This window comes from Microcaecilia unicolor, chromosome 3 (assembly GCF_901765095.1).
Source record: "Microcaecilia unicolor chromosome 3, aMicUni1.1, whole genome shotgun sequence".
In the NCBI taxonomy this organism is placed as follows: domain Eukaryota; kingdom Metazoa; phylum Chordata; class Amphibia; order Gymnophiona; family Siphonopidae; genus Microcaecilia; species Microcaecilia unicolor.
Genome location: NC_044033.1, coordinates 132215697 through 132287785, shown reverse-complemented (window position 1 = coordinate 132287785; position 72089 = coordinate 132215697). Strand labels below are relative to the sequence as shown.

General features: G+C 41.9%; 1 long non-coding RNA gene across 1 annotated transcript; it reads left to right on the top strand.

The window, feature by feature from the left end:
• The first annotated feature begins 19334 nt into the window (after positions 1-19334).
• On the top strand, positions 19335-36409 carry LOC115464843. Its single transcript, XR_003941275.1, has 3 exons — positions 19335-19407; positions 23378-23379; positions 36394-36409. It is a non-coding gene; the product is annotated as an uncharacterized LOC115464843 (long non-coding RNA).
• The last annotated feature ends 35680 nt before the right edge of the window (positions 36410-72089 follow it).

Sequence of the window (72089 nt, the reverse complement as noted above, 5' to 3'; positions counted from 1 at the left end):
CTAATGCCATATGCTGGGGCTCCCGTTCTTCCTTCCCTGGGCCTCCTTAACCTCAGTCTGGCCCTGCCTTTTATATTTCCTGGTTCTGACTCCACCCCTACCAGCTCCCTTCCTGCTGGGGTGGAACTAGCGATCTTAAAGTGGCTCAGATAGCATATCTGAGGGATCCTTCTTAAGGGTGAGGGACAGTGTTCCATATACCCCCTCACACCCCGTAAGTGCAAAAAAAGTATTACACTGTTGCAGGCACATAAAACTTCTGTATGTAAATTCAAATATGGTTTGAAGATTTTTTTATTAATAGCCACGTGGTGAGATAACTCTTACCGTGTAGTCATGGGGGGGGGGGGGGGAGCCCTTACTGCCACCCATTGAGGTGGCGATAAGGGCTCCTGTGCTAACCGAGTGCTGCCTGATTACCGCCGGGTTATTGCCATGCAAGCCATTTCTGGGGGTTTTCTTTTTTCCCTGGAAATGGAGCATGCTCAGGGTAGGACTACCATAAGCGGCCACGTTTGGTCGGCAGTAGTCCCGAAAGAGCAAGCAGTAAGCCCGCGTTAGGCTTACCACTGCTCTGTAAAAGAGATCCTTAGTGCACATTATCCCCCTGCTTCTATAAAAGTCACCAAAAATTGTGCACGCAAATTTAGGCACACTCCCAATTTGTGCATGCAATTTAATAGAATAACGAGCCAATTAGTGCCAATAATTGGCTTTTTAACAAGAAATTATTGGCACTAATTAGATTTAATTGGGACTTATGCGTGTAAATTAAAAATTTACGCAAGGCCCGAAAAAGGGGTGCAGAAATAGGAGAGTCATGGGCATTTTGGGGTGGATCGGGGGCATGGTTTTGAGTTATACATGTAATTATAGAATAACAGTGCTCTGCGCATAAATTTAGGCGCAGGCATTTACACCACATTTTCATTGGTGTAAATGGAGGCACCTAAATTTACACATGACCTCTCCACTTAAGTGTTATTCTATAAACCGCACCAAACTGTAGGCATGGCTTATATAATAATGCTTAAGCTTGTTTTTTTTCAGTGTCGATTTCGTAGGCGCCATTTATAGAATTCACCTCTAAGGGAGCAGTTCTGCAATTTGGTGCCTTCATGAACTCATGCTGATGCCACACATTGAGTGTCAGTTTCATAATGGCATCTATATGCCAAGATGTTGTTATAGAATACTAGCATTAACTTGAATTGGCATGCCTAAATTTAGGGCAACCATGTGTGTCACGTCATTGGCAGGCCTAAATGGGTGCGCTTAAGTGCACCATGCAAAGCATGTAACTTATAGTATTCTATAAGTTATGCATGTAAGAGACATGTTCATAGCCCTCCCATACTCTGCCAACTTATATGCCCCTTGCAGTCATGCACTTTAGCATGTAGGTGTGACCTTCTAAAATAGCGCCTAGTGCACTTATGTGACTGCCAGTTGTGGTGCCTCTGATGTGCATTAGTGTAGGCACCAAGTTATAGAATTGTCTTTCATGGACCTGATATTCAAAAAAAGCTGAGTTTATGCTCCTTAGTTAGTCACCTAAATTTATGCCCTATTTTCAACCAAACTTAGGAGCCCAGTTTTTCAGCTGAAAATTCATCTTATGAGAAAGTGAAAAAAAATTGATCTATTTCTTGATACCTTTTGCCAAATATGTAACTACATACAAATGAACACAAGTGAGAAACTCACTCACACACACACACACACACACACACACACACACACACATATATATATATACATAGGTGTGCCAAAAGGAAAATTGCAATGTTACTTTTGAATTTAAAATGGGAAAATTGATAGGCACAAAATAATTAAATTAGCTATTCTGCAGCTTTTTCCCAGACAATGTGGAGGTGAGAAGAAAAGCTGTAAATTTCACATCTAATCTTAAGTGTAGGCACACTAGTCCTCTGTCACCTCCTGATGGGTGATGGAACGAAAGAGGCTGAAGACTGTAGCCACCTGAATTGCCAGGTTTATTCCCCCCCCCCCCTTCCTTCACAATCTGGTTCAAGGGACAGAAAATTGTAGCAACCCGTGCCACCCTGCCAGAATGGCCAGTCGGAGTCAAAGACCAGAGACTAGAAACTTCCTCCAGCCAATTCCCTGGTTAATCCCCTTTCCCTTTGTACTGATCAGGGCTGGCAGGAGGAGAGCAGTAGTGCCTAAGGCCATATCCCTCTCCTCTGTTGCCTGGGAATGGACTGAAACTTTGAACTATGAAATACAGTGCACCACATCATTCAAAGCACAAGTCATGCTGTGGGAGACAGAGATGGAGATGACAAATCTCACTCATTAGGAGTGTGTCACACTCATTTGAAGGCTCTCACACTCTCTGAGCCCCTTCTCTCACTCATAAGAGTCTTGGTACCAATCACTGATCCTGATCACTGTTTTCTTGAGAGGCAAGCTAGAGAGAAGAGAAAACAAGTGGTTCAACCACCAGGGTGAAATCTAAAACCTGCCACCCTTGCCTTTCATTTCTTTCCCCTGTACCTACAAATATAAATCTTCTGAAACCTGTGCCTATACTTTTAGCCAGTAAGTGGAAAGAATTTTCAGCCTAGAGAATATATTGCTTCCACTCATTCTGTATCCTTCCAGAGGCTCCAAAGGAAAGCAAACAATTTTATGCTGTTTGATAAATTTGTTTTGCAAATTTATAAAACAGCATAAAATTGTTTGCATATGCCATCTAGAAAATCGCACTCTTTGGCCTTCAGTCTCACTCTTAGGAATGAAGTTAGTCATGTAGGCTACTGTTAAGTCAGGTTATTTTAGCACAAGTCTCACATTGCGTGAAATGGGACCCTGTGCTAAATAAACCAACTTGTGGTAAAACAACCTGATGGGGCAATTTTGTGAATAGTGCACACTGTTTTGAAATAGTGCAACCTTTTGCTCAGATAGGGCTAAATGCTATAAGTGGCACCTAAAAAATCGGCACCAAAAAATAGTGATCAGTGTTATTCTATAAATGGCATTTAAAATTAGGCACAGTTTATAGTATTACCTTGCTGAGATTTGGAATAGATTTTACAGAATAGGATCACCACATATGCAAGATTCAAGGAGAATAATTTATTCTTTCTTTCCTTATAGATACACAACAGTTTATCAGCTCTGATGCTGAAATTTATGTTGCTCTTCCTTTTATTCCTTTTTTGACTGTGCGAGATGTCTTGATGTTACTGTGTGGTCAGGTGGCTTTGCCAATATTTAAAGACTTCAGATGGCTCCGTGGCAGTGTTTGGCCTACCTTATCTACCCCTTTACGTATCATGTCTTCCACGAGGACGAGAGGAAATCCCTTTTCCAGTTTCATATAATGCCAGTGGTTCTGAGTTAGGAATCCTTATTGTACTGATTACTGGTTCTGCTTCTTTTTGAAAACTTTTTATTTATTAATTTTAAGTAAACATTATGACAATAGAAATCAGTAAAGACAAAAAAGAAAATATGATTACAATAGGCAAAGTAAAGATATATTCAGCCACGAAAATGTAGAAAAGTGGAGCCAAGTATAAGAAACAGTGTAATTAGAAAAAGGGAATTATCTCAGATGCACTCCCAAACTCCCTTACAGTGTAGCCTTGGACAATCATGTCTGTATCTTAACTTTTTCTTTTGCCACAATAAATTCCACAAGTTCTTTAGAGTCAAAGAACATATAAGATTTACCTTCACAAACAATCCAGAGGTGGCCGGTTAAAATCCCGCTGCTGCTCCTTGTGATCTTGGGCAAGTCACTTAACCCTCCATTGCCTCAGGTACAAACTTAGATTGTGAGCCCTCCTGGGACAGAGAAATATCCAGTGTACCTGAATGTAACTCACCTTGAGCTACTACTAAAAAAGGTGTGAGCAAAATCTAAATAAATGAATAAATAAATAAATAAATAAATAACACAAGTGCAAAATGAAGCAAAAAGTTAACACCAAGAACCAAAGCTCTTGGACACAGTGCCAGGAACTCCTAATGCAGTTTCTGTGTAGCCCTTGACAAATTAGGTAAAACCCTCATTTTCTGACCCCCATAAGCAACTCATCCCAAAGTGAAAGATAAAGAACTGTATTGTGATCCAGCTCAAAGTTCCCAACAGAGTAGTTCCTTGAGTTACAATCTCCAAAGAGGATTCTAAAAATTCTGTTTATCTCATCTGGATGTTGACCTTTGCCTCCAGAATGACTTGCTAGAGTCAGAGACTGGACTCTCACAACTAGGCATTTTCAAAGTCTTATGCAAATACTTGTGTAACATCTCAATTGGTGAGACTAAAGGCGATTTCGGGAAGTTCAAAAATCTAAGTGTGTTCCTCTTCACTTGATTTTCCAGGAACGCCATCCTTCTATGCAAATAAGCATTGTTTTTCACTATAGTCCCAGTTAATTCTTCTATCTCAGCCACCTTAGTTTTAACCGTTGGCAACTGAGTGGCATGTTATTCCAAAGCCTGAGTATGGGTTTAAATCTCTCTGAATTCCAGAGAAAAGCTTTAAAAAGGAGTTAAGTACCTTGCATAGCATCCCAGAGGCAGGGCCGCCGAGAGACTGGGCCAGGCCCAGGGCAAGGCTGCCCCTGGGACCCCACCCCCGCTGCCCACGCCACTCCCCCCCTCCGTCCGCCACCGGGCCGGGCCTCCTGCATTGAAATCACAGCGCCTCTCACCTCCGTGTGAAAGCGCTGCAGGCAGCACCAGATCACCTCCCTTTGGTCCTCCTTCCCTCCCTGTGTCCCGCCCTCACGGAAGTTACACAGGGAGGGAAGGAGGCCCGAAGGGAGGCAATATGCTGCCCAGCTGCCTGCAGCGCTTTCACACAGAGGTGAGAGGCGCTGTGATTTCAATGCAGGGGTCCTGGCCCGGTGGCAGACAGTCGACGGCGGAGGGTGGGTGGGACTGCGGTGCCGGGCCCCCCTTGGAGGCCCGGGAAATTTTGCCCCCCCGCCCCCCCCCCCTCAGCGGCCCTGCCCAGAGGGTATCCAAAGTCACCATTGTCAGCTTTTGCAGCACAGTTGTTCCAACTCCAGAGGCATTTACTTCACTCTTTTGTGCTGAAATATCTTCAGTCAGTGCTTACCTGGGGTAGTTGACACCCGGGGCTGGTCATTTTTTAACACCCCCCTCCAAAATCCAGTACTAGGCATACCGAGAATACAAAACACTCAGGACCTATAAAGCAATTCTACCATACCATAAGCAGTCATTTCTATGAGTCACACAAGGAAAAGGAAAGCATCTTAAACACTACAGTGAGCACTAGAACATCAATTCACCTATTGTAAAACAAAACCAGACAGAATAGTAAAGATCGTTGATCCTTTACAGTCAATGCCAACTGAAAGCCATGTCTTTTTCACAAACACAGATACACCCTAATCCACTATAGAATAAGTAATCATAAACTTTCTATTTAGACAAAAATTAAACTGAACCCCCGATGCCAGACTCTACATACAATGCAATACCACAGAAACATAAAATGTCCCCTAGTGCTGTGCAAAATATAAAGACAGCAGATGTAAATTTGAACAAACTAACAAATACCAATCACCACTTTAGAAATTAACAAATAGAAATAAAACAAATATAGAAAATAAAATAATACCATTTTATTGGACTAATACATTTAACTTTCAGAGGCCAAAACCTCCTTCTTCAGATCAATACAGTATAGTGCTATTACAGTATCCTATCCTGACCTGAGGAAGGGGGTTTTGTTCTCTGAAAGTTAGTCAAAATGTACTAAAATTAGTCCAATAAAAAGATTACCTTATTTACATGTTCTATTTATAAATATTTATTAACACATTTACAATACTACTTTATCTTAAAGCAAAAAAATATATATTTTATTTACAGTTTGTTGTCTCTGGTTTCTGCTTTCCTCATCTTCTTTTCACTGTCTTCCTTCCATCCAGCATCTGTCTTCGCTCTCTCTCTGCCATCCAGTGTCTGCCCTCTCTGCTTCCTCTCCATCCACTGTCTGCCCTCTTTCCCTGCCCCTTCCATCCACTGTCTGCTCTCTCTCTCCCTTCCATCCAAATCTGCCCTCTATCTTTCCCCCTTCCATCTACTGTCTGCCCTTTCTATCCCATCCACTGTCTGTCCTTTCTCTCTGCCCCTTCAATCCACCATTTGCCCTCCCTCTCCCATCCATCCAGGGTCTGCCATCCCTCTCGCTCCCTGCCACTGGGGCAGCACACAGTGGTGCACCAAGGGTGGGACGGTGGGGGCGGTCCACCCCGGGTGTCAACAGATGGGGGGGGGGTGCTCCTCTGGCACTGTAGTCCTCACATACCTACCAGCTCCGTCGACAGACGACCCTCTTCTCCTGCCACCCAGCACCCAGCCTTTTAAAAACATCTGTGAAGCGGCGGCCCAGCACAGCGCCTCGCGTCTGCTCTGCATGTAAAAGAAGCAAGTTGCCTTGTCACATCGGCCCTTCCCTCACTGTGTCCCGCCCTTGCAGAAATAGGAAGTTACATCAGAGGGCAGGACACAGTGAGGGAAGGGCCGATGTGACAAGGCGATTTGCTTCTTTTACATGCAGAGCAGACACGAGGTACTATGCTGGGCCACTGCTTCACAGATTTTTTTTAAAGGCTGGGTGCTGGGTGGCAAGAGAAGAGGGTCATCTGTCGACGGAGCTGGTAGGCAGGTGGGGACTACGGTGCCAGCGGAGCCCCCCCCCCACACTTGTTGACACTCGGGGCAGACCGCCCCCATCGCCCTGCCCTTTGTACGCCACTGTGTGCTGCCCAGTTGATTTTTCCCAACATCAGGGTTGATCTGTCAAGATGAAGAAGCAGCTACTAGAATCCCCCCGAAGAGTGGGGTGGAGAGGAAATTCTCCTTTTGCACACCTTCACTTGCTCCAGTTTTGCTCATGCTTCATGGTTGTGGCAGGTCCAACTTCATCCCAGGGCTCACTGAGACCCTGCTATCACTGCCTCTGGAGAGAGCGCCTTCCAACTGGGCTGTAGGAGAGATCAAGTTGGAACCAGAGGAAACTCAGAATCTCTCCAAGGTTGGTTGCCATAGATTTGGGACCCTTGCCAGTTTTGAGGGTACCCGCCGTGTACCCCACTTCCCCATGGCTAAACACGGATGTGCGCTTTTTTAAATGTTAACTTTATTGAGCTGCTTCAGCCCATTTGATGGGGGAGGGGGCTGAAGAACTCACAAGCAAAAGGCTATGACTGATATCATAGCCTTAGTTACAAATGAGCAGGACTATGGTGTAGCAGATACTGGGGGGCAGAAGTTCTGCTGCTTGCAGTGGGCTGTCATGCAAGATTTCTAATGGGAATTCAATAACAAATAAGGTCCTGCTTTGAAGTGGTAGAGTTTGTAAGGTGAGTAAAAATAGGCATATTGGTCCCAAGAACTCTTTTGTGGAAATTTGACTTTAGTTGGCTTCGGGCACCCAAAATTAGGCTATTATTACCCATTCTAGAATGTGTTTATGTGTACTATATTCTAGTGGGATGGGTGGGGCCACAAAGGGCCAGAAGGAGTCATGATTGCCCCTATTATAGGTATTTCTGGGGAGGTCTATGAGACGTGGAATGAAAGACATCATAGTAGCTCTTCCTCCATTGGGCTCTGGTATTTGTGATAAATATCTTTGCTTTGTGCCAAATATCTTTTCGCTCTCTCCATTTATGACAGTTCCTGTTTGGCAAAAGCTGAATTTTCCCTGCTATTCAGCCTCCAGAGGATAAAACGAATTTGAGTAAGCTGAGCCCTTTGAAATCATACAATCAAAAAGAGAAAATAAGATTGCATTTATGTCTTCTTTAATATTTGTTGCATTAAGTTATCATTTACAGTCTGATGAATATTCTCATTCTGTAAATTTATTAAGGATTATCGTTGGCTTAAAGCATTTTGCTATTCTATATATGTGTGATTGGTTTTAAACACAACAGTAGTTTATGCTTAATGGTTTACTGTGCTTGTGTCATTTTTTTAACATAGTAAAAATTCCTTTTGAGTATTATTTTCCCCATTTAGATTGAATATGGGTTTGATAAATTTATTTATACGTTAGTAAGCTTAATCCTTATATCTTAAAGTAAACTGAATGCAGCAAGTTCTGTGCTTGGGTACTCAAGAGGAAAAAAGAATTACTTTAGAAACCCTAGACATTCTCCTTTGAGAAAAGGGATGTCGATAAACGTCCAAACACAAGAGGCAAAAATATTGTTTTTGAGTTATGTATTCAATTTTAGAAATATATCAGTACATTTTTTCCAAGCATATTGTTCCAGCAAATCACTGCGTTTACAAAAATAATAATCCCAAGAATGTATCATTTAAAATAATTATGGCTATAGTAGATATCAGAGCAAAATACCAATGATATCATGTTAGGCTACTCAGTTTATTTATATCTGTCAAACATGGTCTGGAAAAAGTTAATTATGGTCAATCATTCCTGCACCTATTTCAAATGTTATTTATTATTTGGTTGATATTCATGTTTTCCTAACAATTTCTTTAGAGCAGAAGAGCAGAGGATTTTTTTTACATCAACTAATCAAGTCAAATACCTTTATATTGTATGTCCATTTTGTAAAATACATTTTACAAAAATGTGTATTTAAAGTTTACTAAGAGGCCTTTTTTATTAAGGGCCCCTACAAAGCGGAAGTAAAAGGGGTCCTGGGGTGGTGTCGGTGCATGGGTTTTCTATGCGCCGAGGACTCCTTTTACCACTGCCTGGAAAGGAAATTTGGGGCAAGGGATGGAAATGGCCATGTGGTAAGTCAAACACTTGCCATGCGGCCATTCCCTTACCTCCTCCTATTTATTTATTTATTACATTTGTATCCCACATTTTCCCACCTATTTGCAGGCTCAATGTGGCTTACATAGTACCGTAAAGGCGTTCGCCAGGTCCAGTAGAGAAACAAATACATGGTGATGTTGTGGTCGATTAAGGTTCTGGCACAATGGGGATCGAAGAGAGGAGAGGTTAATAGTGTCCATTACGAGCTTTGGTTTTGCTGTGTTGCAGAGTGTAGGCATTTATGTTGGGTTGGTAGGGTACGCCTTTTTGAACAGGTTGGTTTTTAGTGATTTCCTGAAGTTTAGATGGTCGTAGGTTGTTTTCACAGCTTTTGGCAGTAGTGAGGCAGTAGTGAGGCAGTAGGGGCTCTGGTGGAAGCCTGGCAGTAACTAGGCAGTGTGCAACGCTGTCCAATTACCATTTGGCATGCCCCCAGTGCTAGAAAAGTTTCTAGTACCCTAGTTGTCACACACCAGTACCCGGAACTACCACCAGGCTTGCTCAGGAGGCCCAATTGGGGTGCACGGCAACATAGCGGTACAGGTACTGCTGCTTTGTGTTAAGCTGTTAATGCATGACTTAGTGCAAGTTAAATATTAGTACACGAGCGTGGTAACTGTTACTGTACTGGCATGACAATGCATGCCAGTTCATGTGTTAACTGCATGCTATGTTAGGGGATGGGAACTGGGTGGATTATGAGTGCAGAATTGGCATGGACTACATATTTTGCATTGCCATGGTTAATTTTTGCTGTTAAATAATGGTACGTGCACAAACTTAACACACTATGGTGGTTACTTTAGAAGCTCTGTTCTTGTATGTCTGAAAACTAGCATTTAGATGTTCATATTGCACGAATGTCCAAATCTCAATTTTACAGAAGCAGGATATGGACTTCTAACATCACAGAATGTCCATATGGCAAGGGGGCGTAGTCTAGGTGGAACTAGGGAGGGCCTAAAGTATGTACATCGAACTCTGATCATAGAAGGGCAATGAACGTTCAAGTCTGAAAAGATGGATGCCCATATATAAACCTGTTAATTGTGGAGGAGTAGCCTAGTGGTTAGTGCAGTAGACTTTGATCCTGGGGAACTGAGTTCGATTCCCACTGCAGCTCCTTGTGACTGGCAAGCCACTTAACCCTCCATTGCCCCTGGTACAAAATAAGTACCTGAATATATGTAAACCGCTTTGAATGTAGTTAAAAAACCTCAGAAAGGCAGTATATCAAGTCCCCTTTCCCTTTTTGTCCAGGTTACAGGAAGGTGCTCTAATTGAGCAATTCTCCACTGAGCTGAGAAGTCACAATAGGTATTTTTCTGTCTCTGAAGTGCTCACATTAAAAAAAAAAATCAAACATATAAATGGCAAGTGACCGACTCACCTGCAAATGCGCAGTAGAGACTTCCCTCTCTGCCCCGCCCTCGCGTCAAGACGTGATGACGTCAGAGGGCGAAACAGAGAGAAAAACGGAGTCGGACTGTCGACAGGACGCTGCCTGGAAATGAACATCTCACGCACCAACCTCTACCCTCCCCCCCATCCCCGCCGCCAACATTTTTTTGGGATGGGCGTCCATTTTGGCCCATCTCCCCCCCCCCCCCCCCCCCCCCCGCAATAATAAAAACATCTTTTACCTTTTACCTCCTGCAGTAAAAGGGAGCCTTGGTGTGCATCAAAAACATGCACCGATGCCAGCACAGGCTCCCTTTAGCCAAAGCTTGGTAAAAGGGCCCTACATTATTTAGGTAATGGTCTTTTTCATTTATTGTACACTTTGCTTTAGGTGCCAGCTTCAACTTCGGTAATCTTTCCCTCTCCTGGAGACCAGAATATTCATCCATGAGCGCGTAGGCTAGGAGACCAATTACCAATTCATCAATCTCCAGTTTCTCTCCTGATTTACTCTTCTTCTTCACTTGACTTCTTGACCTGTCTGACCTTATTCTCGTACTCCTGTTTTTCCAGATCTCCTCTCTCTATATTTACCTCAGCCCAGTGGCGTTCCTAGGGGGACTGACACCCGGGGCGGATCGCCGATGCGCCCCGCCCCCCAGGTGCAGCGCCCCCCCCCCCCCCCGGAACAGCGCAACGCCCCCCCGGCGAAAGAACCCCCCGATCCTCCAGTGAATGACCCCCCCCCGGGTGCATGCTGCTGGGAGGGGGGTGCCGTGCGCCTGCTGGCTCTTCGTTTTCATGCTCCCTCTGCCCCGGAACAGGAAGTAACCTGTTCCGGGGCAAAGGGAGCATGAAAACGAAGAGCCGACAGGCGCGCAACACCCCCCCAGCGGCGTGCACCCGGGGCGGACCGCCCCCACCGCCCCCCCTTGGTACGCCACTGCCTCAGCCTTCCTTCCAGTTCTCTTTTCTGAACTTCCTCTTTCTATCTTCTCATTACCCTTTTTCTGATGTTCTTTCTGGATCCCTTCTTTCTATCTCTGCATCATCTTTTTCCTTGTGGTCCTTTCTAGATCACCTCCCTATGCACCGGCTTTTTTTGTTGTTGCTCCTTTTCAGACCTGCTCTTTCTTGCTCTTTACCAGCTTTTCTTCTTGTTTTCCTTCCCCAGACTCCTCTGTATTTTTCCGAGTACACCTCACTTCTAGTGCTCCTGCTTGGGTCGCCTCTTTTATTATATTTCACCTCTTTTATTATATTTGTGTTTTTAAAAAGAAGCTTTCAGTTGTTTAAAGATGTTATCCATTACATACTTTTTTGATGTTTAAAATTAGAATTCCTAAGTTTGCATTGGTTGCTTTTCATGTTGTAGTATTCCTTTTTCTACTAGTTTTTGTCAGACTCTCTGTGTGTACCCTCTTGATTTGAATAAGGGCTTGTAGCATTAAGGATAGAGCAGAGGAGTAGTCTAATAGTTACAGCAGGCTGTAACTCCTTGTGGCTTTGGGTAATTCACTAACCCTCCATTGCCTTGGGCCCAATGCTGGGCAGGTTCTACCAGCAATACCAGTCCAAGTCATACCTTCTATGTGGGTAGCAGTGACATAACTGTGCATCACACAGCACAAGAGAAGGCAATGGCAAGCAACTCCTGAGCCAAGAAAACCATGAGGGAAGTCCCTCCCTGTGTGGTCACCAGAAGGGGCAAAGAAGAAGGGTGAAGGAAGAGAGAGAGAAAGAAATACTGGAATGCATCGGACAGGGGAGGGAGAGTAAGGCACTCGGTCCAGCAGCATACGTCCATGCTCCTGCACCAGCTGATCTGTCAGAACCAGCTTGCAAAATTAAAAAAAAAAAACAAAAACAACAACAACCGGCTCTCATGAGCCGGTGCAAGCTGGCTCCAGCACACCACTGGATAGCTTACACTGTTTATCAATAGTGAATAGTGTACCTACTGATAAATAGAGCATATTATCAAGCCATAGTGTATACTGTTGAGTGATAGTGTGTGCTATTCAGTGACATTGTGCACTATTGAATAATAATGTGCACTGTTAGGGCCATATTCTATTTATGGCAACTAGGCGCATCCAGAGATGGAGCTTGACGTACTGATGGTGCAGCAAGATAAAAGGAACGGAGTCTGGAGTTGGCAGTAGAGGAGAAGGCTACAGATAAGAGAGATTTACACAATGAATGGAGTTCCCAGGGGGTACTGAGGAGCTGCAGAGTGAATGCACTTGTAAGTCAATAATAGGAGTTTGAACTATATGCGGAAATAAATAGGGAGCTGATGAAGTGACTTGAGGAGAGGGATAATATGAGCATAGTGACACTGGTGGAATATAAATCGTGCAGCAGAATTTTAAACAGATTGAAGGGGAGTTAGATGGCTAAGTGGAAGATTTGTGAGAAAAAAGTTGCAGTAGTCTAAGACAGAAATGATGAGTGTGGATAAGGGTTTTGGTAGTGTGCTCAGCAAGGAAGGGACACATTTTGGTGATATTATAAAGAAAGAAATGACAGGCTGCAGACACAGAGGGTATTCCACAGAGCATATGATAAATGTAGAGATAAGAGGAACAGAAATTAGATTTGAGACATTGTGGTATGACCTGCAGGAATAGGATGAGAACTTATGTGGAGGACCAGGATTGGGATTGATATCCCCAGCAGAGAGCAAAAGAAGAAGCAAGAGAGTATAGAGAAAAGTAGGAGAGGCATGACGATAGCGATGAAGACGAGATGTACTCAGACAGAATGGAGATCGTTGAATGAAAGGAAGGAAATGTTGAAGGATGAGAGCTGGAAAGAAGTTAGAAGATAAAAGGGATGGTGAGATGATGAAAGCAGAAGGCGGGCAATGTGTTCCTAAGGTATACAGTGGTTTCAGATGGAGAAAGTGATTGGCAAGAAGAGAAATTATACTGGAGCCATTGGAAATAGCAGAGAGAAAATACAAACTGTAGAGAGAAAATGTAACTGCACGTGGCACCTGGAGCAGAGGTCCTGGGTGGATTAGGGTGGACCTGGCAGCCACCCCGGAGAACTTACTTTTGCTGCTGTACTAAATACATTGGAATGGTGCACTGCTATCCTCTTGGCCTGACCATCTTGACCACTCCTGATTTTTTTTATTTTAATTTTTATTGCAGTTTAACAATATATCACAAGACAAACTCTTGTTCCAAGCAACTCAGCAAAGTCATAATACAAAGAAGAAATTTTCAGTATAAGAAATAAAACATTTCACTCCCTTAGACTAAACAAGTGGGAGAGTGGTCAGTAGTAAATAAGGGGAAATAAAGGCATTAGTGATTAAACATTCAAAACAAAAATGCAAAGGCTTAACATGACAGTCCTATTATTATTATTATTTATTGCATTTGTATCCCACATTTTCCCACCTCTTTGCAGGCTCAATGTGGCTTACAATACATCATGGACAGTGGTAATGATAAAAGAATAGACATTTGGTGTTACAGAAGGATTTGGGGTTGAATGGTAATGGAATACATGATAGTAATATAACAGAAGGCATTATTAACATTTCTGGACATATGTGGGAGTTTCACATGTTTTGATCTTTGTGGTATATCTTGTCGAAGAGATGGGTCTTTAGTAGTTTACGGAAGTTGGTCAGATCATAGGTCGCTTTTAGGTTGCGTGGCAATGCGTTCCAGAATTCTATTCATTTCTCACTTACTTATTCCAACTAATTCTTAGACAATCTTTTTAATTCAAGAAAAGCCTTTAATTGTTCTGGGGCATAAAAAATAAATTTAGATCCCCCATATCTAACCAGTCATTTGTACGGATATGCCAACAAAAAAGACACCCCAAGATTTAAAGTCTCCTGTCTATGAGACAGGAGACTTGCCCCCTCCTATTGATAGGCCTTCCTACTTGTCCATTCCCATCTTTGCCCTACTCCCTAGTCTGTCTCTTTCAGATGTAGCTAAAAGAATGTGTGCTATAAAACAGCTCACATCTTTTCAGTCACTAAACAAAGGGCAAGTTTCAGTTCAGGCAGTTTTCCCATATAGCGCCTTTGTTGCCCTGGTAAATTCTGTTGAAAATTATCCTCTAAGACTAAGTTAAACATACTTTAGTAATATGCAACACTGGAATACATCACTTAGGGCCCTGTTTACAAAGGCGCACTAACAATTTTAGCGCATGCTGAAAATTAGTGCGTGCTAACCGTGTAAATGCCAATAATATTCCTATGGACATCTACATGGTTTTTGCATGATAAAAATGCTAGTATGCCTTTGTAAACAGGGTCCTTCTAAACTCAAAAAAGCAAATATATGATGAATTAGGGGAAAAGAAAGAGGTGATTTTCAAAGCCCTGACTAGATCCATCCTAAAAATGAATTGCATAAAATTATACATCTGCACTGGCAATGGTATGAGAAGCTTTTCTTTTTTGTAAATATAGCGTTATCCTTAAATTAAACCAGGGAGAAAGTCACTGTCTGATGTGTCAGCTAGGCTGTTTAAGATTTGGAGAACTTGGAGTACAGAATTTGTATTACTCTTGAAGCAAAAAAAAGGGGTTATACTTCTTCTGACATTGAATCGATAGCTTCATTAAAAGAAAAAAAAAACAGTTCACAATCTGCAAAGTTCATAGGATAACACATTGAATCAAAAGGTGTGTATTGTGGTGTGGAGTGAGGTGTCATGTAACATGAAACCAATTAACAAGGATTCTGGGGTCGGCAAGAACCTTTTAATTTGGCTCTGAAAAACTGTCATCTTTGATTATGTTAGAAACACTGAGCTATGTTTTACAGAGGTACCAAGGTACATACAGTAGAAAATTGTATCTTGCAAATTATATACTGTATTTTAGAGGTTTTCAACCAGGGGATATCCTGAAAACCCCGACTGGCTATGTGTGCCCTGAGGACTGGGTTTAAAACTTCTGCTTGTAATAATAGTAACATAGTAAGTGACGGCAGATAAATACCTGAGTGGTCCATCCAGTCTGCCCAACAGTCACATTCATTATCAATTCAAAATTTAAATCAACAATGCATGTGATATTATTTACTTGATCATGGCCTTTCTTTGGTGTTTCTGAGATATAGATCATAAAGTCCACCCGGTTCTGTCCTTATGTTCCAGCTACTATAGTTGCAGTCAAAGCCCACTCCAGCCTATCAAAATCTGTCTTGTCATTTTTGGGACAAAGACCATAAAAGTCTACCTGGCACAGTCCTCACGTTTCAAACCACTGGAGTTTCTGTCAAAGCTCTCTCTAGCCCACCCTAAACTGGATCGCCATATGCGGGACTCAGACCGTACAAGGCAGCCCAGCACAGGCCTTAGTTGATGCGGCCAGAGTTGCTATCTAAGCACCACTTGACCATATGCAACTCTTTAAATTTTGTTTTTTATATGATTTATTTTCTAATTAGAGATTCCTCCCCCCCAATGATGTCCAGCATTTCCTTCCTTCCTTCCTTCCTTTCTTCCTTCCTTCCTTCCAACTTTCCAACATCTCTCTCCTTCCACCCCCTTCCCGTGGAGTCCAGCATTTGTCACCATTTCCTCCCCTCACATTTTCAACATCTCTCTCCTCCTCCTTCCACAGAGTCCAATATTTCTGTCCTCCCCCACCCCAGCATCTTTCTTCTTCCTTTCCCCATGAGGAGCTGAATTCCATACTTTGCTTTCCAGGGAACACAGGTCCAAATCCAACTTCAGTTGCTTGGGAATTTTACTATTGTGTGCCCTCCAGAAAAATACCTACTGTACCTGAATGTATATCACTTCAATAGCCTTCAGGCTTGCAGGTGTCGTATGTATTTAGGAAGGCCCTTAATTAAAAATGAGTTAAACTGGAATTTGAATTTCAGTCCCTTGGTTTACAGTCCACTGCAACCACTAGGCTGCGCCTCAGACTTGCTTGCTGTTCTGTTAAGAATGGCCATAATACCTCAAGCTGTCATACAGCCTGGTATCCCTTGCTAGTTTCACATTCAGGCCCTCATGATCAAAAGCAAATGCCGGTGTTAGCGCCATACTAGCGCTGGCGTTTGCTACCGCCCCATGATTAGAGCCCTTGAGTGCGTGAAACAATGCACTCGAGGGCTCTTTGCGCAAGTAGCATGCAAATGCATGCTAAACAGGGCTCAGCGCATTCCTCCCCAATTATCAGTGACCAGCCCGCCAAAATTTGGGTCGCTGGCCACGGTAAACCCTACGCCAGCTCCGAGCTGGCGTTAGGGTTTGCAGATCATTGGGGAGGGATGGTGAGCCCTGTCCAGCATGCAGTTGCATGCTGGCAGGCCCCCATTCCCCCCCAAAGCAAACCTGCCAACAGTGGGCTGAAGGTCCGGCGGACCTCCGGTCCCCCCGACGATCCCACCCACCCCCAGGTTCAGGGAGGGCTGGAGATCTGGTGGGTCTCCAGCCCCCCCAAACCCCCAGAAAATGGTCTCTGGTGGTCTAGTGGCCACTGGCCAAACCCCCTCCCACCAAGCTCAACTCCCCCCCCCCCCCACCAGCGTTGTCCGACCAATCCCTGGTGGTCCAGCGTAAAGGATAACCCCCTCCCGGCCCCCCTAGGGAAGAAGGAGGGGAACAGCAACCACTGGGGAATTAAGGTATCATGCCTTAATCCTCCAGTGGACAGCTGCTCAGTCACCTTTCTGCAACCTAGATGTGCCTGTACTAGGTGTAAATAAAGATATCCTTTTTAGAAATGGAAGTCCCTTTTCCTTCCATAATCGCCACTGAACATCCATATTTTGGGCCCCCTAGTTCCGCCCAAAACAAACTCAGACAACGCTCCCTTGCTATATGGATATTCTGCAGTGCTGGATGTCCATATCCTGCCTTTGTAAAATTGAGATTTGGATATCTATGCAATATGGACATTTAAATGCAAGTTTTCAGACATTCAAACTAGAAATAGAGCTTTGAAAATAAGCAGCACAATCTCTTGAGCTTGCTGTACAGATATTCACAATTGTATTAATGTCTATGTAGATGTTGTATCCATCTTGCATAACAGTCTATTGCAAAGAGGCATTCTGGCTTTAAGCCACACTGTAAAATGCTTCCAATAAATGCCTCAAGTTTAGTAATAAGGCAAATAGAGCTTTCAGTTTAAATTCAAGTAGCCTGATCACGCCTAGCATTAATGACTCCAGAAATTCCTTCTTTTGCAAATCCAGCTCTTTAGAATATTTGTCTTTTCTACTTCTTTAAAAAATGTCATGAAAAACCTAATAAATACATTTGATCAAACAACAACATGAATAACATTTAGAGAAAATATTTAAAGGCCTTAATTGAACCTCAGGCTTTTAATGCTTTTAGGCAGGGCCTTAACTCAGAGGAATTTTCTAGTTAAAAATTGAAGGCAAGCAAAAAGATAATATTCAAGAATCTATCAACAAAGAAAAGATCAAATAGCCTCTGAACTGACATGAAAATCTTTTCAGCAGTTTAAGAAAGCAATGACATAGGTCAATATATTACCAGATACTTAAACTCACTTATACGACTCTGGAATTTCATACAGTGGATCCAAGGGGAGGAAATATTCAAAATGACATATTTTGATGTAGAGTTCACAGGTACTTTTATTTGTGAATATTATACTATTTCCAGAAGGGAAAGGCAGAAACAAATTTTGTCTGTGAAGATTGCCTAGAAAAAGTACTGCTTTTTCTGTGGGTCTATTTTTCATGAAAAATAGCATGTATTCTTTAAAAATGTCATTCACGTGCATTTATTGCCAGACCATGTCCTTGACCCATAATGGAAAAAAAGAAGGACGTCCCGGACAAACACTTGGACGTTTTCACCTGGATCTGTTTTTATTACGACTAAGGCACAAAAAGGTGCCCAAATTGACCATATGACCACCGCAGAGAATCGGGGATGACCTCCCGTTACTCCCCCAGTGGTCACTAACCGCATCCCACCCTCAAAAAACATCTTTTAAAATATGTCTTGCCAGCCTCAGATGTCATACTCAGGTCCATGACAGCAGTATGCAGGTCCCAGGAGCAGTTTTAGTGGATGAGTGCACTTCAGACAGGCGGACTCAGGCCCACCCCCCCCTACCTGTTACGTTTGTGGAGGAAACAGCGAGCTCTCCAAAACCCACCACAAACCCACTGTACCCACATATAGGTGCCTCCCTTCCCCCGTTAATGTTTATGGTAGTGGTGTACAGTTGGGGGTAGTGGGTTTTGGGGGGCTCAGCACACAAGGTAAGAAAGCTATGTACCTGGGAGCAATTTATGAAGTCCACTGCTTGCATTTGGTCGTTTCTGAGATGGACGTCCTTGGTTTCGAAAATCGCTGAAAATCAGAGACAACCATGTGTAGGGATGTCCATCTCTAAGGACGACCAAATTTAAGGATATGGACACCCCTGACGGTATTTTCAAAACGAAAGATGGAGGTCCATCTTGTTTTGAAAATATGGGTTTCCCTGCCCCTGGATCAGGACGTTTTGCGAAGACATCCAAATTGAAACGTGGACGTCCCTTTCGAAAATGCCCCTCTATGTAAGTCAAGCATTATGGGCCTTATTCTATAAAGGTTATGCTCCTAAATTACAAGCATACTTTATGCTCCAAAATACATTATGCTTGTAATTTAGAAGCATAAATTTTAGGAGTGTAAATGTATAGAATAAGGTCCTATATCCCTTATGGATAAGTGAGGCCATATGTATTATGTTAGCCTATATGTATCCATACATATAAAGCAGTGGCTGAAATTATTCAAGTTGCATTTGTTTCCATAAATTGCAGTTAGGTTTGCAATTCGATGAGCAATATCAGTATAGAAATGCTTTTAATTTGCAATTGAATAAGAAATTGATTCAGAATTTGGAACATGAATATGACTTTGGATTGGAATTTGTACTATGGTTTTTATTTTGTTTCACTTCTACAGCATAAATCAAAAAATTGGTACCTTTGAAAATGGTATAAAGAACATAATGGAGCCGATATTCAGCCAGCGGGAGGCAGCCCACATAAGTGCCACAGTCAGAGCTGACCCCAGATATTCAATGCCAGGCCGGTTCTGGGGACTGGCTATTGAATATCCAGTTTCGGTTTTGCCCACAGCAACTTAATCAGTTAAGCTGATATTCAGCGTCAACCAGTTAAGTGTTTAGTGGTTAAACATAGCCCTGCTATGTGAGCGACCTATCTTAATTTCTAAACTTAGCTGGTTAGCACTGAATATTTGCCAAACAGCTATATCATGTAACATAGCTGGTTAGCGGCTAGCTGCTAAGCAATAATATTCAGCGGAGATAACTGGCTATCTCGTGCTGAATATTAGCAGTCAGCTAAGCACTATTTAACCAGCCATTAGTGCCTATATATGAAAGTATGGTATATAAGTACATAAGTATTGCCATACTGAGAAAGACCAAAGGTCCATCAAGCCCAGCATCCTGTTTCCAACAGTGGCCAATCCAGGTCACAAATACCTGGCAAGATCCCAAAAAAGTACAAAACATTTTATACTGCTTATCCCAGAAATAGTGGATTTTCCCCAAGTCCATTTAATAATGGTCTATGGACTTTTTCTTTAGGAAACAAAATCAGTTTAGAAATGCTTTTAATTTGCAATTGAATAAGAAATTGATTCAGAATTTGGAACATAAATATGACTTTGGATTGGATTGTCACTTCTACAGCATAAATCAAAAGAGTGGTAACTTTGAAAATGGTATAAAGAACACAATGATCCTCTCTATACCTCTGCTGTACCATGCAGGAGAAAAAAAGGCCAAAAATGGCCAAAAGGTGAGAAGGATGTCACAGGGGCTGCATTATTGGAACCAATTTATTGATATGACCCAATACAGCTGTATTTTAACATGTGACTGCACCAGGGGTCCGAACAACCCCCCCCCCCCCCAAAAAAAAAAAACATTCAGAAGTTCATTTTCAAAACAAAGAGTACAAAAATCGTCATAAGGTGGCAGAAGTGCATTTTTCTCTCAAAAATGACTGAGTTGCAATTTTTGACACCTCAATTTTATACAATTCATCCAGCTTTCAAGGGGGCATAATGGAGGTATGTGTAGGGTAGGACCTGGGTGGAATATGGGCAGCCCCAAAAGATAGACACTCTTCTACAATAATGGAACAAAATAAAAATGTCTGGGGTCAAAATTAAGACGCGTTTGGCTAGACCTATTTCAATCACAACTAAGGAGCCCTTTTGCTAAGATGCAGGAGGGCTAATGTGCTGGTAGCACGCACTAAATCAGCACTACCGCTGGGCTAGCACATGTGCCCATCAGTAATTCTGAGTTTGGCATGCACCAAATCCCTCAGTAGAAAATAAGTTTCTATTTTCAACTGTGGGGGGGGGGGGGGGGCGTTCCTGGTAGTAATCATTGGTTGGCGAGTGCTGCATGGTTACTGCATGGGTAGTGCGCGAGCCCTTACTGCTAGGTCACTGGGTGGCGGTAAAGGCTCAAGCCATAAATAGGCATGCGCTAATTTTAATTTCAGTGTACTCCCATATACCGGCCCATTAAAAAAGCCCTTTTTCCCAGCCGTGGTAAAAAACGGCCTAGCATGCGCCCAAAACATGTGCCCACACTACCGCAGACCACTTTTTACCACGGCTTACTAAAAGGACCCTTAAGTGACCAAAAGGTGCCCTAAATGACCACTGGAGGAATTAAGGCATAACCACCCTTACTCCCTTTAGAGATCACTAACCCCCTTCCATCTCCCTAAGGTGTGACACTGACTGTACATTCCAGGCTCTATAACAGCTTCACATACGATGGCCATTTCTATTAGAGCAGCAAGTGGGACCCAGGAGTAGCCTAGTGGTCAGTGCAGTGGACTGAAGAGAAGGAGACCTAGGCCCATATCCCACTTTAACTGGTACCCTTATGGTAGAACATGTGAGCCCTCCAAATTACACTAAGGGGCCCTTTTACTGTGTTGCGGTAAAAGAGGCCCTGCGGTGTCCTCGGTGGGTGGATTTGCCATGCGCTGAGGACCCTTTTACCGCAGTGGTTTTTTTGTGAAAAAAGGAAATGACTGTGTAGTAAGTCTATACTTACCTCACGGCCATTTCCTGGGGAGCCCTTATGCCTCCTATTTAGGAGGCAGTAGAGGCTCCCATGCTAACCCAGCGGTAACAGGACAGCACTGATTACTGCTGGGTAAGCCCCTGATGTAAAAAATGAAATATAATTTCCGACGGACCGGAAATGCCATACGCTGGGGGTGGCACTACCACTAGCTCCTGCGGTGAGCTGTCGCTAGTGCCAGATTGGTGCATAACAAAGCAGAGATTGTGTTGGGCATTGAATTGTGTTTTAAAGCCCCCACTAGATAAACAATTGATGGAATTTTAAAGGGACTGAATATTGGCAGCTAGCTCGGTGAGGTCCTTCCAACTTATACACTTTTCAATATCGGGCACAATGTGTATGACGACTCTTGAAAATTAGCTGCAATATGCACAGGCTAAAAGGCAATCCTATAACATAGCTGCCTATTATGTGCGCAAACATTTACAAATAAAATTTACATGTGTATGTGTGCACATATAGGCATAAGTGCAAAGTTTCAGCCTAAGCCCTATTCTGTGTATTTGCAAGGGAAGATTCAGACTTATACATATAACTTACAGAATACTGAAAGGGAAGTTATCAATGTGAGCTACCGTTAAAGGGGCTTGTGCTAAAATAATATGAGTCAATGGCAAAATAATGTCATGACAGTAGCCCATGTTGATAACTGTGCCCTTGAATGTTACATGGGTATCTGCACCACTTAGAAGCTATCACTTACCTCAGTTCTACGCCTGGAGTAAGTTCTTGCGCCTAAGCGCATATATGTCCATTTACGCAAGTATTCTATGAAGGAAAGTAGGTGCCACCTTTCCTTCATAGAATAAGCTCCTGTCACATTTCCTTCAAGAGATAGAATTGTCCTTCATGTGTCCCACATGAATACACGTGTCCACCTATGTTGCAATCAATGCAGACTCTTCAAAATTGGGCCTTCATTTGATTAGATGTTAGAAATGTTTTTAAACAGAAATAAACTGTGCAAAAACTGGAAGAATCTTTAAAGTGTGTTCAAGAAATATATATTGGAGCTTGATTTTGTGAGCAGAACTATGACTACATTTCTGTACAACATTTTTTTTTGTAAGGCAACCCTTCACCTTACATTTGCAATTACATTAGAATGAGCAGAATTAAATACTTGGTTAAGTAATTAAACAAACGTCATTCTTTCAGATTTTGGTCATTCATATTCATTAATGTAAAGGAAATATCTAGCTATTAATTTATCAATTTAAACCTCATATGTTTAATCTAATTTCCTGTATCAAATCCTGTTTCATGTAATGGAATACTGTGTTGTAAGCTGTGCTGTTTGAAGAGTTAGAGTCATAGACAGAGTTTGGGAATCCACCTTATCAAGCACTGGGCTCACATTTAGATCCCTTTTCCACTCCCTTTTCTTTGTACTCCCCAGCCACATGCCGTGTACTCATCATTCTTCAGGTGCTGAGTCCATTAGCTGGTCTTTCAAGACCAGTGACTCATTTGGTGTACAAGAATAGGAACTGTACCTGTATGTGCAGGCCATTATTTTTCCAGGGATGTTGTAGCCACAGCCATTGCTGAGCATCCCCAAAATGTGATTGTTCATCCTTATTCCTGTTTTCTTCAGTCCTTTGCTACCTGACAGTACGCCTCAAACTTGCAGCTGTTCCAGCACTGTCATGGTGGCCTTGGACTCAGATCACAGTGCAGCAAGTGAGTTATGTGCTCAGTCTTCACTTGGTTGCCATATAACCCCTAATTCTGTAAAACACCAAAATTTGTGTGTGCAAATTTAGATCTATGCCCAATTTACCAACTCGATCCTTGAGACCTCAACATAAGTGTGAGCTTATTACCTATATGCTTCAACATGTACACTTAGAGCTTACACAGACTGGCATAAGTATGAACTTCCCCTCAAATCACAAGTCAGGAACCCTGGAATATAGCTAGATTCAACATTTACTTTGATTCCCCAAATCCAAGCAACTGTCAAGAGCTGCTGCTACTATCTGCGACACCTACGTTGCCTCTCTCCTTACATCGAGAAGTAAACCTTATCCCAGTTGTGCATGCCATGATAACTTCAAGACTGGATTATTGTAATGCACTCTACAACAGTCTGAAGACAAAGGGCCAGCACCAGCTCCAATTCATTAAGAATGCTGCAGCAAGACTAATAGAAAGTTGCAAGTAATGTGACCACATCACACCATTTTTGCCAAAACTTCATTGGCAACAAGTACAATACAGGGCTAAATTTAAAACTCTATGTCTGATCTTCAAGGCCCTTAAAGGAAATGGCCTCAAGTACCTGAAGAATAGGATAGTAACATATAGTAACATAGTAAATGATGGCAGATAAAGACCTGTACCGCCCATCCAGTCTGCCCAACAAGATAAACTCATTTACATGGTATATGATATTTTATATGTATACCCGAGTTTGATTTGTCCTTGCCTTTCTCAGGGTACAGATCATAGAAGTCTGCCCAGCTCCCATTTTGTTTCCCAATTACCGGCGTTGCCACCCAATCTCTGCTAAGATTCCGCAGAACTATTCCTTCTAAACAGGATTCCTTTGTGTTTATCCCACACATGTTTGAATTCCATTGCCGTTTTCATCACCACCTCCCGCGGGAGGGCATTCCACATATCCACCACCCTCTCTGTAAAAAAATACTTCCTGACATTAGTCCTGAGTCTGACCCCCTTCAACCTCAATTCATATCCTACTGCCTTCCCGTCTTTGGAAAATATTAGTTTGCGGATTAATACCTTTCAAATATTTGAACATCTGTATCATGTCACCCTTGTTTCTCCTTTCCTCCAAGGTATACATGTTCAGGTCAGCAAGTCTCTCCTCGTACGGTTTGTAATGCAAATCCAAAACCATTTTTGTAGCTTTTCTTTGCACTGCTTCCAGTCTTTTTACATCTTTAGCAAGATATGGCCTCAAAAACTAAACACAATACTCCAAGGGGGGCCTCACCAACGACTTGTAGAGGGGCATCAACACCTCCTTTCTTCTGCTGGTTATGTCCCTCTCTATACAGCCTAGCTTCCTTCTGGCCATGACCGTCGCCTTGTTGCATTGTTTCTTCACCTTCAGATCCTCAGACACCAACACCCCAAGGTCTCTCTCCTGAGTCGAGTTTACTAATTTCTCCCCTCCTATTCAGTATCTCTATTTCGGGTTTCTGCACCCCAAGTGCATCACTCTATATGTCTTGGCATTAAATCTAACAGACAACATAATAAGGAAAAATTATTTCCAGTTTGATAACAAATTGTTCCTACAGAAACATGGAATAACGATGGGCGCTACTGTTGCCCCAACCATCGCATGCCTTTACATGGCGGATTTCGAGGAGAAATTTTTGTACTCAAGGTTTGCTTCCATTATCATACTATGGAAACGTTTTATCAATGACGTAATCCTCATATGGACTGGTACTCAGAGTGAGCTTCAACAATTTTTAGACCATTTGAACTCTGTTGATATAAACATTAAGTTTGAGTCATTGATTGGAGGCCAATCCATAAATTAAGTGGAGAAGTGGCCTAGTGGTTAGGGTGGTGGACTTTGGTCCTGGAGAACTGAGGAACTGAGCTCAATTCCCACTTCAGGCACAAGCAGCTCCTTGTGATTCTGGGCAAGTCACTTAACCCTCCATTGCCCCCTGTAAGCCGCATTGAGTCTGCCATGAGTGGGAAAGCGCGGGGTATAAATATAACAAAAAAAAAATACAGGAAGGGAGGTTCATTACTGAGGTATGTCGAAAAACAACAGACTCTAATACATTATTACACTATCATAGTTATCATCCAATGGCCTCTAAGAATGGAATTCCAGTGGGCCAATTTTTACGTATTAAAAAACTATCAGTTTCAAACGAAAGTTTTAGAAATTCGGCCGTAGATCTATGCAATAGATTTAAAAATCGAGCTTATCCCAATAGAGTTATCAAGAAAGCTTATAAAAGAGCTATGAATGTCGACTGCTACTGGCTGTTGTACCCGCCACCTAAACCACCAGATCACAATGAAAGATTAGTCTGTGTGCTGTCCCATTCCCGTCAGACAACTGCCATCAGGAAGATCATTAATAAACATTGGTCTATGTTAGCTGCCCATGGTTTTGACCAAGGACCAATGTTTGCCTATATGCGTGACCGAAATCTGGGGGAAATTTTGTCTTCTGTTAATTCACCCTCCCAGATTTCCGATACATCTGAAATGCATGGTCATAAAAGCTGTGGCAGGTGTGTATACTGACAGCATGCTTGGCAAACTACAATGGTCACCAATCCCAGTACAGGTAAACCTTTTTTTCTTAAAAGCTCCACGGACTGTAATTCTTCTCAGGTTGTGTATGGTATAGCGTGCCCCTGTACCAAATGGTACATAGGGCACACCAATAGAAGAATTAAACAAAGGATTGGGGAGCACTTAAGTAACCTGATGAACAGTAAACGCGAAGCACCGCTCGTAGACCATTGGTTGCAAACTCAACACAATATCAAGGACTTAAGATTTGTTGTTCTTTTACAAATTCATTTGCCTCTAGGGGGAGATGCTCCCCGGATTCTCCTTAGAAAAGCACAGGAATTTATTTATCGATGGCACACAATCCAGCTTATAATAGAAAGACAAAAACGCCTATATTGCGACCTAAATCGGAAGATAGGCGTTTATCTCCCAAAAACGAATAACGCGGTATAATCGAAAGCCGAACTTGGAAGTTTTCAACTGCATTCCATCGCGGAAGCGTACAAAGTTGACGGGGGCATGTCGGAGGCGTGGTGAAGGCGGGACTGGGGCGTGGTTATCACCCGAACAGAGATGGGCGCCTTTCGCCAATAATGGAAAAAAAGTATGCGTTTGTAGCTAGAATTTAGGGAACTTTTCCTGGACCCTGTTTTTTTCACAAATAAAGCCCCAAAAAGTGCCCTAAATGACCAGATTACCACCAGAGGGAATCGGGGATGACCTCCCCTGACTCCCCCAGTGGTCACTAACCCCCTCCCACCACAAAAAATGATGTTTCACAACTTTTTATTTTCACCCTCAAATGTCATACCCACCTCCCTGGCAGCAGTATGCAGGTCCCTGGAGCAGTTGTTAGGGGGTGCAGTGGACTTCAGGCAGGTGGACCCAGGCCCATCCCCCCCCCTACCTGTTACAATTGTGCTGCTTAATGCTTAGTCGTCCAACCCACCCCAAACCCACTGTACCCACATGTAGGTGCCCCCTTCACCCCTTAGGGCTATAGTAATGGTGTAGACTTGTGGGCAGTGGGTTTTGAGGGGGATTTGGGGGGCTCAACACACAAGGGAAGGGTGCTATGCACCTGGGAGCTCTTTTACCTTTTTTTTTGTTTTTGTAAAAGTGCCCCCTAGGGTGCCCGGTTGGTGTCCTGGCATGTGAGGAGGACCAGTGCACTACGACTCCTGGACCCTCCCACGAACAAATGCCTTGGATTTATTCGTTTTTGAGCTGGGCGCTTTCATTTTCCATTATCACTGAAAAACAAAAATGCCCAGCTCACAAATTGTCGAATAAAACATGGACGTCTATTTTTTTCTAAAATACGGTTCGGTCCGCCCCTTCACGGACCCGTTCTCGGAGATAAACGCCCATGGAGATAGACGTTTTCGTTCAATTATGCCCCTCCACGGCCCCTAGTGGTCTGAATAGGGAAATAGAGTGGCAAGCACTAATATAACTTTAGTTTTCCCGCGCTTGATAAACAGCTGACTTCCTATATAAACACTGCGCATGTGTGGGCATTCTTTTGCAGGTTTCTGACCGAGTTGGATGGGATGCCTCCCTGGCTTTGCTGTACAGTGAGTAACAACAGCTTACTAAACTTTGCTTGATTTATAAATAGTGTTATACTTGTGGAGAGTTTCAAACTTATATCTTTTTTGATTCATACACTATGCAGCGTTTGTTTTTTTTTGTTTGGTTTTAAGTGGTTTTACGTTATCTTTGCAGATCAGTTCCCCTGTAGACACCGCTATCTAGGCAAAACATGGCCCATGTTGGGAACTGGGAACTTTGAACATTTATCTTTGCACAGATTCAGATTTAAAAGTATTACAGTGACCGTAGATTTATACCATCTCTTGCATTGGAACATTAATCAATAACATCGCAAAGACCAGTAGATCCGTCCACACCCTACCTAAGCTAAGTAGCCGATATATATTTTCTACCATTATATTGTTTTGCTGCTGAATGTTATAATTAGGTTGGAGGAAGGGTGTGCAATGATGCTAGCAAGGTGTTTATATACATCTCAAATCTTTGGGTCATTGTATTACACCAAGAAAAACTGAGCACACATTAATTTATATAAGAAGAAATTTTTCATTTTCATTTTTATTATACTTTGTTTCAATGCTAATATGTTAAATTATTACGTGGTTTCTGTAACAGTTTATCAATTAAATGTTAACTGCCAGACCCTCGACCATTCTTCTAACATTCGGAGATCCCTTCTCATTGTTTCTACTCCCTCCAGGGTATCCACTCTATTGGCTATTTTCGTGTCATCCGCAAAAAGGCACACCTTTCCTTCCAGTCCTTCAGCAATATCTCCCACAAATATATTAAACAGAATAGGCCCCAGCACCGACCCCTGAGGAACTCCACTGCTCACCTTCCTTTCCTCCTAGTGGATTCCATTTATCACCACCCTCTGCCACCTGTCAGTCAACCAGTTTCTTATGCAGTTCACCACTTTCAGTCCTAAGTGCAACCCTTTCAGCTTATTCACGAGTCTTCTGTGGGGGACCGTATCAAAGGCTGAAGTCCAAGTAGATTACATCTAGCGCATGTCCTTCATCCAGTTCTTTGGTCACCCAGTCAAAGAAGTCAATAAGATTCGTTTGGCAGGATTTTCCTTTGGTAAAGCCATGTTGCCTCGGGTCCTGTAACCCGTCAGCTTTTAGAAAGTTAACTATCCTTTCTTTCAGCAATGACTCCATTATTTTTCCTACCACCGACGTGAGACTTACTGGTTTGTAGTTTCCCACTTCTTACCTGTCTCCACTTTTGTGAATAGGAACCACGTCCGCTTGTCTCCAATCTTCTGGAACCTCTCCCGTTTCTAAAGATCTATTAAATAAATCTTTAAGAGGTCCCACCAGGACCTCCTTGAGCTCCTTCAGTATCCTATGATGTATCCTATCCGGCCCCATAGCTTTGTCCACCTTCAGATTCTCCAGTTGTTTATAAACTCTTTCTTCCGTAAATGGCGCAGTATCCACTCCATTCCCAGATGTTCCCTTGGCAGCTGACCGCGGTCCTTTTCCAGGATTTTCCACCATGAACACCGAAGAGAAATAATTGTTTAGCACATTCGCTTTATCTTCATCACTCCCCACATAGCCATTCTCATTATCTTTCAGTCTCGCAATTCCATTCCTATCTCTTCTCCTTTCTCCAATATATCTGAAAAAGGTCTTGTCACCTCTCTTTACATCTTTAGCCATTTTTTCTTCTGCTCGCGCTTTCGCTAGCCGTATTTCCCTCTTCGCTTCTTTGAGTTTAAGGTGATAATCTTTTCCGTGATCCTCTCATTGCATTCTTTTGTGTTTCTTGAACAACGACTCTTTTGCTCTTAATTTTTCAGTTACTTGTTTGGAGAACCATATAGGCTTCCTGCTTCTCTTGTTTTTCTTTACTTTCCTCACAAAAAGATCAGTTGCCATATTTATAGCAGCCATTAGCTTGGACCACTGTTTTTCCACTTCTCCTATGCCTTCCCACGCCAACAGCTCCTTCTTCAGGTATTCCCCCATTTTATCAAAATCAGTACGTCTGAAATCCAGTACTTTGAGTTTTGTGTGTCCGCAATCCACCTTTGCCCTTATTTCAAACCATACAGTGTGATGATCACTATTACATAGGTAGGCACCCTCCCAGAGATTGGAAACACTACCTCCAATCGTGAGCACTAGATCCAGCATCTACCCTTCCCTCGTGGGTTCTGCCACCATTTGTATGAGCAAGGCACTTTGACAGGCATCCACAATCTTCCTACTTCTTTCCAATTCTGCAGATGGGACGTTCCAATCCACATTACTGCTTACAAGTCTTGAACCTTTTTACTTAGACTATGCACATTTGTGCACATAGGTTTCCATGTGCTTAGTGAGTTTAGGTGGTTTTCTATATTTATATGACCTTTCCCTCTGCCAACATGTTTATTCTGGGGGTGACTTTCCGAAATCCCTTGTTTCCTTTTCTCACCCCCACCCTCTAGTTTAAATGTCTAGAAACATATTGTCTGAATTTCTCCCCAAGGATCCTTTTTCCCATCACAGAAAGATGTAGCCCATCATTACAGTACAGCCTCTTATTTTTTCACGTATTACCCCATTCTCCTATGTATCTAAACCTTCTTCTTTACATCAAGCCACTTATTGAATTCCTCTGTTTTGCGTAGTCTTTCCTCTCCCCTCCCCCTTGTAGGAATTATTTCAGAAAAAGTCACAGTCCGAACCAAAGATTTCAGTCCCTCCCTAAGCTTCTGGAACGCTCTCTGTGCTGTACACTTGCCATTGTTGGCCAGGTCATTTGTCCCCAGGTGAATTACAACATCAGCGTTTGAAGCCTTGCTCTCTTCTTGGCTAACTTTCAGAATTTGGTCTGTACACCTTGTAGCTGAAGATCCTGGAAGACATTTGACTAGGTTGAAACCCCTGAACTGTGTTCCTAAGTTAATGCCTCTGATAATGGAGTCTCTGAGCAGTAAGAATTTTCTGCTTTTCACCATTCTGTCATTATTTGGGAGATGTTTCTTGGGTTGTGCTACTTTCCTTGACTCTGGTTCCACCACAGTACTTCTTCTTACACCATCATAATGATGCAACACTGCAAAAGAATTTGGCAGGGCAAAGCTTGGGAGGACGAGTGTTTCTGTGTCACAGATCTACACACGTCTAAGGACATCCTCTACACACGTCCAAGGACACTAAGGTCCTCCCATCACTAACCAAAAAACTACCTCTCCAAAAGACATTACACGATGTGATACCCACAAGCGAGTCTTCTCTGGAGTAGCCCCCACACTCTGGAATGCATTTCCTGAAAGGCTCCGATTAACACAAGATTATCTCTACTTCAGGAAGCAGGTGAAAGCTTGGCTCTTCAACCAGGCCTTTAATGGAAGAAGTAACTAAGTTGTTAGTCTCACTCACACACACAAGGAGTGACACGGGCTGCACATACTGCAGCAGGAAGGAAATGTTTATCCACTCCTACCCTAGCTGAGATAATATTTAACCATCTCTCTGATCTCATGTGCAACTTTCTTTAAATGTCATCTTATTTTCTACCTCCTCTTACTCTCTTACCCATCTATATGTTCCATCTTTGCTTATACCCTACACTGTCATTTAAAATATTCTATTACTTATTTTGTTGGCATTGTAAGTAGTATACTATCCTGCTTATAATCGAACGAGAAAAACGCCCAAGTTCCGACCTAAATCGGGAGATGGACGTTTATCTCACAAAAACGAATAAAGCGGTATAATCGAAAGCCAATTTTTGGACGTTTTCAACTGCACTCCGTCGCGGATGCGAACAAAGTTGATGGGGGCGTGTCAGAGGTGTGGCGAAGGCGGAACTGGGGCGTGGTTATCTGCCGAACAAAGATGGGCGCATTTCACCAATAATGGGAAAAAAGTATGCGTTTTTAGCTAGAATTTAGGACACTTTTCCTGGACCCTGTTTTTTCATGAATAAGGCCCCAAAAAGTGCCCTAAATGACCAGATGACCACTGGAGGGAATCGGGGATGACCTCCCCTGACTCCCCCAGTGGTCACTAACCCCCTCCCACCACAAAAAATGATGTTTCACAACTTTTTATTTTCACCCTCAAATGTCATACACAGGTCCCTGGAGCAGTTGTTAGGGGGTGCAGTGGACTTCAGGCAGGTGGACCCAGGCCCATCCCCCCTACCTGTTACAATTGTGCTGCTTAATGCTTATTAGTCGTCCAACCCCCCCAAACCCACTGTACCCACATGTAGGTGCCCCCCTTCACCCCTTAGGGCTATAGTAATGGTGTAGACTTGTGGGCAGTGGGTTTTGAGGGGGATTTGGGGGGCTCAACACACAAGGGAAGGGTGCTATGCACCTGGGAGCTCTTTTACCTTTTTTTTTGGTTTTGTAAAAGTGCCCCCTAGGGTGCCCGGTTGATGTCCTGGCATGTGAGGGGGACCAGTGCACTACGAATCCTGGCCCCTCCCACGAACAAATGCCTTGGATTTATTCGTTTTTGAGCTGGGCGCTTTCATTTTCCATTATCGCTGAAAAACAAAAACGCCCAGCTCACACATTGTTGAATAAAACATGGGTGTCTATTTTTTCCCAAAATACGGTTCGGTCCACCCCTTCACGGACCCGTTCTCGGAGATAAACGCCCATGGAGATAGGCGTTTTCGTTCAATTATGCCCCAACATGGTATAACAGAGAGAGGGAGCAAAAAATTATCAAAGCATGCCATTTGTCCATTAAGGATTCCTCGTCATTCTCATCAAAGGCTGGTGGTTCCTGTAACAAATTGTGTAATCGATCCTCAGAATAACTGAGTACATTGTCCCAATTCTTGAAGGCCATCCCTCATAAAGATCTGTGGTATAACAGAGAGAGGGAGCAAAGCACAGACAAAAAGCCAAGACACAAAACAAAAAAGCACCAAGGGCCTTCAAAAAATGGGGATTAAAGTCTTTAATCATATGTTGAAGAAACAATACTTGAATGGACCCGACACGGTCCGTGTTTCGGCGCACAGCACCTGCCTCAGGGGTCTATAATAACCATAAAAACAAAAGGTTAAAATAAATATATATGCATATATACACACACAGTTACATATATGTGTGATAGGAACCGTAAACATTAGAGTACAATCACATTATATATGAGAATAAAGATATACCCATGTATACATTCATATAAAAAACATTAAGTGTACATACAGGTATAAATGACATATATCGCTCATAAACATTCAAAGTGTGTATTATAGGAATCCATAATGTTGATTAAATGAGCCTACAAATTAAAAATATATAAAACCAATAGCAAAATATGTCTATAATAAAATGTTGTCCTACTAACATTATGCCTATATGGGGTTCTCCAATATCTTGTGCAGTATGAGCAAGTACACAAAATTCAAAAAATGTGTTGAAAAAGGTGTGAAAAAACAAACGTATTGAAAAACTGTATCAAAAATAATAGTAAAATAATAATGAAGAAATAATGAACAATAATAAATAATAAATAAAAAACAAAAAGAACAAAATTTGCTGTTGAAATCATCATTAGGTGTATATAGGAAGAGGCCATATTTACTCTCTCATTATGTTCTTCACATTAGTATGGAATATAAGTGAATGATGAGCAAATTAAAAAATAAAAGTAAAAGTAAAAATTAAAATTAAAACAGAAAAAGAATTGAAAATAGCAGGGGTAAAAAAAAATAAATAATAAAAAATATTAGATAATAATGAAGACATTAGTATATATGTGACATCGAAACATGTTTGGGAACATAACATAATTTATTTCTTGATCACATGAATATCAATAATTAAAACCACATTCAAAAATTGCTTTAATATCATAAAGATCTACACATATAAGTAGTATTTATTTGAAAAGATATTAAATATTTTTTATAAAATATTTATTTCAAAGTATGTATGAAAATTAAAAATATATAAAAAAAAAAAAAAATAATAATAAAAATATAGAAGGGTGATGAAATCATACATCCAGACTGAGCAATTAAATCTATAGCAGGTATTGTATACATAGAATGATATAAATAAAAAAAATGGATGAGTTATGAAAAAACGTGAAACACAGCGCCGAAGATAGGCAGACAAGGTGCATAATACAAATGTTTATAATGAAAGTATAAAAGAACGGGCTCACCGTAAGCAACAGCTGACAACATGCGGCGGTATTATGAAGACAATACAGTTGTAAAGATCAATGAACTGCAACGCCGTATCATCTCCTAAAAAAGTGTATCATATTGAGAATATATAATGAATGACACGATTGTGGATAATAGGCATCACAACTGTGTGAAGAGAGTCACGAGAAACAATGATAATGTACAATAGTGAATCATATTAACATCAAGTCGCCTATGTCTGATGAAAAAGACGGGTCTTTTGATAGAAACGCGAAATCCAGCAATCAATCATTTAGAATGAAATCTATTGCAAGAGATATTATCTTTTAAAAATGTATATCAATACATAAAAGATGATATATATCTCATACTAGTGATGCCATTGTTAGGGAGATTTATCCAAAAATAGCTCGAATGCCAGTTTAGGTCAGCGTTATAAGATTATATTCTATCAAAAATATATCTATATTTACCATTTAAGTAAAACATTACTTTATTCTCAGTTGCTAATAGGAGAAAGAAAATCTAACACCACTTAGTAAACATCACTCACATTTAAAATTACCAGCAATAGCATGACAGTATTATTTCGGCAAACATAAACTAGGGCCTTTGTCTATACTGGCTATGGAAGATGTATTGATGCAGTAAAGCAAGCATGATGGTGATTGGTTTATGTGTTTAATGCTAATTTAAGAGGAACTGAAGAAAATCGTGCTGTATTATGCAGTTTCACAGAGTTCTTTACTCCATCCTCTTTACCATAAGTTATCAACATTAAGCTTAACACCCCTACTGGGATACTGCAAATTAGTGACAGTTCATAAACTTAGGAATAAAGGATAAGTTGACTTCAGGTGAAATGAAGTGTCTTAGTCAGGAGAGGAGCGCTTAGACATACTGCTGGGTAAGCAGCTGCTTTTCTCTGCAGGCTACAATTCTCATCGCTTGTCTTGCTCTCTCACACATACACACACAGAGAAGAAATCTAGGACTGTAGTGGGCTGTATTCTGTCCATCACAGTAGGAGGGACTCTGAAGCAAAACAACTAAAGAGGCTTCGACAAGAGCGTCTTTCTGAGTTGCTCTGCCTTTTGGCAGTCCCCTGAGATTTACATGTTTGCTAGAGTAATAAATCATTAGGGATGGGAAAGACAAAAGGAAACTGTCAAGGAAGAGATGAACTGCCTTTATAGGAAATGGACTCAAAATAGCATCTGTCATTCCTCTGGGTCGCAAGTCTGCTCCTATTCTTCCTTGCCCTTCTGTGATGACACAGAAAGGCTGACTTCATGGACATCGCTGTTTGAGGTCTTGAGCTAAACCTTGGAAGCTGCTACCCTTGGTGCATGATAGAATATATTAATTACTATGTCTATTCTTAATTTATTTTTTTAATAGAAACAAATGTCTTTAGGTTTCCATTACAAACAAGAAGAGGTTGATTCACCCACTTTGAGGCTGGAAAAGAGCCCAAAGTGGATTATTTAAACACTATTCAAAGACTAAGACAGAATAGAACATAAGCTTTTAGGACCAGATGTGCCAAAGGATTTCTCCTAGTTTGTGCATCTGGCCCATGAGGCATTTGGGGCCAGGCCAGCTCCAGGGCATGGAATGCATTAGCAGCTTCATTACAATATGCATGGCATTCATTATAACCTTTTGGACATGCAGTGTTGATTATATAAAAACAGCAGGAAACTGCAGCAAATATGTGTGGAATGTGGCATTGGCATGACATATGTAGAAGACACTTAACTGGGCAGCTCCTAACCAAAGTGCCACTCACTGGGGTCAACCACTAATTTTTTGGCAGCATTATCCTGATAATGGTGCTGAAAATGACCACTGATCACACTAACTTTATCCAGATACTTATCTGGTACTGACCTAAATTTTATCTTTACCCAGATAAGTGTTTAGCAGCTGCTTTATACCTAGATATTCAGTCCTAGTATCCAGGTATACTGCAGCACTGAATAACCGGGCATAAAATATCTATGGTGACCAGGGCTGCCGAGAGACATAGCCAGGCCCAGGGAAGAACCAGACCGCCGCAAGCCACCCCCCTCTCACACCAATCACTATACATGCCACCCCCTCACTCTCCCCCTTACCCTTCTGCCTTTGCATCTAAGAGGGGGCCTGGGCCAAACAAGCTGCTTCCTGCGTGCCTACTCCCACAGTCTGTCCTCTCCTGCTCCTGTCTGTGCTGGGAGTCAGGACCTGGATGATTGCATTAATGCGATATCGCACTAATGCAATCATCTGGGTCCTGGGTGACACGCAGGAGCTGGGGACAACAGACCTGGAAGCAGGCAGCAAGAAGAAGTTTACTGAGCCCAGGCCCCCACTTGGAAGCCAGGCCCTGGGAATTTTGGGCCCCCCCCCCCCTCTCAGCAGCCCTGATGGTGACTGGCATTTGAAAGAAGGATTACTGCCATGGGCTGTATATTGGGGAATTTATTCTTAAGACTGTCTCATTGGCATTCTCTGCAACATTTAAAGGGCCAGGTTTTGTGGGAATCAATGGGGGGGGGGGGGGGGGGAACACTCATACAAACATAGAGAATAATTTATAATGGTAAGAAATAAAATATGAATGGCTTGATTGTAAGTTCTTTTGAGCAGGGACTGTCCTTTGTTGTTAAACTGTAAAGCGCTGCTTAACCCTAGTAGCGCTCTAGAAATGTTAAGTAGTAGTAGTAGTAGTATAAGCCATAGGACTGTAAACACATAGCGTCTACACATGAATAAGTGTTAAAAATGCTGTTTCCCTCATCACAAGCTTTATATCCATCCTTCAGTGAGCATTTGCACATCTTTCCTGTACACATGCCACATATTGGTCATGACTCATAACCCTCTCCATACACCAGTACAGAGCAGCAATGCTAAAGGCACTACAAGGACCCTCTCAGTGCATTACCTAAGCTGTATCCTAAACAAGCAGAGGGGGCTCTGCTTTCATATACTCACTATCTTGTACACCATACCTATTAAATATATTGGGACAGCCCTACACATTTACTGCTTCCATTTTTCTTTCTCCTTCTCTGAATCTGATGCATTTGATCACAAAAGAGCATGTGAGTACCCGTCTACTGTGCCAAGGCAGTACAGATAGATGTGGCCTCTTTCATAGCAACTTAGAAGTGGCACTGGACATGTCATTCCCAGTCATTCCCTGCTGCTGGTTTTCAAAGATTAGGAGTGCAGTGAAGGGGGACCATTTCTGGAGGTCCCATTGTCATCTTTGGTATTTTGGCATGTGCTTCTTCCTAGTTATCTAAGTGAGAAGGCTAGTGTTGATGGATCTACCGTATTCAGCCAGACTGAGAACATGTCCGTTAGATTACTACCTTGTTTGGCACTTGTTGGACTAATTGTAACTTATTACTACCCACAAGCAGATCAAATATATTAATTCTAATCAATGTAGTTGAAAAGAACTAGAAATTGAAGCTGAAGCTCACTCACAGAAAGCTGTTGTAATCTTTGGAAAGAAGCAGCTGCATATATAAATAGTTGCATTTACCTGTATAGATTATATACATGTGTACATGGCAATGTCAGAAAGCCCCATTTCTACAGGCAGGTGCCCCAGCACATAGAGGTTTCAAGGAGGAGTGGATTAGGTCAGTCAAAAAATGTGTGTATTCTCATTTTATAATGGGAATCCATGCATACAATATAACTTTTCCGTGTTGGCAATTGCAAATGCCGGTTTCCTAAGCATTGGGTCTTGGGGTAATTGTGTTCACCTCTGTGACATCTAACACCATCTAAAAAAAAAAAAAAACAGATAATAGGGTTGTTTCCCAGGGTTTTCTGAAACTGTCATGTACACATGTATAATAATTCAAAACTATATATGGTACTTGCTACTAAACTAAAGTTTTACTTCACAAAATGAGCAAGCGTATCTATCTAATTCACCAGTTGATTTTAAATTAGGAGGAAAAAAGACTTCAGATGCTCAGTTTTCACTGTTTTAGACATCTGAACAGTGCATAATTGAATGCTTATATCCACTATTGATAGGAAGTGTTTCCGATGTGGATAGTGCATGAGCTCTTCATTAGACTTAAAAACCTCCGGTATTCTCTATATAATCAATGTATTGACTTGACACATTTATATAATGGAAAATGAGTGTGGGAATATTTCCAAATATAAATTGTGCAGAAACAAGCAGAAATTTAATACAGAGGCAGGAATACTTCACTTCTGGCTCTGTGGAAGAATCATGGCTGAAGCAACTTTAATCTGTATCTGTTTTTCACAGTCTTTTTTTTTAAAGGATAAATGCTGTGCATTGGGAAAATAGAGCCAAGCTTTGTAATAATATGAATAACTCTAATAAGTATAAAATCTTTAAGATGTAAAATAGCCTAATATTGAAGATGTGCAGCTGTCCACTAACCCAATGATTTTGGCATGGAATTCCAAATTGAGGCTAATAATGGAGATGTTTGCTCTTAAACTTTTGAGTCTGTACAAAAGAAACAGAATCCCCCTTTAGTTTCATTAAAAAAAAACTAAAAAACAAAAAAACCTATGTCTGCTAAAGGAACAGTCACTGTTGCCATATCAATGAACAAAAAGCAAAGCGTTAAAGAATCTAAACTCTTGTAGATTGGACTTTCATCTGGCTAACAGACAATGCATCTCTGATAAATTAGCATTAGTAATAATCAGCCTAAGATTTTTTTTTAATTCTAGATTGTTAAAAGAATTATCTTCATCCATTTAGGAATTTATATTAATGAGAGAGAGAATTTTAAGAGAGTATTTTTGGAGATTTTATTTTTGTAATCTAAGATTCACAGGGAACAGAGGGAATTTTGGAAGATAAGCTAGTTTTGTTGGTTCTCAAGTCCAACCAACCAATAAACAAACAAACATATACACAATTACTTGCTCATTTTAATTCTACTAGGAATTAACTTCCTTTGCTCTTGATGTGATTCCTTCTAAACTGACAGAGAACCACTGTATGAGTTAGCTCCATGACTGGTCATCCTAATCAACATTCAATTAAAACAAGGTTAACTTTACTTCTTTTAAAGTGGGCATTGCTGAGACAAATTAGAAAGAAAAACAAGCAAAGCTCTAATGCTAAGGCTATTGACAAACACTGACCAGGATCAAAATCTTCCATTTCCATTAAAGTCTGTCGTAAAAGTGGTATTTCAACAGCTAATTTGCCACTTAGGTGATGTTAATACCCTACATGTTTACAGAGATCAACAGCAATGTAGTGGGCCATAGATGGAATGATGAGGTGGAGCCAAGGATTGGAGGAAGCAGATTTTATTTAGGGACCTGACACAGCCTGTGTTTCGGTGTAATGCCTGCATCAGTGGTCAGATGATAGTCACAGTAGTACAAGGCTTCCTGTGTCAATTCCATAATCACAGTATTATAATTTTGAACAAACCAGTAGGTGTAAAAGTTCAAACTTCCCCAAACTGGTAAAATCCGTATCTCTGATCTGGGTTTTCATGAAGTTGGTAAAGTTTGGATTTTTATACTTACTAGGTTGTTTGAAATTATAATACTGTGATTGTGGAATTAACATAGGAAACCTTGTATTTCTGTGACTATCATCTGACCACTGATGCAGGCATTATGTCGAAACAGGAAATGTGTCAGGTCTTTAAATAAAATCTGCTTCCTCCGATCCTTGGCTCCGCCTCATTGCTCCATCTGTGGCCCACTGTATGTTAATCTCTGGCTTCAGGCTGTGGGAGGGGCTCAAATCTGTGTTCATAGGAGCCTTTTAGCTGCAATCAGACAAATACCTTTCTGTTTGGTTGAAGCTCTTTAGTAGTTCCTCTGTTTGTTGGATCCCATGGGAATTGGGGCTAAATTTTGTGGATAGCTGCAGCCCAGCACCTCAGGTCTCTTCCTCTTAGCTCCCAACTGAGGAAGGAATTATCCAGGTGCAGTAAAAGTTGTGCGTTTACCATACCTTAATTTACCGAGAAAGTCAGCAACTAGTGGTAGCTCAGTACTGCAGGTTGTTGACTCTCATGGTATTTGAATAATGTAGTTTGTGAGCAATCTCACATGCAGCATTATTCTACCATCCCAGAAGCATTGGGCCACAAAGCCTCAGCTCAATTGTTTAGGGTCACATATTAAAAGGGCAGGGTGGTCAGTGAAGTTGCCTCTTCTCACTTCCCTGATGACAGTGCCATACACCCAAAGCTGACCCCCCAACATAGAAAGAGCTTCCAAATGATCACAACCCCCCCCACGCAGAAAGACCACTCTAACCCCAAACCCCCATCACATCTCTCCCACTCAGAAAGAACCCTCCAGATCACAATCCCTCACCCAGAAGATACCTCCATCATATCTCCCCCACCTTGAAAGAGCCCCCATCACTAAGCCCCCCCTAATTTCCTATAGACCCCATCCCCTGCCCTGGTCAGCCAGTTGCTCCTGCCCTTACAAATGGCAGGTTCAAAATGCCCATTTTAGATACAGAATTGTTTTTTCATGAATTGTTTAACCTGCTATGTACGTAAAACGTATGTGACTGGAAAGTGTGCACTTATTTGTATCTGATATGTATGTAGGTATTCTTAAGGGGGCATAAGCTGAATGGAGCAGAGGCAGAGTTGTGATATACATGTATATTTTATAAAATGCATATGTACACATGAAGAGTACATGCACACATTTACACTTCGGAGCAGGTGTAACTTTGTGCATCAATATTTGTTGCCTTGTGGGGCCTGGATCTGTGAGTCTTTGTTGCCTAGTTGTCAATTAGCAGAAAGCTGTAAGGACTTGTGCAGCGTAGCAATCTGTTGGTTGTGCTTTCACTGGATATCCATTGCAACTGCAGAGAGAACCCATGGATAATAAATAAAAACCTACGGTTCTTACCTCAACACAGCCTGAAGGTGAAACGTTGCTACAGTTTCTTCCTTTTAATAAATTTCCATCTTGAACCTCTTCATCTACACTGGTATCAGTTTGTTGATCCTTGGACTGTTTGTATCACTCAGCCTCTGTATTTTGCTTCATGTGTAAGATATATTCATGCTATGTTTTTTTTTCCATAATCAACTGTGTGCTGAGGAAGTAAGTGTGGAACCAAAAAAACAATAGAATAAATATAAATTTTCATTAAAATGGTGAACAGATAATTTAACCAAACAATTTTGTCTGGTCAATTTTATCTAAATATCCATGTGGTCTAAAATTAACTGGATAAAGTTATCCAGTTGAAATTTTGACCAGCACTGACTATTCCAAGATAAAACATATGTCAAGAAAACTCCTAGCACTACCGTCTTTTTATCTGGGTAAATTTTGTACATGCTAAAGACCAGAAGCATAGCCAGGTTGAAGGTGCAGGGGGAGTGGAGAGCAGACTACTGATGGCGTCAGTGCATGTTTTAAACACAACAGATTACATAAAAAATAGGCACCGATACTGTCAAAAGTCCGTTTGAAGGAGCAGCTGCTCCCCTGGTGCCCCCCTCGTTACGCCAGTGCTAAAGACATGCCTGCACAAAATTTAGCTAGTCAGCATGATTGAGGGTGGGTGTGCTGTTCTAGGCAAAGTATAGTGTAGCTTCAACAGCCAGCTAAACCATCCCCAAGTAGAAGCTTTATCAGTAGACTATCAATTCTTAATCCAACTCTTCTTTATAGTACCAATTATAGCAAATAAAGAGAATCAATTTAGAGTTCAGTTGCTTGGAAGAAAATTGTTGCCTTCTGCAAATAGAGTCTGTATCTAGCCACTCCAAAGGCAAAGAGCTGGCTAAGTGGAAAAACTGTAACACTCAAATAGGAATAAAGGGGAATAACTAGAGGAAAATAAAAGGGGACTCACTTGGGGAGATGGACTTGGGCAATTGGTGAAGAATTTTGATGGAATCACAGTAGATTAAGAAGGGATCAGCCCCTAGAACAGCTGTTGATCACAAAGGCATGCTAGGAAGACTGACTCTCTCACACAGCCCAAGGGCAGAGAGGGAGGTCTGGCCCTAGCTCAGACTTGAGATCCAATAAGAAAACTTACAAGGAGTCAATCTCAGGATACTGCAAACTATAGGGGAGGGGAGGAGACCCAGTACACAGTGCTATCTATTACACATACAATGCAATTGAATTACAGATAATACACATAGTAAATATACATAACAACTCACCCTGTCCCCATCAATATGGAGGCAGAACAGTGGGGAGTGGGGAAAGGAGGATTTTAAGCATAAAAGTTTGTTCAGCTAACACCAGATAGTATTGGGCAATCTTTGAAATGACCTCTTTGCGATTTTCATCTAGGTGACATGGAGGGGCATAATCGAACGAAAACATCTATCTCCATGGGCGTTTATCTCCGAGTTCGGGTCCGTGAAGGGGCGGACCGAACCGTATTTTCGCAAAAAAATAGACGTCCATGTTTTATTCGACAATGTGTGAGCTGGGCGTTTTTGTTTTTCAGCGATAATGGAAAATGAAAGCGCCCAGCTCAAAAATGAATAAATCCAAGGCATTTGTTCGTGGGAGGGGCCAGGATTCGTAGTGCACTGGTCCCCCTCACATGCCAGGACACCAACCGGGCACCCTAGGGGGCACTTTTACAAAACAAAAAAAAGGTAAAAGAGCTCCCAGGTGCATAGTACCCTTCCCTTGTGTGTTGAGCCCCCCAAATCCCCCTCAAAACCCACTGCCCACAAGTCTACACCATTACTATAGCCCTAAGGGGTGAAGGGGGGCACCTACATGTGGATACAGTGGGTTTGGGGGGGTTGGACGACTAAGCATTAAGCAGCACAATTGTAACAGGTAGGGGGGGATGGGCCTGGGTCCACCTGCCTGACGTCCACTGCACCCCCTAACAACTGCTCCAGGGACCTGCATACTGCTGCCTGGGAGGAGGGTATGACATTTGAGGGTGAAAATAAAAAGTTGTGAAACATAATTTTTTTGTGGTGGGAGGGGGTTAGTGACCACTGGGGGAGTCAGGGGAGGTCATCCCCGACTCCCTCTGGTGGTAATCTGGTCATTTAGGGCACTTTTTGGGGCCTTATTCGTGAAAAAACAGGGTCCAGGAAAAGTGCCCTAAATTCTACCTACAAACGCATACTTATTTTCCATTATCGGCGAAAGGCGCCCATCTCTGTTCGGGTGATAACCACGCCCCAGTTCCGCCTTCACCACGCCTCCGACACGCCCCCGTCAACTTTGTCCGCATCCGCGACGGAGTGCAGTTGAAAACGTCCAAGTTCGGCTTTCGATTATACCGCTTTATTCGTTTTTGTGAGATAAACGTCCATCTCCCGATTTAGGTCGGAACTTGGGCGTTTTTCTCGTTCGATTATAAGCAGGCTATTCTTTCATTGTTCATATTGTTTAAAAGTTTGCTCATTCAATTCTTTTCACATTAATTTTATACTTCTTCTCGGATACGAGATAGCTTTTTATTGAAATTTCCAGCATTTAATGGCGTACTGTACGTTTGAAACACCAGTTTAATGCTTTGTTTCCTTTCCAGGCTGTCACTATCTGGAATAAAGTTCCTTCATATATTTGATTAGAAGTAAATTATATGCAACTGTGAAGGAAGTGGTAAACCTTTTTGTTTGATAAATTTTAGGATTTTTATATTTTATTTTCCTGTTGGTTTTTGATGTAATTCCTCATGTTTTGTGTGGTTCTCTTAAGATGTGAAGTGCCTTGAACCTCTTGCTGGGATTAGTGTGGTGTACAAGTCTCGGATTAGATCAGATTATACAAAACATATTCCCAAGTACTAGAAGGTAAACATGGATATGCTGCTGCTGCTGGTCTTTGGTTTACAATTATAACTCCCAAAACAAATAGGGGAATTTTAACTCAAAAGATTAGATGAGAAAGGTAGATAAATTCCATTACAAGGTAATTCCCATCCAAACATAAAAGTAATACAAAAAACTTCTTCAGTATTGCTAACATGTTTCATTCAGTCCATTTGAACGATACATACCCCCTATATCTAGTTATACAGGGACATGCTCATCAGAATGTATTCAAAAGGGGCTAGTTGAAGGAATCTGAAGGTTTTCCCAAGTGCTAGAATGTCAACAGTCACAATGAAGAGCCTTGTTGTGAAATTATTGTAACTGATAGAATAGATAAAGAATGTATGGCAACAGTATAAACATTCACACAACTGGCAAAATAATGGGCATAGATGAAATAGGCATGACTCACTTCAAATACTAGTTTGGATTAGGCTGGCAAGGCTCAGCTTCTTGTATGACTGGATTAAAGTCAAAATTAAAATGTTCTGATCTATCTCACATTTTCCTGGGTATCATTGGTTCATGTTTATTTAAGTATGGTGTCTTTGATTATAATGCAGAATGGCTTGATTTACCTACATGTCAGCTCTGTGGGAGAGAGTCAAGAAAACTCTGCATGATCTAAAGAGCTTTCCCACTTAACCAATGACTTTTGGCAACAGTCTTAACTTGCCATCAGCCTTACCCCTGTTTCATGACAAGGCTCATTTCCAGTATTTAATATATTTGATGTTGAATTGCATTTTGAAACACTGCATCAGCATGCCTCAGATTTTATCTGAGTCACTCTGGGACATTTCACTTCATTTACCAATGTTTATACTCCACCCATCTACAAACCTTTCTAAGCAGTTTCTAAGTAAAAGCATACATAATAAAACAAATAATGATGATCTGTCATCTGTAATGACATAAGAAATGTCAACAACAAATGCCATGCTGTTCCATGTCATTAGCAAACAAAAACGAGCAGAAATCACATTTTGGGGTCCTTTTACTAAACTGCGGTAAGCACTAATGCATGCTTATCACAGGGTACGCTGAGTTGTCCCATGGTAAGATTCAAACAGGAGTGCACTATCCACATGCTAAAAAATATTTTTTTCCCTGAGGGGACATATCTGAGGGCAGATAAAATGCTAATCAGTTAGTGTGTCGGCATTGATGCATTCTAACTTAGCATGGGATTAGTGTGTGAGTACTTATCACCTACAAAATAGATGGCGTTAAGGACCCACGTGCTAATGACAACATTAGTGTGTGGCCATTAATCCTGAAAATAGAAAATCGGCCATTTTACTGCAGTACTAAAAATGGCCTTAGTGATCGTGAAAGGCCCACATAAGGGTGTGCTAAGGTCACTTTATAGCACTGTTTTGTTAAAGGGCCCCTTTGTGATTTATTGTTTGACAAAAATAGAATTCACTCTTTCTATTTGCAAAGAGGGTGCATTTTTCAAAAGTGTACACACTCTTTTCCTGATAGTGCACCCATTTAAACTGCTGCACATCTGCAAATCATCACGCATGCACGAACCACTACGTATACTCGAATAATGAACGCATTCGTGCACTATCAGAGAAAGAGTGCATCTTTTTTGCAAATAGTGTGTACTCATTCGGAGCGTACACTCAACAACTTTGCTCCCATAATGACAAACAGTCTTATTTTTGAAAGAGAAGGGCGCCTATCTTTCGACACAAATCGGGAGATGGGCCTCCTTCTCCCAGGGTCGTCCAAATTGGCATAACCGAAAGCCGAGTTTGGGTGTCCTCAACTGCTTTCCATCATGGGGACGACCAAAGTTCACGGGGGCGTGTCGGAAGCATAGTGAAGGCGGGACTGGGGCATGCCTAACACATGGGCCTTCTCGACCGATAATGGAAAAAAGGACGTCCCTGACAAGCAATTGGGCGACTTTAAGGTGCCCGAACAGACCAGATGACCTCTGGAGGGAATTGGGGATGACCTCCCCTTACTCCCCCAGTGGTAACCAACCCCCTTCCACCCTAAAAAAATTTTTTTAAATATTTTTGCCAGCCTCTATGCCAGCCTCAAATGTCATACCCAGCTCCATGACAGCAGTATGCAGGTCCCTGGAGCAGTTTTAGTGGGTGCAGTGCACTTCAGGCAGGCAGACCCAGGTCCATCCCCCTCTACCTGTTACACTTGTGGTGGTAAATGGGAGCCCTTCAAAACCCACTAGAAACCCACTGTACCCACATGTAGGTGCCCCCCTTCACCCCTTAGGGCTATGGTAGTGGTGTACAGTTGTGGGGAGTGGGTTTTGGGGGGGTTGGGGGGCTCAGCACGCAAGGTAAGGGAGCTATGCACCTGGGAGCAATTTGTGAAGTTCACTGCAGTGCCCCCTAGGGTGCCCGGTTGGTGTCCTGGCATGTCAGGGGGCCCAGTGCACTATGAATGCTGGCTCCTCCCATGACCAAAGGGCTTGGATTTGTTCGTTTCTGAGATGGGCGTCCTCGGTTTCCATTATCGCCAAAAATCGGGGACGACCATCTCTAAGGATGACCATCTCTAAAGTCGACCTAAATTTCGGGATTTGGGCGTCCCCAACCATATTATCGAAATGAAAGATGGACGCCCATCTTGTTTCAATAATACGGATTTCCCCACCCCTTCGCCGGGACATCCTGCGAGGACATCCTCAGGAAAACTTGGGCGCCCCTTTCAATTATGCCCCTCCACATGACCTATCAAAAACAAATAAAGAGGTCCTTTTACTAAGCTATGATAGAGTTTTTAGCTCATGGTAGAAATCAGCTGGTGGTAAATGCTGAGATGCCCGTAGGAATATAATGGGTGTCTTGGTGTTTATTACCAGCTGATTTCCACCGGAAGCTAAAAACACTACTGTGGCTTAGTAAAAAAACCCTCTATATGAACATTCCCAAAAACAACTTGGGGGAAATGACACAAAATGAAAATTTCTGGCTGCCCATTTATAAAAAAATAATTACATAAAAAATAATAAAGACATTTTGGTCAGAAACATTAAAAGCACATGAAAACAATTCTCCAACTTCTCATGGAACGTGGAGGAGTGGCCTAGTGGTTAGGGTGGTGGACTTTGTTCCTGAGGAACTGAGTTCAATTCCCACTTCAGGCACAGATAGCTCCTTGTGACTCTGGGCAAGTCACTTAACCCTCTGTTGCCCCATGTAAGCTGCATTGAGCCTGCCATGAGTGGGAAAGCACGGGTACAAATGTAAAAACAAAGAGATCAAATTCTGCTCTCTGCATAATTCTGGGCATTTAGCTATGGCTTTGGGTTAAATCTGAGTATCTCACGTTTAAGCAAATGATATTTCTTACACCTACTCTAGTAAACAGTCAATCAATATTAGATTTCTTCCAGAGACTTTTTTCTTTATTGCAAATTACACACTGTAATGGTATAATTACATAAAGCTGTTAATTCAAATTTTTCCTGATTTGGATAACAATTTAATCAGATTTTTTTAAATTATAGATTGGGTAAATGTATTTTAAGGGAGTCAATATTCCAGAATCTGCAATATTGGAGTATAGCCACTAATCGTTCACGATAGTTATGTTTAGTTAGCGATCTTTAGCATATGTTTTCAGCTGCAGTGTGAACATCTAAATTACAGCTTATTAGTAGCTTAAAATAGCTGATTAAAAACTTATCTGGCTAGATTTATACCAACTGTGTCTGTTCTCAGGGGCGCCTTGCTATTATAAAGTCATTTTTATGTGTATATGCCAATATAGAGCTGTATAATTCTTCTTTTAAAATGATCCCATGTGTAGAAGTACGCCTGATGGCATGATTACACATATTTGTACTTGCATTTGGTATAGGCATGACCTGAGACAGAGTTTGTGTGGGGCAATGTTAACATAAGGCTGTTTTTACAAAGTTGTGCTACCATTAGTGGTGCATTGAATGCAAAGAAGCCATGGGAATAGAATGGGCTTCTTCGCATTTAGCGTCCTGCTAACTGGTAGTGCAGGTTTGTACAAGGAGCCCACAGTAACATAGTATATGACATCAGATAATAAATAACCTGCTTGGTCCATCCAGTCTGCCCAACAAAGGGGCCAGAGCCACACCCGACACTGTGCATTTTACACTCCAAGATCAAATACTGTTATCAGAAATAAGGCAGTCGGCAATTTGTCACAATACCAACCAGTTATAGTCTTAAAATTGCATGCACTATTACAGACATAGGCATTTACACCACATTTTAGCTGGTGTAAATGACTGCCTAAATTTTAGTCACAAGACAGCCATTACACATATTCTATAAACTGTGCCTAACTTTAGGTGAGGTTTATAGAATAGTGTTAAGTGTGGTTTTCTTCAGTGGTGCTTTTTTTGGTGCCATATATAGAATCTGGCTGTATACTCACCAAGGGGTCAATATTCAAAGCGATCTAATCAAACAGAAATGGCTCCTGGCCATTTAAATCGCCTGTTCAGGACTAGCTTCTAATTTTCAGCGAGATTTAACTGTTTAGTGCAGCTGAAAATAACCAGTTAGGGCCAAACTAAAAAACGGCTATTTTGTGGGTGTTCCAGGGGTGCAGTCAGCAGTTGGCCATTTAAGTGCTGAGATTCAGCTCTTAACTGTCCAGGTTAACCACAGAAATAGGACCACATAAAAGTCAGTGCTATCTTTATGCGGTAACCCACAGCCAGTTAAATGCTGAATTTTGCACTTAACTGGCTTCAGAAACCCGGAAATTCAATGTCTGTACCTGGCATTGAATTTTCCAGGTTAAACGCCAGTGGTGGGATCGCTGCTGGCTGAATATTAGGTCCCAAATATATAGAATAGCACCTACTATGTGCATGATTACCACCAATTTATGGTGCCAATGATGTGCATAAGTGCAAATTGGAGTTACCACCCAGTTACCGCAAATAATTGTGTGTGCACTCAAAACACGTGAGCACGCAGCTATTCAATAACGGGGTCTTTTACAAAGGTGCTCTAACATTTTTAGCGCATGCTAATGATTAGTATGTGCTAAACACTAGAGACACCCATAGGAATATATGTGTTTAGCTCATTCTTATTTTTAGTGCGTGCTAAAAAAGCTATCCCGTCTTTGTAAAAGGGGTCCTAAATGCAATGCACAAATTCGTACCTTACATTAGGTATGCCTTATGGAATTATTCTTATATACTTAGGGGTCCTTTTACAAAGACACACTGAAAAATGGCCTGCGGTAGTGTAGACACGTGTTTTGAGTGTGCACAGAATTCTTTTTTTAGTGCACCTATTTTTTTGCTGAAAATGGACATGCGGCAAAATCAAAATTGCTGCACATTCATTTTGGGTCTGAGACCTTACCGTTAGCCATAGACCTAGCAGTAAAGAATTTAGGTGGTAATAACCTACGCACAGCAGATGCCACTTGGTGCATGTCCGCTACGTGCCAGAAATTACTACAAAAGCCATGAGGGAACTGGCTGGTAACTCCAATTTGGTGCGCGTAGGTACCAGGGGCGTATCTGTAATGGGGCCACGGGGGCCAGGGCCTCTGTAGATTTGGCCATGGACCCCCTACCAATGGCCCTTGCAACACCCCTCCCGCCGCCAACCTGCCGTCGCCTATCTGTGCTGGCGGGGGACCACAATCCCCGCCAGCCGAAGCCGTCGTCCTTCGTTCGTTTGTTTTGTTCTTTCTGAGTCTGACTCGTCTCTGACGTCCTGCACTTACAGAACGTGCAGGACGTCAGAGTCAGACTCAGAAAGAAGAAAACAAATGAACGAAGGACGACGGCTTCGGCCGGCCGGGGTTGGGGTCCCCCGCCAGCACAGGTAAGCGACAACGGGCGGGGGGTCGAGAGGGTCGGTGGGCAACAGTTGGAAGTGGTTCTGGTGGTGGGGGGGTGTGGCGGCAATGGCGGTGGGGGTCACTGGGGGGGGGGCTAAAATGTGCCCCCTCACCTCGGCTCTGGACCCCCCTACCGGCGAAGTCAAGATATGCCCCTGGTAGGTACCTATGCAGCTTAGTAAAAGGGGCCCTTAGATTTTTTCAAAGTATATGCACAAACCTCAAACTCCACCAAGCTCCATGCTGGGAATGCTTACTTTATATATGTATGCATAGGATGCTGCCCTGTATTTACTTTTATAAATATATATGGGGAATTTTTCATAGCCCACTTTTTACATGCAAAACTGATTTACTCATAGAAAGCCTCTTAAGCAGCAGTGTTAAGTTTTTTGTTTTTGGTGAGGAGAGTAAAGAAACAATATAACTGATAATTCACGGATTCATTTTTCTCTTCCCTCCGCCAGCCGGTCACTGGAGATGGAAGTGTTTAATAAAAGTGTAGTGTTCCATTATTATGCCTCTCTTTTTCTTTTAATGCCTACATAACCTTTTATTTTGCAATACTTCCCAACTACAAAACCCTTGGAGGATTCTGAACAAGAGATTTTGTACATTTAAGAATGCTTACCACATGCTGATTGCTATTACAATAACGTTAAAACAATTACATTACAGAGAAGGCATGGATGGGAGAAGGGGGGGGGGGGGTGGAAATGAAAGACCTAGGGAAAGGCTGGGAGTCATAAGGGAGGAAAATAGGGGCAAAATGGAAGAGGACAGGGAGAAGGGCAGAGGAATAGAAGCACATGGAAAGGACAGGGCCTGAGGAAAGCTTCAAGAGGGAGAGGCTAAAAGCTGAAGGAACCCACAGGAAGGGAGAGCAATAAAATGGGGCGGAGGTGGGTGGGAGACAGAGAGAATGATTCATGAAGGCAAGGCAGGGAAGGGAGAATGACAAATTTGGCAGAAAGAAAGAGGGTCATGGTGAAAGGAAGGAGGGGAGAGGGTCACAGGAGAGACAAAGAAAATGGGAAGGATCAGAGGGTGCAGGAGGTAAGAAAGCATAGTAACTTAGTAGTTGATGGCATATGAAGACCAGTATGGTCCATCTAGTCTGCCAAGTAAGGTAGCTAGAATTGTACTTGCCACTCCATGCAGATTCTACCCTCTACACCTTTTCTGAAGCATGAAAATCATTTGAGTTTTGCTTTGATCCCATCCTCTTGCTGAAGAGGTATCCTCTGTGTTTAACCCCCCACCCTTTTGAATTTTGTCAATATTTTTGTCCCCACCATGTCCACCAGCAGGGCTTTCCAGGCATCCATCATCCTTCCTGTGAAAAAATATTTCCTTGTGTTGTTCTTAAGTTTTACCTCCTTGCAGCTTCCTTTCATGCCCTCTAATTCATAGCTTCCCATTCTTGGAAAAAGATTTTAGTTAATCCATTAAGGGGTCCTTTTACTAAGGCATGCTAAAAGGTGGCCTGCATTACTTAGCATGTGGGTTTCCCATGTGCTCTGGCCACCTTTAGCGTGCCAGTAAAATGGCCCATTACCATAGGAGCCCTTACTGCCACCTATTTAGGAGCCGATAAGGGCTCCCATGCTGAAAAATAAAATAAATATTTTCCAGCACAGGATTATCGTGTTCTGAGTAGGAAACTACCATCAGTCGACTCAGCATGTCCTGTGGTAGTGCTCTTTTAGTGCATGGTAGGCCTGAGTTAGGCCTATCATGTCTTAGGAAAAGGGACCCTAATACTTTTCAAGTATTTATTTATTTTTTGTTTAAATCATTTTTATTCAAACAAGCAAACCCACGTATACTATTACATCAAATGACTACTCAAATATCACTTTACATTATATTGTAAAACTAATCTCCCCATTGTTACCCACTACACCCTTCCCTTCCCATCCCATCCCCCCACCCCCCCCCCCCCCCCCCACACACACACATCTAACCTCAGCTTTAAAGTCTACAAATTTAGCAAATGGCTCCGGGCTGCAGGTGTTAAAGTGTTTCTAGAAGGGGCTCCAACTCTGTTGAAAACGTTCTCCAGCTTTGGAATTAAAATCCGTAATTCCTACCTGCTCAAGACGCATTAAGTATATCATGCACACATGCCACTGTTGTAACGAAGGATACTTATATGTCAGCCACTTTGCCAGAATGACCTGCTTTGAAACTATAATGGCCCTAAGACAAAGGAGCAAATCCACACGGCATTGGGCGTCCGAACCTAGGCTTTCCAAACAAAAGTGCAGGGTCGTAGTGCCAACCTGTTTTCCACATGCGAGATACTTGAAGCAGGATTACTTTCCAAAAACTTGCAATGCCTTTACAGGAACAGAACATATGTCCTAGGGTCATACCACTAGCTCCACACTTTAGACATGATCCCCAAGGAGAAAGTCCCATATGACATGCCCTTTGAGGGGATATGTATAAATGAAGGACAAATTTGTATTGTAATTCCTAATGCAATGCCAATGGTGATAAATGTCGAATCGAAAGTATATGTGATTTAATATGCGCTGCAGTGATGTTAACTTGTAAATCCTTTTGCCACAGAGATAACAATCTCGAGTAATCCAGTTCAGGTACTGAGTCTCGTATATGCCTGTGGTGAAAAGAGAGCAACACTCTCTGCTGCGCTTCTAAAGAAAAGGCAGATGAAAGTTCTTCTTGTACATCTCCTGCCAGTGACTCCCAAGGCAACAATGATACATAATGCCGGAGTTGAGCATAATGGAACTCATCAGATTGTGGCAAGGCAAACTCCACTTGAAGATCTTGGAACCTTGAGTTCTTGTGCTGCAAGCAACATCCAGCCAAAGCTTTAAAAAAGACTGGGTCATAGCAATTGGGACCATTTTGCTAGTAGAAAAACTATGCCTTGCAGCCACACATGTAAAATTATATAATTCCCCTGTGTCCCTTTTGTCACCAAAGTAACTTGGCATGATAACCCCTTTCGAAACAAAACTGCCACTCCCCCTTTTCGTCCCTGTAAGGCAACCGAGTAAATCTCCCCTACCAAGGATCTCTGTAATTTAGCATGCTCTAAATCTGTGAGGCGTGTATATCTGATTTATGATGCTTTAGTGCTGACAAACTTTGGAGCACTTTATCGGGGATCCAATGCCCCTACATTCCAGGATATTATTCATGTAGGCATATGCTATTTAAAGAAATTAACATTGTTAATGAGATAATCCCTATGCCCATTCCTATCCCCTCCAGTGAAACCTTTAAACAAATATTCAGCAACGTGCTCATATATATTCAGTGCAATTTGAACCCCTCTTGCCCAAGTTAACAGTACCATCAACCCTCCTATATCCCAAGAACCCCCCCCCCCAAGATAACCAACCCTTTTAGACCCTGAGCAGAACCCCTCATCCTTCCCACCTTCCTTCCCCAATCCTCCCCAACCCTAACCTTAACCCAATCCATCTACCCAGAGAATAAACCTGGGGGTGGACACTGAGATCACATTGAGTGCTAGGGACCCCAACCTCCAAATGTGACTGCTTATAAACTCTGATATCATAATACTCCCAATACTAAAACAACTATATTGATATATTTGCACCTTTACCGCACCAACAGAGGCAGTGGGGATTAATCCACATCAATCAGTCCATTGTCCAGTAATACTGTTTTTTCCTCTGCTACAGTCTTGAAAGCTTTCCATTGACCTTGAATTGAAACCCTCAAGTGTGATGGATATTTTTAGAGCAGAACGCATTCCTTTATTTATGAGAGTTGAGCAGAGAGGATAGAACTGACGACGCTGCTCCTGCACCGCAGGGGAGAAATCCTGGAAAATCAATATTTTGCGCCCTTCACAAATCAGTGAGTCTCTCCGTAATTTAAACCCTTGAAGTATTTCAACTTTATGTCTGTAATTCAATATTTTTGCCATAATTACTCTCGGTCAGTTCAGATCCTCCGTTCTGTGCCCAACGCGGTGCGCCCTTTCCACCACTACCGGACCCATTGTGTCTGTGAGGGCCAATTCCTTAGCTAGCCAATATTCCAGCCAAGTCATTAGGTTCCGCTCAGGGATTTTTTCTGTTAAGCCCACTATACGCAAGTTGTTCCTCCATGAGCGATTTTCAAGATCTTCCAGTTTGTTCATATGCTCCTTTAGTTGCTGGTTTAGACTTGCTATATCCAGGCCATACACGTGGGAGTCATCCTCCAGAGCCGAAACCCTGGCTTCTAAATCCCCCATGCAGGTCCCTAAACCATCCAGCATCATTTGAAACAAATCCAGCTTTTGATCCATCATTGCCCACTTTGGCCCCAGGCTTTCTACTACCGCCAATGTTAGCTGCAGGAGCTGGGTGTCTGTAAAGGCCGCCGACAGCAAGAGAGGATCTTCCGCCATCTTGGCCTCCATATTGCCAGGTTTACTTTTTTATTTTTAAACAGCCTTATACGCCATCCCAGTGGGCGATTTGTTCAAATATTTGTCCATAAAGAAATAACCCGCTACCATCCAGCGCTAAGCAATGAATATGGTGCAGCAATTAAGACGATATGGAGGTGAGGACCCTGGAGCTGCAGCAAGACTCTGTTGTTCAGCTCATAGCTTCACATGATCTACTTTTCAAGTATTTAAACATATTTACCATATCTCCCCATGTCTCTTCTTTCCTTTAAGGTGCACAAATTCAGTTCTATTCTATTCTGTTCTCTAGGATTTAAAACCGCTAAATCCCAATATGTTCAAAGTGGTGTACAATCATAGCCCATACCTAAGCGGAAACTATACAAATGTTTCTACACATTAACAAATAGTACACTAAGAATTAATCAAAAGCCCACCTCTACTTGCAAGCATACTATTTCTGAAATAAATATGCTTTCATACTTTTATGAAGAGAAAAATAGGAGTGTTGTTGTTTAACAGATATAGAAAGTTTGTTCCATATCAAAGCAATATCTGATACACAAGAAAGCTATTGAAAACCTTCTTAAAATGTATACCTTTGAAGCTTGGGAGACCTAAGAAATGATGATAGAGCTTTTGAGATCTTTGTCTAGGATCTGGCAGTATAATTAACTCTATGAAATACAAAAGGTACCTGACCAAGAATTAATTTGTGTATATAAACACACACCTTAAACATTACTCTCGCTTGAAAAGGAAGACAGTGTAGTTTCATCAGTAATGGAGTAGCTCTCTCAAATTTCCTAGAGCCACAGATCAGTTTAGCAGCTTTATTTTGTTTGAGTTGAATTTTTCCTAATTAATTTGGTCATTAAGGGCCTCTTTTACTTAGCTATGTGCTGCAAATGAGAAGAAGCCCATTCAATTCCTTTGGGTTCCTCTCATTTGCTGCATGGGAATCACTAGCAAAACTTAGTTAATGAAGCCCATATGAGTTGCAGTAATCTAATTGTGACATTATTAATATTCTGCTAAAAGAACAAAATTATCCACAAAGACACAGGGCCAAATGAGTTTAAGATGTTTAAGCTTAAAAAATGCCTTTCAAATAAACTATTAACTTGGATTTCAAAAGATAGGGAAGAATCCAAAAACACACCAAGCACTTTAGAAGAGCGACCCATAGTAAAATATTTGTTGTCATTGTTTTAGCTTATTAACACAATTTCTAATTTTAGTAAAATTTGAGTCCCTATCCCAAAGGCCTGTAACTAACATAAAGATGTCATCTGTATAAGAATAGAGGTGCTCATCACATTCTAATTGAACGGTACCCAAAGAAATAATGAAAGTGTTAAATAAAACCAGTGATATTGGTGATGACTGTGGGACCCCACATGGTGGTTGCCAGCTAAAAGAAATTTCAATGTTCTTAACACTATGGGCCCTGTTTACAAAGGCACACTAGCATTTTTAGCATGCACTAAAAAGTAGCACTGTCAAATAACTGAGATTGAATGGCTACCCAATTTCCCGGGGGATGATATATTAAATATCATGCCCAAAGGACCGACAAGAGAATCATCTTGCAAACAGCAGGCTAGCAATTCTAATATAGACGCCCATACAAATATTATGGGCATCTATACAGTTAGCAGTCACTAATTTGTAGTACACACTACAAACACTAGCACGCCTTTGTAAACAGGCCGCTTAAGACAGAAATGTCCAAAACTGTTCCAAGACAGTTCCTGTTAGTCCCAAGACCCTTAATTTAATCAATAGCAAATTATGATTTACGGTGTTAAAAGCACTGGAGATATCAAACTGTTTCCATAACTCCTTATCTGAAGGATTACCAGATTATACCAAGCTCTTTCTAATCGGTGATATTCCTTTTTACAAGAATGTAATTGTACAGAAAACCAAGGAGCTGATTTATGTCTAAACATTCGCCTTTCAGTCATTGGAGCAACTGCATCCAGAGACATGAATGCTACGTTATTCCAACTTGATAAAAGATAATCCAGATCATCCATATTATCTATCAAATTAGGGAGAACCTGTGACCAAAATGTTGAGATAACAATTTACCTTTCCCTTGAACAAAAAGTCCTGTATTTTGAATGTATTCACTGCTTTAAGAAATTCATTAATACAAAATCCAATAAATGGTGATCAGACCAAGGAATGGGCTTCCAACTGCATGAAGTGGAATACAAGTTCTGAGTATATGCAATATAATCCAAAGAATATCCTTTCTCCTGAGTTGGGACCATGGGTGATAAAGTAAATTCTAAAGATTCTAGAAAAGAAATAAACAGTATTACAATCTGAACTATCTTTCAAATGAAGATATATATACCCAAAATAAGTAACCATGAATACTGAGTAAATAAGTGTAAAATGCTGTCAAATAATTGAGATTGAATGGTTACCCAATTTCCTGTGGGACAATAAAATAAATAGCATGCCGATAGGGCCAACAAGAGAATCATCTTGCAAACAGCAGGCTAGCAATTCTAATCCAGAAATAGAGACTGAACTCACATATCTAAAAGAAAAAATCCTTATAAATAATAGCCTGACCTCTGCCCTTTTTTCCCCAATCTAGGACTAAGATAAGTGATATATCCAGATTGACTTGATTTTGATAGGACTACTACTACTACTACTACTATTTAGCATTTCTATAGCGCTACAAGGCATACGCAGCGCTGCACAAACATAGAAGAAAGACAGTCCCTGCTCAAAGAGCTTACAATCTAATAGACAAAAATAAATAAAGTAAGCGAATCAAATCAATTAATGTGAACGGGAAGGAAGAGAGGAGGGTAGGTGGAGGCGAGTGGTTACAAGTGGTTACGAGTCAAAAGCAATGTTAAAGGTGAATCAGCTTCTGAAAGCCAAGTTTGTACAATAAAGCCAGACCTATCTCAGAATCTCCAATTAAATCTTTAACAAGCATTGTTTTGGATAGATCTTGCATTAAAATATAGACAAGGTACCAGAATTACATTACATGACTATGAGCTAGACCAAAAAGGCTTAACAGCTCTTAGAAAAGAACCTTGTCAGGCTTTTGAGATGAGGTCTATTTCCCACTATCACCTCAATATTGTGTTGTAATACAAGTGAACAGTCGACATGTTCTCAGATATGTGGAGAGGTCTATACTTATATTTACAGTCTGTAGAAACGAATACTGAAATTGAATGATCAGCAAAAATACATACAGGGGCATAATCGAACGTGAACTCCCATCTCCATGGGCGTCTATCTCCGAGAACGGGTACGTGAAGGAGCGGGGCAAACCGTATTTGGAAAAAATGGGCGTCCATCTTTTTCCGATAATACGGTTTGCGCCAGCCAAATGCATCAGATTTGTGCGGATTTGAGCTGGGCGGTATCGTTTTTTCAGCGATAATGGAAACCGAAGGCGCCCAGCTCAAAAACGAACAAATCCAAGGCATTGGGTCATGGGAGGGGCCAGGATTTGTAGTGCATTGGGCCCCTCACATGCCAGGACACCAATCGGGCATCCTAGGGGGCACATAACAATTAAAAAAATAAAGTTAACTACCTCTGAAGTCCATTACTCCCTTCCCTTGGGTTCTGAGCCCCCCAAATCCCCCCCTAAAACCCACTCTCCACAACTCTACACCATTACCATAGCACTTATAGCTGAAGGGAGGCACCCTAGATGTAGGGTACAGTGGGTTTTGGGGGCGGTTTGGAGGGCTCCCATTTACCACCACAAGTGTAACAGGTTGAGGGGGGGTGGGCCGGGTCCACTGTCTGAAGTCCACTGCACCCACTAACAACTGCTCCAGGGACCTGCATACTGCTGAGGTGGAGCTGGGTATGACATTTGAGGCTGGCATACAGGCTGGAAAAAAAGTTTTTAAAGTTCTTTTCTTTGGGTGGGAGGGGGTTAGTGACCACTGGGGGAGTCAGGAGTGGTCATCCCCGATTCCCTCTGGTAGTCATCTGGTCATTTAGGGCACTTTTTTGGGACTTGTTTGTGAAAAAAAAGGGTCCAAAAAAGTGACCCAAATTTGCGCTAAAAAGCCTTTCTTTTTTCGATTATCGCCCGAGGACGCCCATCTCTCCTCGGCCAATAAACACGCCCCAGTCCCGCCTTTACTACGCCTCCGACACGCCCCCATCAATTTTGTCCGTTTCCGCAACAGATTGCAGTTGAAGACGCCCAAAATCGACTTTCGATTATACTGATTTGGGCGCCCACGGGAGAAAGACGCCCAACTCCCGATTTGGGTCGAAATATGGGCGTCTTTCTCTTTCGAAAATAAGGCAGATACTGTACCTGAATGTACACCACTTCATTAGCTTTCAGGTTTGTAGGTGGCTTGTATATTTAGGTACAGTAGGTATTCTGTTTCTGGAGGGTTCACAAGAAAACATTTAAAAAACAGTTAAAGTTATCATCAAGCTAGCTTTAAGACTATATGGATGGAAACTTTGAAACCTCAAATACTTGTTACATTCCACCTTCCTGCTATAGAGTTGTAACCAATTTGCCTTCCATTTTACTAAGCCAGATGTCTGAAAAAATCAATCATTACTTGATGATATTTCATAACAAAGTGCAGTTGAGGATCTAAAGAGTTTAACCATTGTACAGACAAATATCAAACATCTATAGAACTTTCCCATTGGCATTCTGATTGAAATCTTTATGTTTATGACTGACTTTACATGAAATTTCTACTGAATCACCTTGTGGAACTGTAGGTGAGTGTATGAGCCTTGGACCTTTAAATAAGCAGGCAGATCACTGGTTAAATGTAACAAAAGCTCTATTAGGTAGGTTAGGGTTCAACATTTAGTCCAACCATAAGAGAGGCTCCTTATGTCCTGTAGGTTATAAAACATTCAGCTTCTCCATAGTAGTCTCTTCTAATCGTGTAGGAAGTTTGTCCTACTTTGTAGGCAATAAGATATCAAAACTGTTCTTCAGCAGTTCTTAACAGTCTTGAGGTCCATCCTAGATGCTCCTTCCTCTTCCCTCTGTGCCTCTGTGTTTCCCTAACCCCAGACTTTTATACTTCCTGGCTAGGACCACATCCTGCTGGCTAGGTTTCCTTGATATGGCCTTGTTAAGGTGACCTGGTAGGGAAATGTTCTTAAGGGAAAAAGGGTTCCTCCCATACCTATTATTACATAAAAGGGGTGTTTTATAGACTTTCACATAGGCATTCTGTCATAAAATTAAATCTTTGGGGCCTATTTACTAAGCTGCATTTGGTGTTTAGCATGAGTTTACCATGTAAACAGTTAACAGGCTGCTATCTGGTAGTTAAGTACATAGGTATTGCCATACTGGGACAGTCTAAAGGTCCATCAAGACCAGCATCCTGTTTCCAATAGTGGCCAATCCAGGTTACAAGTATTTGGCAAGATCCCAAAAAATGACAATACATTTTATGCTGCTTATCCTAGAAATAAGCAGAGGAATTTTCCCAAGTCCATTTTAATAATGGCTTATGGACTTTTCTTTTAGGAAGCGATCCACACCTTTTTAAAACTCCGCTAAGCGAACTGCTTTTACTACATTCTCTGACAAAGATTTCCGGAGTTTAATTACATGTTGAGTGAAGAAATATTTTCTCCAATTTGTTTTAAATTTCTACTTTGCATGCCCCAGAGCTGTTTAAGCCCCCCTTTTACTCAGCTGACTAGCAGCTATCACACGGCTATACTGACACAACCCATTCAAAGTGAATTACTACACTGACAGACAATAGCATGGGTTTGTAAAAGGGGGTCCATGTACTGTTTTATATCAATTAATCAAACAATAGAAATAACCCATAAAGAGTACCTCCCCTCCCCCCATCTTGTCAGAGCTTAGGGGTCCTTTTACAAAGCTTCAGCAAAATGTGGCTTTAGTGTACCCTTATGCAGGTCTTTCTTGCATGCTAAGGCCATTTTTACTGCAGCCATAAAGGGTTAGATTCTTTATAAGGCGCCTAAAATATCCACATGGTAAACATTTCTGCCTAAGTGTATTCTATAAGCGGCACCTAGATTTAGACGCAGTACATAGAATACGCTTAGTTGATATCCCTGTGCCTAAAACTACATGCCTCCATTTATAACAATGAAAATGTTGTGTAAATCCTGACATGTTGATTTACATGCACTGGGCCATGTTCTATAATTATGCATGTAAATTTGGGAATGCCCACGGAATACCCATTTCTCCACCCATACACAGGCCCCTTTTGAACTGCACGCATTACAATTTAGGCACAGTTCATTACAGAATACGCTTAGTGATTTGTGCCAATTGGTGCTCATAATTGTTTAAGTGCTGCTATTAATGCTGAATAGCTTGTTAATTAAGTTACATACATTGTTATAGAATATTCCTGGATTTCGGCGCAGATGTCTAGGCTCACTATATAGAATTAGGAAGAAAATGGCCAATTTGCTATTTTTTTGTATGAATGGCAATACATACAATGGCACTAACGTTGCCATTAGTGGGCGGCCATTTTTAGAAATTACCGTGTGAGCACTTACCACCCCCATTTTGTAGATGGTAAAGGTTCACGCAGTATCCCTGCACTAACCAGTTAGTGCATGGTAATGTAGATGTGCTAACTGATTAGTGCAAGCATACCCACTCTCTGCCCCTGACTCGCCCCCTCAAAAAGTTTAGATACATTTTTTTAGTGTGCAGCTAGCATGTGCACATTTCACAGTTAGCCCAGGACACCTGAGCACATACCGCAGTACTCCAGTTTTAGCTACGTTAGGCATGCGTTAGCACCTATCACAGCTCAGTAAAAGGGCCTCTTAATTTGGTTATTTTGCCGTGAAATGAAACTATAAAAGCGTGAAAAATGTTTTTCCAAAGTATAATGAGAGCTGACTGTTTTAGGGACCTTGCACAGATACTCCTGTCCGGAGCAAGAATATAGTGTTCCAGTAACTGTGTACCACAACTTTTTAAAACTTGTTTTTCAAAAAAATGTTTTAAGAACACCCTAAGAGGTACTTTTACTAAGCAATGCTAAAAAGTGACCAGCGGTAGTTTTAGCGCATGGATTTCCTGTGCGCTCTGGCCACTTTTTAACATGACTCTAAAATGGCCAAATTTTTATTTCTGTCATTAATGGCCACACACTAATTTCCAAATTAGTGTGTGGTCATTACCACCTGAGCTCTTAGGAGGCGGTAAGGACTCACGTGCTACTCGTGCGGTAATCAAGCAGCACATGGCAATGTGCCCACGCTGCCCGATTACTGCAAGGAACACCTACTCTCCGCCCTCCATGCTAGAAAATAAATATTTTCTAACATGGGAAACAGCGCAGGCTGATCTAAGAAATACCGTGGGATGCCTCAGGATGCCCTGCGGTAATGCTGATTCTACGTGAACTACCTGCTCAGTAGCCCTACTGTCTCTTTACAAAAGGGTCCCTTAATCTCTCTTATGCATCATTTTACAACAGCTCACCAAAACCTGAATTTTATGTTACAATCACTACAAATAGCAGGGGTGAATCACCATCCTAGGTGCAAAGAAATAGATTTTCAAAATCCCTTTAGCTCAATAATCGTGGCTGCTTTTTTAAATAAATGGATTTGGAGTAACTCTTCACATAAGGTTTTAATATGTTAATAGAACATAGAATGGCTCTGAGGTCTGCTGCACGGATCATTTCTGTACCTTATAATTACCATATATTATTGTGTATTGCCATAGATGAGATGAAACCAATAAAACATAAATTACATTGATTAAGAAAATCCAGATGCCTGAATGTCATCTCTGCACTCTGATATACATTTTTAATTTAGAAAAAAATCTATACATTCCAGTGCTGGAATATTTTCAGCTGGCATTATTGCTTTGCTGAAACATGCATTTTAAACTCTCCGTGAATTCATTTTTATTAGACAAACACCTACAGTATTTCACCAATGACTTGATGAACTTGCTGCATGTGAAATAAGGACAACAGAGTGTAGTAATGAGCTGGCTGGCAAATCCCTGCCTCTCCAATATGCACGATAGCATTGGGTGTTGTGCCCTGGCATTGAAACACCTAAAATTGAATTTATCCAAACAAACTGAAGTTGCGTGCATTCCTTGATGTTCTCCCAGGTGAGCTACTGTGCTTCATGCAAATACTTCTAAAGCAAGCAAACTTTAGCTAATTATGTGCTGCTTTATACTCCCTTGCTAAATTTTGGCAGGTTGCTTCTGCAAATTATGAAAAATAAATGTGAAATATGCAGATGTCTTTTGTGTGAAGCAGATGTTTGGTCCTTCTTGCCAGAATCTAATCAGTTGCTTCCCCTGAGTTTCTCCCCCCAATATTGTCCAAGAGCTGTTAGACACATGAAAGAACAGGCATTGTGTACCACAAACATTTCAACTGTGCTGTTTTCCACTACAGGACAGAGAGGGCTGGATTTAAGAAGGAGATAATTTTTTTTTGTAACTTGTTTCCTTCAATCTGTGGCTGATTTGGTTTTAGTGATCCACAAACAACCAGGGTAGATTGCCAGCGTTTTGAGAAGTATGTCACAGGCGTGGATCAGTTTGTTTCCACTTTTGATGGAATATAGCAGAAATAATCTATTTGCATGGTATATTGGTTCCTATTACCTTCTGAATATGTTGATCTCCATTGCCATTTCAGAGAATCTCTTGGTATTGAAAGTTGGGCAGGAAGGTGAATATGTTCACATCGGAAAATGGCTAGAGTGCAGTAAGAAAAAGCAATGAAAAAGGAAAAAAAATACACTAGGAAAGAGGAGGAATTGTGTGGGTCTAGTGCGGGGATTTATGGAAGGTAATATGGAACCAATCTATCCACTGCTGCAGCCCTAGAACAGAGGAAGTAGTGATTTTCTTCATCTTCTGCTACAGTGGCATAGTACTGAAAAGCCACTACACCAGTTGGTGCATGAGTGCATGGCATTCCATAAATGCAAGAGAATCAGTACCATTATACTCCCAGTGACAGGGTTTCAGTACCAATGAGTGACAATGAATTTGACACTTGCTACTGCTTTCAGGTGGGAATTGGAGATCATTATGTAAAAAGTAAGGAAAAATAGCTACTACCAGCATGGGTATTGTTATACGCACCTTTTATAAGGGCAACACAGGCATCTACAGTATATGCCTTAATAAATAGTTACATGTAATGGAGAGGGTCAAAGTACACAGCACAAATAGTCCAAAAAGCATAAAGAGCTCTCAAGAACGGAACACAGGCCATGTTTTGGCACATACTAACGTCTGCCTCAGGGGTCAGTTCAATTGAGCACCACTTAATATTTGTGTGGTTGCTCGCAATACAATAACTCATCACCATAAAAATCCTCTCTAAAGACACCAGGGAAACACGTTGGAGTATACGCCGAAACACGGCCCGTGTCAGGTCATCAATAAAGGGTACTTGTTCCATTCTTGAGATTTCTTTGTGCTTCTTTTTGGATTAATAAAATAGTTACCCACATAGGAGAGAATTCAATAAACAGTGCTGAAAATTCAGCGCTGAAAAACTTGAACACCAAGCGCTATTCTATAAAGGGAGCACATCCTTTAAAGAATAATGTTCGGTGCAGATCCCGGTGCTGTACTTACGCCTGCTAAAAACAGAAGCAAATGCTGGTGCCCAACTTAAGTGTGCTTTGGGCACATTCTGTAAATCCATGCACTACTTTTTGGAATGTCCCCGACATGCTCCTGATCACAACCCCTTTTGAGATACTCGCGATTGAAGTTAGGCGCCGTGCTTTATAGAATAGTGTGCAGCGAGATGCACGCTCTGATTTTTAAGACTGCCAATTAACAGCAGCAGTTGGTTGTTAGCACCCAATTATTGATGTTTTTGAGCTGATTAGTCAATTTATTTCCACGTAAATCTCATATGCGTGCACAAAGTTGGGTGCGGAAATTTGACTGCACTATATAGACTCCGGGGGAAAAACATAGCACACAAATGATCTCAGGCAAATTACATACCCCTCCGACCCAACATAAAATATTGAACACTTGCGACACAATGTAACCAAAGACCGTAATGGACATTACCTGACTCTTCCTCTCCTCTCCCTCTCTAAGTTCCCCCCAATTGTACCTACCATACATGTACCCCATTCTACCACAATATCACTTTGTATTCATTCATACCATGTATTTGTTCAGACTGGAATCGGCTAATGCCGTTAACGGTAAAATGTAAGCCACATTGAGCCTGCAAAAGGTGGGAAAAGGTGGGATACAAATGTAACAAATAATAATAATTATAACTGCACAAATGTATGTGTATGTACTCTGAAGTAAATCCAATAAAAGGTTCCAAAATTTAGGCGTCTCATGTGCATTTATGCCGCATAGGCATTTAAATGTATCCTTCATTTTCCCCCTCTCCCACCTTTCTTCCAAAGTACACATTTAAGTCTATCCCCAGACACTTTATGATGAAGACCACTGTAACATAGTAACAAAGTAGATGACAAAAGATAAATACCTGTATGATCCATCCAATCTGCCCAACAAGATAAACTCATAACATAAGGTATATTGATCTTGGTTTCTCCTTGCCATTTTCAGGTCATAGACTGTATAAGTCTGCCCAGCACTGTCCATATTCTAAAACTTCTGAATTTGTCATTGAAGCTCCACTCCAGCCCATCCAAATCTGTCAAGCTACGATCAAGGCACAGACCATGTAAGTCTGCCTGGCATTGACTTTGCGTCCCAATTACTGGTGTTGCCATTTAATCACCAATAAGCTTCTTTGGATCCATTTCTTGTGTTTATCCCATACATTTTTGAATTCTGTTACCATTTTCTTCTCCACTACCTCCCGCGGGAGGGCATTCCAGGTATCTACCACCCTCTTCGTGAAAAAATGCTTCCTGACATTATTCCTGAGTCGGACCCCCTGCAATCTCAGTTCATGTCCCCTCGTTCTACTACCTTCCCATCTCTGGAAAATGCTCATTTGTAGATGAATACCTTTCAAATATTTGAATGTCTATATCATATCACCTACCCTATTGCAGTCACTTTAGAGCCCATACTGAGAGCGCTCAGTTTATTTATTAGTCATCTATGCAGAACCATACTCTCTGGTTACCCAGTCAAAGAAATTAATCATACTTGTCTTGTGAAACCATGTTGTCTTGTGTCCTGTAATCCATTGGATTCCAAAAACTTTACTATTCTCTGTTTTAAAAGTGTTTCCATTAATTTACTTACCACAGAAGTCAGACTTTCTGGCCAGTAGTTCCCAACCTCTTCCTTACATCTGCATGCTCGAGAAGTCCCAGCATCAGTGGCTGAAGGCACGTCACCGTCTCCACTCAGAAAGCAATGTGCGAAGGAGAGGAATGGCTCGGGCACTGTATTTATTTGGCTGGCAAGGCTTCGGCATCCTTGTCATCAAAGGTATGGTTACCACACCCAGAGGGAGGGGGAGAGTGGAATGCATTGCCCCCCTCCTCCGGGTCACCCCTGGTCACTCCCAAAATTGGAGGGCTGGCTATGTTCCTGCTGTAAATGCTCAAAGTCTCTACCCCCAGTTTTAACACAGGCCTTCAGTTGCTTTGGGAAATTCTTAACAGCCTTGTTGATTGGTCCCTGTGGCAGGCTGTCCCAGATTATTTGCAGCTCTTCGTTGAGTTTGGTGATTGTTTGCAGCTTTGGGTGGAGCTTGTGATAGGCCTCCAACATTGCTCCCCAGTCAAAAGTCTACGCCTCTGTGACATTATTAACAGTAAGTTAATAACCTTTCTTTTTAAATAGCAATTTTACAGTCTAATCATTTTTGAACACACAAAAATCGCTGGGTAGTCACGCTAAAAAGTCTGTAAATTCACCGCGTTTAAAATAATCTCACTCCACTCAACACATAATTGTAGATAGTAACAACAAATACAGTTGTAAAATTTCACTTTGAAATTTCAAGTGGTTGCTAAGAAAACAGCAAAAAAAAAAAATAAATAAAAACCCACAAAAAACAAACAAACCTCTAGTTTTTTTTTTTTTTTGCCTCACCTTGTATATCCAGACATTTACCCAGTTAGTGGACTGAATATCGCCACTAACCAAGTAACTCCTGGCACTCTCAAATTCTAACCCTAAACCATCTCAGTTCTGTTCAGATAGTGCTGCGGCAGTCTGACCGATATTTAGCAGCATTATACAACCTTAAGCTAATGGACTATGTGGCCCCATCCCTTCTAGAGGCTCATTGGCTTCCAGTATCCTACAGGATAAAGTTTAAAGCACTATTATTGACTCACAAAACTCTGAAAAATGGTGTGCCTGCTGAACTATCCAACACACTACCACTGGCTATTAATTCTATTCTGTATTTAGACAGAAATATAATACTGAGACCTTATTGCTATCTATAGTTGACTCATTGTATCCATTTAGGATCTGATAGAAGAGAGAATTTTGTGGTATTTATTGGATATCACAACTGCATTTGACACTGTAAATCATGATATTCCTCGCCTCGCCTCCTCTCCCTCCACTCCACTGGCTAGCTTCAGAAAGTTTCTCTCTAATGCATCCTGCCTTCTCTTGCATAACTTTCTGTAGCTACATAGGTGGATACACACTAGTGAGAAAGCTTCTGAAGCTGGCCAGTGGGACTCTGCCTCAATCACTGGCACTGTCTTCAATGTACCGGGAGGTTGGAGGACCGAGGTGGGGGACAGGAAAGGAATTATGAGATACTGAATCATGCATGGGGAGGGGAGGAGAGGAATATGCCTTATCTGCCAGTTGAGGAAGGGGAATAGAAATGCCTAATTAGGGAGTGGGTTTGGCCAGGAAGAAGAGAGGTGCTACCCTGGGGAGGGGTGACTATGGTGTGGAGTGGTATAGTGAGGAGAGGAGAGGAGAAGGGAAGAAACAAGAGAGATATTGGATGGGGGAAGAGAGGGGGAGAGATATTGGAGCCACTGAGGGCAGCAGAGAGAGAGAGAGAGAGAGAGAGAGAGAGATGCTGGGGCTGGGGGGGGGGGGGGGCAAAGATCACTAGAGGGAGATGCTAGACTGCAGAGGATAGAGAGGAACAGATTCTGGCCCTGGGATAAGGATGCAGGAAAAAGGGAAGAGAGGGAACGAAGATAGAAATGAGGGACACAACACAGAGGGGTGATGCTGGACATGGGGGGGGGGGGGGTATGGGACTAAGAGGGAAGGTACTGAACATGAAAGAAAGTATAAAGACACATACAGAGAGGAGATGTTAGGACATTTAGGGACACAGATGGAATTATGGTGGACATGGAGAGATAAGAAATGTCAAATGGACCGGACACCCTGGAAAGAGCAGAAGATAAGTACATAAGTATTGCCATACTGGGACAGACCAAAGGTCCATCAAGCCCAGCATTCTGTTTCCAACAGTGGCCAATCCAGGTCACAAATACCTGGCAAGATCCCGAAAAAGTTCAATAAATTTTATGCTGCTTATCCCAGGAACAAGCAGTGGATTTTCCCCAAGTCAATTTAATAATGGTCTATGGACTTTTCCTTTAGGAAGCCATCCAGACCTTTTTTAAACCCTGCTAAGTTAACCACCTTTACCACATTCTCTGGCAACGAATTACAGAGTTGAATTACATGTTTTCTCCAATTTGTATTAAATTTACTAATTTGTAGCTTCATCGCATGCCCCCTGGTCCTAGTATTTTTTGAAAGAGTAAACAAATGATTCATGTCTACCCATTCCACTCCATTCATTATTTTATAGACCTCTATCATATCTTCCCTCAGCCATCTTTTCTCCTAGCTGAAGAGCCCTAGCCGCTTTTGCCTTTCCTCATAGGGAAGTTGTTCCATCCCCTTTATCATAGTCTTCGCCCTTTTTTGTACCTTGTCTATTTCTACTATATCTTTTTTGAGATGCTGTGACCAGAATTGCACACAATATTCAAGGTGCAGTCACACCATGGAGCGATACAAAGGCATTATAACATCCTCATTTTTGTTTTCCATTCCTTTCCTAATAATACCTAACATTCTATTTGCTTTGATAGCCGCCACCACACACTGAGCAGAGGGTTTCAACGTATCATCAACGATGACGCCTAGATCCCTTTCCTGGTTGGTGACTCCTAATGTGGAACCTTACATTACGTAGCTATAGTTAAGGGCTCATCCTTCCCACATGCATCACTTTGCACTTGCTCACATTAAATGCCATCTGCCACTTAGACGCCCAGTCTCCCAGTCTTGTAAGGTCCTCTTGTAATTTTTAACAATCCTTTCATGATTTAACAACTTTGGGGGTTGGAGAAAGGAGTATGTGATGTGGTGTTGGGCATGAAATGTGGAAATGTCGCTTTGGTTTGCCCCTCTCCACCTCTAGCTCACCTCTTTGTTGACACTCCAAATATTTCTGTCTAGAAATGCCACTGACCCCTAGAAATTGAGGTCTGATTATACTACTGGACAATACAAAAGAAAGAAGCACATGTCGACCTCCAGAAACAGGACAATGAAGACTTCTTTATTAAAAAGACCCGACACGGGCTGTGTTTCAGCGACCAAGCACCTGCATCAGGGTTCACTAAAATTGCATCTTAAATGAAAGTAATAAAAAAAAGTCTTCTGTATATTCCACTGAATGATATACAGTAAACATAGTTCCACTTCTAGTCGGGAAAATAAAAAATCTACAGTAAACACTGTCCCACTTCCAATCAGGAAGATAAAAAGTATATAATGTCCTTTGTGTCACTGACTGAAAGTCCTTTATTTAATACTGGCAGTTGATACTCCGATAAGGCTATTTCCTGTCTGGTAGCCGATGTGTCTTGTTGAAAAACAGCAGTGGAACTAGAAGACAGTGTAACTTGTTTAGATGTAGAATGTTCGCCATCATTACCACTGTCTGAGCTAGTGTTCTTATAAGTAAAGCCTTCAAAAGAGGTTTTCTTTACTTTGTCAGCTATAATTTTTGCATTCACTGGTAAATTAATCCTTGTAAATAACCCTGGGCACCTTGTTGAAATTTTTAAATTGTATTCTGTTTTAGCTTGGATTGAAATTGTTCCAGGTTTTGCTGAAACATTGTCAAACCATCCTGAAATACTTTACTCTGCATTCTAGCCAATATTTTGCCATATACTTTATCAGCCTCATGGGTTACTTCCACTGTTGTTTCTTGGATCGTATCAACAATAAGCACCATAAGTTCAGGGGCACACTTGATTAATATTGCTGCCCATTTGTCTAAAAAGACCTGATTGCTGGTAAATACTCCTGGTTCTTTTTGGAATTGTAAACCCCTTGGGATTCTTTGGTGCTTAATGTATTTTATTAGAAACATACTATCCAGCTTATTTTCGAAAGAGAAAGACGCCCATATTTCGACGCAAATTGGGATATGGGCGTCTTTCTCTCATGGGTGCCCAAATCGGTATAATCGAAAGCTGATTTTGGGCACCTCCAACTGCAGTCTGTTGCGGGAACGAACAAAGTTGATGGGGGCATGTTGGAAGCGTGGTGAAGGCGGGACTGGGGCGTGTTTATCGGCTGAGGAGAGATGGGCGTCCTCGGCCGATAATGGAAAAAAGAAGGGTGGCAGTAGCGAGAATTTGGGCCGCTTTTTTTGGACCCTTTTTTTCACGAACAAGTCCCCAAAAAGTGCCCGAACTGCCCAGATGACCACCGGAGGGAATCGGGGATGACCTCCTCTGACTCCCCCAGTGGTCACTAACCCCCTCCCATCAAAAAAAAGAACTTTCAAAACTTTTTTTTTCCAGCCTGTATGCCAGCCTCAAATGTCATACCCAGCTCCATCACAGCAGTATGCAGGTCCCTGGAGCAGTTGTTAGTGGGTGCAGTGGTCTTCAGGCAGGTGGACCCAGGCCCATCCCTCCCTACCTGTTACACTTGTGCTGGTAAATGGGTGCCCTCCAAACTGCCCCCAAAAACCACTGTACCCACATCTAGGTGCCCCCCTTCACCCATAAGTGCTATGGTAATGGTGTAGACTTGTGGGCAGTGGGTTTTGGGGGGGATTTGGGGGCTCAACACCCAAGGTAAGGGAGCTATGGACTTGGGAGGTATTTTAATTTGTTTTTTTTTTTTACTTTTTACAAGTGCCCCCTAGGGTGCCCGGTTGGTGTCCTGGAATGTGAGGGGGATCAGTGCACTACGAATCCTGGCCCCTCCCACGACCAAACGCCTTGGAGTTGTTCATTTTTGAGCTGGGCACCTTCGGTTTCCATTATCGCTGAAAACCGATACCGCCCAGCTCAAATCCACCCAAATCCGATGCATTTGCCCGGCACCAACCGTATTATCGAAACAAAAGATGTACGCCCATTTTTTTTGAAAATACTCGTACCCGTCCTCGGAGATAGTCGCCCATGGAGATGGGCGTCCGCATTCGATTATGCCCCTCCACGTAACTCTACTGACTGTTAGTAAGAAAAAGGTTCAGCATCATTCTTTCATACAGAATGTGCAATTATTGGAGGATAATTTCTCTCGACCTGAAAGGTCTCATAAGAATATAAGAACAGTTATACTTGGTCAGACCATCTAGTCCAGTATCCTGCTTCTAACAGTGGTCAATCCAGGTTGCAAGTACCTGGTAGAAACCCAATTAGTAGCAACATTCTATGCTACCAATCCCAGGGCAAGTAGTGGCTTTCCTCTTGTCCATCTCAAAAAGAAAGTTCTCCTGTATTTGAAAAAATAATCCAGGTATTTTTCTTCAAGACACCATAGCCATAGCGAGGGCGGCTGACACCCAGGGTGGTTCGCCGCTGGGCACCCCCCCTCAGCGCGTGCACCCCCCCCCCCGGAGCGCATTCTTATCACTGTCATAGGAAAGGGGGCGGGTGGGTGGGAGGGCCACTCCGCCCCAAGTGCACATCGCTAGGAGCTGCGTCGGCTCCACTGGTTCCCTGTTCTCTCTGCCCTGGAACAGGAAGTAACCTGTTCCAGGGCAGAGAGAGAGAGCAGGGAACCAGCAGAGCCGACACCGCCCCAGCGGCGTGCACCTGGGGCGGACCGCCCCCCCCCCCCCCTTGGTACTCCACTTCCTATCCCACAAAGAATCATTTTTCACTAATGCATGGTTTGAAGTCAAAGCATTATATGCAGCAACAGGGAAAAAATGGTGTTGCTATTTTATTGCACAAAGGCTATACAGCATCAGTTTGTCCTGGCTGTCTTGATAGAGATGGGCAGTCAGTTCAACTTCCTATTAAAATGGACAACAGAAACTGAATAATGTGCAATATCTGTGCCCCAGCAGTTGATACCCCTGAATTTTTTTCAGAAGCTCTCAGAAGTAGTAGAAGTGGGAGAGATCCCAGTTATCCTGGATAGGGACTTTAACTCAGTCCAAGATCTGATTCTGGACAGACAATCCAAGTGTGCAGCCCAGTGTTCTCAGGCACAAACGTTCAACTTTTCTGCTTTAAGCATCTTGGCCTGACAGATCCCTGGTGTTTTCAGAACCCTGAGGGTAGGAAAATCATGTTTTACCCCCTTCCTCACCAAATGTATATGAGAACGGACTGTTTATTAGTATTGAAATCTCTGGAGCCTTTGATTACTCAAACAGAGATAAAGAGTATAGCCACTTCTGATCATGCAACAATTAGTGTTGGGATTCAGCTTTCAGACGTAGGTCTCAGGACTGCCTCTTAGAAGTTTAATGCTGGCATCTTTGAGGCCTCTCAGTTTAAAGATAAAATTAGACAGGCATGCCAGCATTATTTCAGAGAAAATTCTTGTCAAGACACCCCATACTTGTTTGGTGGGATGTCATTAAGGCAATGATTAGAAGATAAATTCTAGCATATTTTTTTTCATGTGCTGGAAAGATACGAGCTATCCTCGTTATTACAGGGTTCTTTTTCCTATTTTTTTCCTAAATATTGGATTTTAATATACACCACTTTGATCTCAACAAGCTAAGTGGTATAATAAGTTGTAACAAACATAGACATAACATAAACATATTCCTACATATGGAATAGACAGCAAAATCAAATGCTTGATGAGACAGGGTCTTTAGCGCAAATACACATTAGTAGCAGAGATAATTCAATACTGCTGCTGTTCTCTTTTAAGTGAGTACGCAGGGCTTCCATAGTTATATAGCATGCACGATATCATGAGGAAGCTAACATAAGAGAACATAAGAATAGCCATACTGGGTCAGACCAATGGTCCATCTAGCCCAATATCCTGTTTTCACAAGTACCTGGCAGAAACCCAAATCTTGGCAATACTCCATACTACAAATCATAGGGCAAGCAGTTGCTTCCCATGTATGTCTCAATACCAGACTATGGACTATGGACTTTTCCTCCAGGAATTTGTCCAAACTTTTTTTAAACCCAGATACGCTAACCGCTGGTACCACATCCTCCAGTAAATAGCTCCAAAGCTCAACTATTGGTTGAGCGAAAAAAAAAAAACTTCCTCCTGTTTGTTTGTATGTAACTACCTCGAGTGTTCCTCAGTCCTTGCATCCTTGGAACGAGGAAAAAAATTGCCCCATCTCCCCTCATCTGTCTCTTTTCCAAGCGGAAGAGCCCTAACCTCTTTAGCCTTTCCCCATATGAGTGGAGTTCCATCCTCTTTATCATTTTAGTTGCTGCTCTTTGAACATTTTATAATTCCACTATATCTTTTTTTGAGATACAGTGACCAGAACTGAATGCAATACTCAAGGTGCAGATGCACCATGGAGTGATAGAAAAGCGTTATAGTGTTTTCGG